Here is a 72,089-nt window from a genome sequence, read left to right as displayed (position 1 = left end):
CAAGCATGGGAAACAGTGTTTAAACCCTTTGCAATGAAGATCTGTGAAGTTATTTGGATTTTTTCTAATTATCTTTGAAAGACAGGGTCCTGAAAAAGGGCCATTTCTTTTTTTGCTGAGTTTATATATATACAGTACCAGTCAAGTTTTTGGACACTCAAGGGTTTTTCTTAATTTTTTACTATTTTCTACATTGTAGAATAATAGTGAAGACAAACTTTTAAATAACACATATGGAATCGGGTAGTAACTAAAAAAGATTTTAGAATCTAAAAATATTTTTTCGATTTTTCAAAGTAGCCACCCTTTGCCTTGATAGCTTTGCACACTCTGGCATTCTTTCTGCCATCTTCACCTGGAATGTATATCCAAGAGCCTTGAACGAGTTCCCACATATGCTGAGCACTTGTTGGCTGCTTTTCCTTCACTCTGTGGTCCAACTCATCCCAAACCATCTCAATTGGGTTCAGGTTCGGGTGATTGTGGAGGCCAAGTCATCTTATGCAGCACTCCATCACTCTCATGTGTGGTAAAATAGCCCGTACACAGCCTGGAGGTGTGTTGGGTCATTGTCCCATTGAAAAACAAATGATTGTCCCACTAAGTGCAAACTAGATGGGATGGCGTATTGCTGCAGAATGCTGTGGTAGCCATGCTGGTTAAGTGTGCCTTGAATTTTAAATATATCACTGACAGTGTCACCAGCAAAGCACCATCACACCTCCTCCTCCATGCTTCACGGTGGGAACCACATATGTGACTATTATCGGTCCACTGACTCTGCATCTCACAAAGATACAGCAGTTGGATCCAAAAATCACAAATTTGAACTCATCAGATCAAAGGGCAGATTTACACCAGTCTAATGTCCATTGCTCCTGTTTCTTTGCCAAAGCAGGTCTCTTATTATTAATGGTGTCCTTCAGTAGTGGTTTCTTTGCAGCAATTCGACCATGAAGGTCTGATTCACGCAATCGTCTCTGAACAGTTGATGTTGATGTGTCTGTTACTTGAACTCTGTGAAGCATTTATTTGGGCTGCAATTTCTGAGGCTGGTAACTATAATGTACTTATCCTCAGCAGCAGAGGTAACTTCCTGTGGCGGTCCTCGTGAGAGACAGTTTCATCATAGCTCTTGATGGTTTTTGCGACTGCACTTGAAGAAACATTCAAAGTTCTTGAAATGTTCCAGGTTTTGACTGACCATCATGTCTTAAAGTAACAATGGACTGTCATTTCTCCTTGCTTATTTGAGCTATTCTTGCCATACTATGATCTTGGTCTTTTACTAAATAGGGCTATCTTCTGTATACCATCCCTACCTTCTCACAACACAACTGATTGGCTGCATTAATGCATTAAGAAGGAAAGAAATTCCACAAATGAACTTTTAACAAGGCACACCTGTTAATTCAAATACATTCCAGGTGACAACCTCATAAAGCTGGTTGAGATAATGCCAAGAGTGGGCAAAGCTGTCATCAAGGCAAGGGTACTTTGAAGAATCTAAAATATATTTTGATTTGTTTAACACTTTTGGTTGCTACATGATTCCATATGTGTTATTTCATAGTTTTGATGTATTCACTATTCTACAATGTAGAAAATAGTCAAATAAAGAAAAACCCTGGAATGAGTAGGTGTGCCTAAACTTTTGACTGGTACTGTATATACACAATCATGTGGACTTGAAAAGCATAGTCTGTAAGAACAAATCATAGCACTAATGAAGCATGTTCTGCACTGTATGTGAATATGTAGCTAATAAAAGTGTCCAAATATCCTCTCATTCAATATTTACATTACATTTGAGTCATTTAGAAGACTGTCTAATCCAAAGTGATTTTACAGTCAGTGCATTAGTTCCACCACTGAGGTGCCAGCACAGAGAAGAACTGAAATTTGGATGAGTGGGAGTTGGCCCCTCGCAGGGATGGTGGTTCCAAGTGGCCAGAGGTGGCAGAATGGAGTGCTCGTGCTGGAGTGTAGGACTTGACCATTTAGTTGAGGTAGGGAGGAACAGTTCCCTGTGCTACTCTGTAGGCAAGTGAGGATCTTGAATTTAATGCGAGGTGCTACTGCACAGTAATGTCACAAGAGTTCATTTAACTTCTATGAAGTCAAATGTAACACTATTTTGGTATTTATATGGTCCCACCCCCATTTTGTGTTAAAACTACTCTGGTCATGGTGTTAATATTTTTTGAGTCAAAACAACACTACAGATGTCAGATCTTAATCTTCACTCTTGTCACAGAGAAATGTCCTGTTGCATCAGGGAATTCAAATGAGCCTTGTGATTCCTTGAACATGAGCAGTTCTCTTTCTCTCCATGCAGTGGCAGTCAAGTCATTGGGATCTGCTGTCAATAACATTCTCTCTCGCTCGCTCAAACGCAAGGCCTATGTCTTATTACTGCAGCATTCAAATGTAAAAAACTTTATCTGAAATGTAGCCATACAGATCAACAACCATTATTTTATATAGCTTAATAACACAAGATAGATATTGGTCTCCTCTAGGCAATGGCATACAAGTGTGGAGTGTATCCTAAGGTTACGAAGGAACTGTCAAAATTGAGTTCAATCGTGGCCTGGGGTGGTCGAGTACAGGGTGTCCCAAACTCGGCCTGGGGCCTCCCTTGGGTGCACATTTTAGTTTTGCCCTAGCACTGCACAGCTGATTCAAATAATCAAAGCTTGATGATGAGTTGGTTATTTGAATCAGCTGTGTAGTGCTGGGGCAGAAACCAAAATGTGCATCCAGGGGAGGCCCCAGGCCCGAGTTTGAGAAACCCTGGTTTAGTTGTTAAGGCCGCTGCCTTCAGCGCACATATAGACTTAGCGTGTCGACGTGGGTTTGATTCTGGCCCACTTGGGTTTGATTCTGGCCCACGCCCTTCTGGTACAGATAACTCAATGCCCCCGATTTGACTTGATTTAGTTAAAAATTTCAAATATGGACAGTCCAGGGATATTTTACCCCCGATCTTGATAAGAAATAATCATACCAGACACTCTTGGATAACATAAATAGAAAACAAATAACATAAGTAGGCTACACCAACATTAGTTTCTATTCCTACAGTGTCTGGTGAATTGCCACAGTTGATTTGCCGTGGTAAATGAGGAAATAGTTTATTTCTAGTGTATTGAATGATTGTCAAATAGATAAATCACTCTTAGTCTGTTAAAAAAGGATGAAGTTGTTCTGATGACAATAACGACCCGAGGGTGTGTAATGGGAATTTTAATGATTGTGCTTTTCTTATAATTAATTTCTATGTTCTATTCATGTGTTGTTCTAATAACCAATTTCTGTGTTCATGCAAGTATCTGACTGTACAAATCACCTATCAGTAGCTGCAATTTGGCAGGAGACCCAGACCGTGTTTTGAGAACGAACGACTCTGTGTTTTGAGAACAAACTAAATATCTGTTTCAAGGTCTCAGCTTAGAGAGAAAGAAGCCTTGTGAGGTGTTGGTCTCTCACATGTTATGAAACCGTATTGGTCGGTCACATGAATGAGACAAAACGGTCATTATTAATAAATTATGCTAAATCATGCAAATATAACTTGTCTGTGTATAGCTGTGTATAGCCGTATGGGACTGCTCCTGATTGACATGCGTACTATGGTGCATTGAGTTGATTGGAACCTCTCCAGCGTGCTGACATTAAACAATGATTCATTTAAGTTTGACTTCGAGTATCTCTGTGTAAGAATTTCCACGACAGGCAAACATGGCTTGAAAGACTTTGGTTGCAAGAAGGATTCAGGTGGAGAGGAAGAAGCGACGTGAGAAAGGGCTGTCAATAATAAGCCTTCCTACCTTTAGGACAACAACTCCCATTGTTAGGGCGGTGTTGTGACTTTACTTTCATTAATCTGAGGACTGTTATTTATCTAATCAACTAACTGTGTTTAATTGTTACACAATTTAAATTAATCATGTAACAATTGAACTCATTAGGAATTTGGGACACTACGAGAGTGGTTGTTTAAAGAGTTTCGAATTAAACTCTAAAAGGTCTTTATCTATCACATCCATAAAACAGTCAACGTACCAATCATAACCTCTTATTTTATCATCATTCTGAACAGTCATAACCTCCTTGGATCTGAAAAAAACCCAGCCTTACTTATGATTCAGTACCATACAAATTGGTTTAATTATTTATTTACAAGCTAACTAAATGATAACACAGAATAAACATACACACTTAATACATTAGGAAATGGCCCCTAGCCAGTGCAAAGTATATGATACTATGAGAGTAGTTTCTAAAATGTATCAACGATAAGTGTCTATTTCTCTCTGTACCAGTGATTGTCTGAGATGGGAGTTTCTTGCCTCTTCCTCATGTTGATATTTAGAATTCAAACCACTTTAGACATGGGCTGCAGCTCCCCGTCTTTCCTAATCTGGGAGATGAGTTAATTTTCTTCACCTCGTGTTGAGGTTCAAAGTTCCAACCATTTCAAACGTTAATTTCTTTATGCACTCTGGTCGACAGAGATGGTTCCGTCAGGCTGACATGCTCTCTGACCTCACTTGGGGCGTGGCTACTTACTATGCAAAGTTTATAGGAGAGAAATTGTCTTATGGCTCCTAAAATCACATTCCTATCTTAACATATACTAGTAGTATATTCATATACTACTGGAGACTTCGTACATGTAGTGTATATACTTTTCAAGTTATAGTATTTCCTTTATAAAATGTTTAATGACATTAATAACATTCATTTTCTATAGCTCACTACTGACCATTCCCCACATTGTTATGGTAGAAATATTGTTCCTGTATTCACTTTTGAACAATTTAGAGTTTCAGCGGGAAAAGGCTGTTAAACAAAGGACATTCCTTTGGTTAATACTGGAGAGGGAGACCCTAGGTCTCCTCTCTTTTAATTGAAAACAGGGTGCGAGCTGTCAACCCGGTAGCAGCTCCCTCCTCCCCTCTTCTGTGGATGAGAGAAGGTCTGGTTACAGTTATCCATTGCCAAGCTGATCTGACTCATCCGGATCCTACCAGGACAGTCATGACAGCTCCCCTCTGGTGGGTTCAGTCTGGGAAGGACTCTGCAAGTTGCAACCCACCATAAAAATGACCACGGGATGTCCTGGTTTGTTGGTCATCGTAGTAGTCCCCCTCTGGTGGTTTACCCTGGTAGGATTTCTGCAAGCTGTAGCCTACCACAATAATGGCCAGTAGTCGTTCCGGACCCGTTGTCCGGGCTGGTGGATCTAGGCAGTAACCTAGACAGACGTTAATAATGCACAACATTCACAAAATACATCAAATGAGCAACGTTGTGGCACTAACTGGTGGTTGTATGGGGAACTTGATTGTGGCTCTATCACTTCCGCAGTGTCAAAGAAAAATTAAATAAAATGGAGAATAAAACACAAACAAAAATGTATACAAATTATAGTTAGCACACCTTAATCATCTAATTGGACTATTCAATATACGTCCATGGTCTTGGCTAAATGACTCTATCATGGCATTTGTCTAATGTCATATCTAGGGCGATCCTACTTAGCGGTGTGTTGCTTGGGGCACTATCCTAAGTTGATAACTACATGATAAGTCTACAGCTGTTAGACACTAGCTTCCGACAGTCTACAGGGATGACCTATGGACCTCTGGGAAGAAATATGTGATTAATGTAGCTGTAGAGTCAGGGGCGTCAGGATACATTTTAAACTTTACCAAGGCTGGTATTTTGCTCGGACTCTTATGTGATCCTAGTATAAATCCTCCTTAAATGTTCTGTTGTACATGTGCGTTTATGCTTACACAAGCGCACGTGCCAAGGGGAAAAAAACAAGTATCCTGGTAGACTGCAATCTGTTCAGAATAAGTCGGAAGTCATCAGATCATTTCCACGTCAATGACCGTGTGTCAGTAAGAATCGGTGCTGACCTCAAACCATTCGCCAAGGGGGACCTGTAGTGTTTTTACTACAAGTCAATGTCTCTTACACCATTGTTGTGGTGATAGGTATGAAGGAGTCTATTTCATAACTATGTTATCAACGGAGGAGCTAACCTCACGACGGAATTACTCTTTAAGCACGGAACCAGTCGTACGCGGTGTGATCATGGTTCATGACTAATAATAACTTTCCTCCTGAATGGAGGGTTATATATTTTTGTGGCATGTGTGTTAACCATCAGAAGAGTGTTTTGGAGATTCCCTTCCATGTGTGGCAATCTGAGTGACTACTACCTCCTCTGTCACTGTTATCAATGGCAATTCGAATTATTAGGTCTCTAACCTTCTTACTGATTGTTTCTGACATTGGTACTGGTACCCAGGGGGACCAGCTATCCTACCGATTTTATTCTGAAATGTTACCCTACCAGAACACATGATTAGCATTTTTCTAGTTGCATTGTAGTTGAGACTACACATGGCAAGGAATGATTATTGTTACCATTTGTTTTTGGAGGTGGAAAGTCCACTGGACTTCTTTTACGACCAGTGTCGGATACCTCAGTGATATCTCAGATGTATTCTAAGGTTATCCCCTTCGAGGGGCTTGTCCGCTCCTCTCTGTTTTCGTGGGGAAGTTTACAATCTGATTTGTTTCCTGATTGGGCGGCCTCGTACAAATGTTGCAATTAGTCTCGACTTACCCACTGGCCTCGATGAGGTTCATCATGGGTCTGGGCTGGTGTTGGTGTCCGAGGCACAAACAAAAAGGTCAGACCCTTTGTACGAGTTGTCGGCAGCCTTTCAACCAAATCTCCTGGTGTTTGTGTTTCAAAATGCTCAGTGGCTTTCGTGGCCTGCCAGTCACCACAGCGTCCGCGTGTGGCCACCTTTCCAGTGCCTGCGAACTGCGACGAGGATATCTTTCTGCGATATCGCACAGTGTTTCACCAGTGGGAGTCATCGGGTCAGTGATGGGACTGACGCCGTTAGTTTCATAGAAAATGGTTTCAGTCCCTCTCAAAGCGGAAAATGTATAATTGGATGCAGACTCCACTCTGCACGTTGATGCTTTTATTAATGAGATGGCCGTGGTGCTTGAGGATGTAACGGCGTTCGTCTGTTGAAAGAGGAGCGGACCAAAATGCAGCGTGGTGGTTACTCATGTTCTTTATTAATAAAGATGAACAAACAATCAATACAAAACAACAAACGTAACGCGAATACCTATACAGCCTATCTTGTGACAACTAACACAGAGTCACCCACAAACACACAGTGAAACACAGGCTACCTAAATATGGTTCCTAATCAGAGACAACGAGAATCACCTGACTCTGATTGAGAACCGCCTCAGGCAGCCATAGACTATGCTAGACACCCCTACTCAGCCACAATCCCAATACCTACTAAAACCCCAATACAAAAACACAACACAAAATAAACCCATGTCACACCCTAGCCTGACCAAATAAATATAGAAAACACAAAATACTAAGACCAGGGCGTGACAGAACCCCCCCCCCCCCCAAGGTGCGGACTCCCGGCCGCACACTAAAACCCATAGGGGAGGGTCCAGGTGGGCGTCTGTCCACGGTGGTGGCTCCGGCTCAGGACGTGGACCCCACTCCAACCAAGTCTTAGTCCCCCTGTAACGCGTCCATTGATTGGCGACCCTCGCCGCTGACCTTGGCCTAATAACCCTCACCAAGGACCCCACTGGACTGAGGGGCAGCTCGGGACTGAGGGGAAGCTCGGGACTGAGGGGTAGCTCGGGACTGAGGGGAAGCCCAGTACTGAGAGGAAGCCCATTACTGAGAGGAAGCCCAGTACTGAGAGGAAGCTCAGCACTGAGAGGAAGCTCAGCACTGAGAGGAAGCTCAGGCAGGTAGTTGGATCCGGCAGATCCTGGCTGACTGGCGGATCTGGAAGAGTCTGGCTGACTGGCAGATCTGGAAGAGTCTGGTTGACTGGCAGGTCTGGAAGAGTCTGGCTGACTGGCAGATCTGGAAGAGTCTGGCTGACTGGCGGATCCTGGCAGACTGACGGATCTGGCTGCTCCATGTAGACTGGCAGCTCTGGCTGCTCCATGCAGACTGACAGCTCTGGCTGCTCCATGCAGACTGGAATCCCTGGCTGCTCCATGCAGACTGACAGCTCTGGCTGCTCCATGCAGACTGACAGCTCTGGCTGCTCCATGCAGACTGACATCTCTGGCTGCTCCATGCAGACTGACAGCTCTGGCTGCTCCATGTAGACTGGCAGCCCTGGCTGCTCCATGCAGACTGGCATCTCTGGCTGCTCCATGCAGACTGACATCTCTGGCTGCTCCATGCAGACTGACAGCTCTGGCTGCTCCATGCAGACTGACAGCTCTGGCTGCTCCATGCAGGCTGGCAGCTCTGGCTGCGCTGAACAGGCAGGAGACTACAGCAGCGCAGTAGAGGAGGAAGGCTCTGGCAGCGCTGAACATGCGGGAGACTCCGGCAGCGCAGGAGAGGAGGAAGGCTCTGGCTGCGCTAAACAGGCAGGAGACTCCAGCAGCGCTGTAGAGGCGGAAGGCTCTGGCAGCGCTGAACATGCGGGAGACTCCGGCAGCACAGGAGAGGAGGAAGGCTCTGGATGCGCTGAACAGGCAGGAGACTCCAGCAGCGCTGTAGAGGAGGAAGGCTCTGGCAGCGCTGAACATGCGGGAGACTCCGGCAGCGCAGGAGAGGAGGAAGGCTCTGGCTGCGCTAAACAGGCAGGAGACTCCAGCAGCGCTGTAGAGGAGGAAGGCTCTGGCAGCGCTGAACATGCGGGAGACTCCGGCATCGCAGGAGAGGAGGAAGGCTCTGGATGCGCTGAACAGGCGGGAGGCTCCGGCAGCGCTGGAGAGGAGGAAGGCTCTGATAGCGCTGAACAGGCGGGAGACTCCGGCAGCGCAGGAGAGGAGGAAAGCTCTGGCTGCGCTGAACAGGCGGTGCGCACTGAAGGCCTGGTGCGTGGTGCTGGAACTGGTGGTACTGGACCGAGGACACGCACAGGAAGCCTGGTGCGGGGAGCTGCCACCGGAGGACTGGTGTGTGAAGGTGGCACAGGATGGACCGGACCGTGAAGGTGTACTGGAGAGCTTGAGAGCAGGCCTGGCACAGGACGTGCAAGGCTAGGTAGGTACACAGGAGGCCTAGTGCATGAGGCTGGCACAATTTTCACCAGCCGACTAACACGCACCTCAGGACGAGTATGGAGCGCTGACCCAGGTGCCATCAAATCCCCGACACGCTCCGTCGGACGAATATCGTACCTAAAGCACCAAACTAGCAACTCCCTCATTACTCTCTCCTCCAATTTCCCCATTAACTCCTTCACAGTCTCTGCTTCGCTCACCTCTAACACCGGCTCTGGTCTCCTCCTTGGCTCCTCACAATAAACAGGGAGAGTTGGCTCAGGTCTGACTCCTGACTCTGCCACTCTCTCCCTGAGCCCCCCCCCCCCAATACATTTTTGGGGCTGACTCTCGGTCTTCCGTCCGCGCCGCCATGCTTGCTTCGCCAACTCCATTCTCTGATAACCTGCTTCGCACTGCTCCAGCGAATCCCAGGCGGGCTCCGGCACTTTCTCTGGGTCGACCGCCCACCTGTCTATTTCCTCCCAAGTAGTGTAGTCCCGATATTGTTGCTCCTGCTGCCGCTGTTGCTTCTCCTCATACCAGCGCCTCTCAGCTCTCGCCGCCTCCAGTTCTTCTTTGGGGCGGCGATATTCTCCAGGCTGATCCCAGGGTCCCTCTCCGAACAATTCATCCTCCCATGTCCGTTCCTCTCTTTGTTGCTTCTGCTGTCGCTGCCTGTCACCATGCTGCTTGGTCCTGGTGTGGTGGGTGATTCTGTAACGGCGTTCGTCTGTAGCCATAGACTATGCTAGACACCCCTACTCAGCCACAATCCCAATACCTACTAAAACCCCAATACAAAAACACAACACAAAATAAACCCATGTCACACCCTGGCCTGACCAAATAAATATAGAAAACACAAAATACTAAGACCAGGGCGTGACAGAGGATATGTCTGAAGGACAAGAGAAGTTATCTTAACTACAGTATCGCATGACTCCAAGAAGGAGGGAAGTTTCTCATTCACAGACTGCTGGCTAGAAATCATGAAAAGAATAGTCAATCAGGTTTGTTGATTGAATGTGATGAGATATCATAATATCTACTTGAGTCAGATTCTGCACCAAAAGGTGTTGAAACATCTTTTTCCCAAGGGGTCCTGTCGACAGGTACTCCTTATGGATGACTGTGTTGCAGCCAGCGTTAGGAGAAGATAGTGTGGTCAGTAGAGACTGCACTGTGACCACAATTAAAAAAATATATATATAAAAAAAATAGAAATATTACTTAAAAATCATACAATGTGACTTTCTTGATTTTGGTTTTAGATTCCGTCTCTCACAGTTGAAGTGTACCTATGATAGAAATTACAGACCTCTACATGCTCTGTAAGTAGGAAAACCTGCAAAATCGGCAGTGTATCAAATACTTGTTCTCCCCACTGTATATTTCAATTTATTTTCAATCTCTTTTCCAATATACCTTCCGGTAACACGCCTCACCCAATGTAACACAGATCCGCTTATAGCCAGAATCTCCATCAAAAGCTAACCAGCAAATTAGCTACTATATATTTAGTCATTGTTAGCCACTGCCAGCGGCCTTTACCTTCTGCACAGACACCAGCCATTTTTGCCTGGATAATACTTGCCAGTATCGGACTCTTTTTCTCCACTACAACGCCGGATTCCTGCCGTAAACCCTGGACCATTACTCCTGATCATCACAGCTAGCTAGCTGCCACCGAGTGACCCAGCCCCGAAGCTAGTCCTGAGCCAGGCTCACCTCCCGGCCTACTCTGTGATCACTCAGCTACTCAGCCGATGCCTCCCGGACTCTACCCCCAACACGGCTAGAATCATGATTGATCATCCTTGAGATGTTTCTACAACTTCATTGCAGTCCACGTGTAGTAAATTAAATTGATTGGACATGATTTGGAAAGGCACACACCTGTCTATTTAAGGTTCCACAGTTGACAGTGCATGTCAGAGCAAAAACCATGCCATGAGGCTGAAGGAATTGTCCGTAGAGCTCCGAGACAGGATTGTGTCGAGGCACAGATCTGGGGTTGGGTACAAAAACATTTCTGCATTATTGAAGGTCCCCAAGAACACACTGGCCTCTATCCTTCTTAAATGGAAGAATCGAGGTAGAAGGGCCTTGGTCAGGGAGTTGACCAAGAACCCGATGGTCACTCTGACAGAGCTCCAGAGTTCCTCTGAGGAGATGGAATAACTTTCCAGAAGAAGGACAACCATCTCTGCAGCACTCTACCAATCAGTCCTTTATGATAGAGTGGCCAGACGGAAGCCACTCCTCAGTAAAAGGCACATGACAGCCTGCTTGGAATTTGCCAAAATGCACCTAAACAGACACAGACCATGAAAAACAGGATTCTCTGGTCTGATGAAACCAATATTGAACTCTTTGGCCTGAATGCCAAGTGTCACATCTGGAGGAAACCTGGAACCATCCCTACGGTGAAGCATGGTGGTGGCAGCATCATGCTGTGGGGATGTTTTTCAGTGGCAGGGACTGGGAGTCTAGTCAGGATCAAGGGATAGATGAACGGAGTAGAGAGATCCTTGATGAAAAGCTGCTCCAGAGCGCTCAGTACCTCAGACTGGGGAGAAGGTTCACCTTCCAACAGGATAACAACCCTAAGCACACAGCCAAGACAATACAGGAGTGGCTTCGGGACAAAACTCTGAATGTCCTTGAGTGGGCCAGCAAGATCCCGGACTTGAACCCGATCTAACATCTCTGGAGAGACTTGAAAATAGCTGCGCAGAACTTGAGAGGATCTGCAGAGAAGAATGGGAGAAACTCCACAAATACAAGTGTGCCAAGCTTGTAGAGTCATATCCAAGAAGACTCGAGGCTGTAATAGCTACCAAGGGTGCTTCAACAAAGTACTGAGTAAAAGGGTCTGAATACTTACACTACTGGTCACAAGTTTTAGAGCACCTACTCATTTAAGGGTTTTTCTTTATTATTACTATTTTATACTTTGCAGAATAATAGTGAAGACCTCAAAACTATGAAATAACACACATGGAATCATGTAGTAACCAAAAAAGTGTTAAACAAATCAAATTATATTTTATTTTTGAGATTAGTCAAAGTAGGCACCCTTTGCCCTGATGACAGTTTTGCACACTGCCAAGGCAGTGACAGTTTGAACACTGCCAAGGCTTTGCACACTGCCAAGGCAGCAGCTACTCTTCCCGGGGTCCGGCAAAATTTAGGCAATTATACAATTTAAAAAACATTACAATACATTCATTACAGAATTGACAACACACTTAGTGTGTGCCCTCAGGCCCACCCTCCACGACCACATACTGTATCTACAACGCAAAATCCATGTGTGCATGTGTGTATAGTGTGTATGTTCAACACAGTCTCACAATCAATTCGTGCTAAGGTAACTGAGCTAAACGACTAGCACTCACTTCCATCATCATGAAGTGCTTTGAGAGACTAGTCAATGACCATATCACCTCCACCCTACCTGACACCCTAGACCCACTCCAATTTGCTTACCGCCCAAATAGGTCCACAGATGATGCAATCTCAACCACACTGCACACTGCCCTAACCCATCTGGACAAGAGGAATACCTATGTGAGAATGCTGTTCATCGACTACAGCTCGGCATTCAACACCATAGTACCCTCCAAGCTCGTCATCAAGCTCGAGACCCTGGGTCTCGACCCCGCCCTGTGCAACTGGGTACTGGACTTCCTGACGGGCCGCCCCCAGGTGGTGAGGGTAGGCAACAACATCTCCTCCCCGCTGATCCTCAACACTGGGGCCCCACAAGGGTGCGTTATGAGCCCTCTCCTGTACTCCCTGTTCACCCACGACTGCGTGGCCACGCACGCCTCCAACTCAATCATCAAGTTTGCGGACGACACAACAGTGGTAGGCTTGATTACCAACAACGACGAGACGGCCTACAGGGAGGAGGTGAGGGCCCTCGGAGTGTGGTGTCAGGAAAATAACCTCACACTCAACGTCAACAAAACTAAGGAGATGATTGTGGACTTCAGGAAACACCCCCCTATCCACATCGATGGAACAGTAGTGGAGAGGGTAGCAAGTTTTAAGTTCCTCGGCATACACATCACAGACAAACTGAATTGGTCCACTCACACAGACAGCATCGTGAAGAAGGCGCAGCAGCGCCTCTTCAACCTCAGGAGGCTGAAGAAATTCGGCTTGTCACCAAAAGCACTCACAAACTTCTACAGATGCACAATCGAGAGCATCCTGGCGGGCTGTATCACCGCCTGGTACGGCAACTGCTCCGCCCTCAACCGTAAGGCTCTCCAGAGGGTAGTGAGGTCTGTACAACGCATCACCGGGGGCAAACTACCTGCCCTCCAGGACACCTACACCACCCGATGTTACAGGAAGGCCATAAAGATCATCAAGGACATCAACCACCCGAGCCACTGCCTGTTCATCCCGCTATCATCCAGAAGGCGAGGTCAGTACGGGTGCATCAAAGCTGGGATCGAGAGACTGAAAAACAGCTTCTATCTCAAGGCCATCAGACTGTTAAACAGCCACCACTAACATTGAGTGGCTGCTGCCAACACACTGACACTGACACTGACTCAACTCCAGCCACTTTAATAATGGGAATTGATGGGAAATGATGTAAATATATCACTAGCCACTTTAAACAATGCTACCTTATATAATGTTACTTACCCTACATTATTAATCTCATATGCATACGTATATACTGTACTCTATATCATCGACTGCATCCTTATGTAATACATGTATCACTAGCCACTTTAACTATACCACTTTGTTTACATACTCATCTCATATGTATATACTGTACTCGATACCATCTACTGTATCTTGCCTATGCTGCTCTGTACCATCACTCATTCATATATCCTTATGTACATATTCTTTATCCCCTTACACTGTGTATAAGACAGTAGTTTTGGAATTGTTAGTTAGATTACTTGTTGGTTATTACTGCATTGTCGGAACTAGAAGCACAAGCATTTCGCTACACTCGCATTAACATCTGCTAACCATGTGTATGTGACAAATAAAATTTGATTTGATTTGCATATATGTACAAAATGCATTTCAGCAAATTTCGTGCGTTTTTGTGCGTTTTTCTGGTTTAATTCGTGAGAAAAGACACAAATTTATGTGCTTCTTAATTCGTGTGAAAAACACAAATTTAAACAGTAGGCTACACACAAGCCTTTTCAACAACCATATAGACGGATAGTTTATATTTAATTTTTGTTCTTAAACTCGATGTAGGATCAGGCAAAATCCCTTGAGTTGCGCACCTTATGCAGGTTTGGTCCTCGGTTGGTTGCCATGTGTCCATATCGAGTGGTGTGGTCATGATGTCTAGGTCCGCTTGTCAACGGATGCGGAAAGCATAGTGCAACCTAGGAGTTTGGTTTCTAGTTTTGAGTCGGTTGATCCACTTCCATCTCTGACACATGGAAACCGGAGGGGGGAAGGGAGGGGGTGCACTCCACACATATGCGCGTAGTCCGGAGGGGTCCCGGCGTGGCTGGCCAAAGTTGTGGGCCCCATGGTTGCCCACTTTTAGATTGACCCATTGGTTGGGTTAAAGAGACGTCTGTCCGTAGGGTGTGGGTTAGGGTTAGGTCCAGTTGGAGTTAGGGTTAGGTATAGTTAGTAGAATGGTTAAGGTTAAGGTTAAGGTTAGGGTAAGGTATAGTCACGTATATGGTTGTTGCAAAGGCTTGTGTGCCTACTGGTTAAATTCGTGTCTTTTCGCACTAATTAAGTAGCACATAAATGTGTGTATTTTCGAACGAATTGAACCACACAAAAATGCACAAAAAACTAATTGGATGTGAGGCTGGGCTGGTATATTATCATGTGTAGGTGCCTATGTTTGTGTTACTTCACAGTCCCCGCTGTTTCATAAGGTTTACCTGCTTTTTAAATCTGATTATACTGCTTGCATCAGTTACCTGTTGAGTTCCATGTAGTCATGGCTCTATGTAGTACTGTGCGCCTCCCATAGTCTGTTCTGGACTTGGGGACTGTGAAGAGACCTCTGGTGGCATGTCTTGTGAGGTATACACGGGTGTCCGAGCTGTGCGCTAGTATTTTAAACAGAGTGCTCGGTACCTTCAGCTTGTCAACACCTCTTACAAAAACAAGTAATAAGGAAGTCAATCTCTCTTCCACTTTCAGCCAGGAGAGATTGACAGGCATGTCATTAATGTTAGCTCTCCGTGTACTTTTAAGGGCCAGCCGTGCTGCCCTGTTCTGAGCCAACTGCAATTTTCCCAAGTTCCTATTTGTGGCACCGGACCACACGACTGAACAGTAGTCTAGGTGTGACAAAACTAGAACCTGTAGGACCAGCCTTGTGTAAAGCATAACACAAAAGTTTTTTCAGCAGCAGACTGATGGATAATGTCAAAAGCTGCACTGAAGTCTATCAAGACAGCCCCCACAATACTTGTGTCATAATTTTCTTTCAGCTAATCATCAGTCATTTGTGTAAGTGCCGTGCTTGTTGAGTGTCCTTCCCTATATGTGTGCTGATAGTCTTTTGTCAATTTGTTTACTGTGAAATAGCATTGTATCTGGTCAAACATAATTTTTTCCAGAAGTGTACTAAGGGTTGGTAACAGGCTGATTGGTTGGCTATTTGAGCCAGTAAGGGGGGCTTTACTATTATTTGGTAACAGAATGACTTTAGTTTCCCTCCATGCCTGAGGGCACACACTTTCTAGTAGGCTTAAATTATTGAAGATGTGGCAGATAGGAGTGGCAATATCGTCCGCTATTATGCTTAGTAATTTTCCATCCAGATTGTCAGACGCCGGTGGCTTGTCATTTTTTCACCTCTTCCACACTGACTTTACGGAATTCAAAAGTACAATTCTTGTCTTTCACCTACAAACAAGCAAGATTTCTGGCTCTCACAGACCTGTAACTTCTTCTTTAAGAGGCTCCTCTCGTTACCTGTATTAATGGCACAACCTCAAACAGTCACACTCCAAACTCCACTATGGCCAAGACCAAAGAGCTGTCAAAGGACACCAGAAACGAAATTGTAGACCTGCACCAGGCTGGGAAGACTAAATCTGCAATAGGTAAGCAGCTTGGTTTGAAGAAATCAACTGTGGGAGCAATTATTAGGAAATGGAAGACATACAAGACCACTGATAATCTCCCTCGATCTGGGGCTCCACGCAAGATCTCACCCCGTGGGGTCAAAATGATGACAAGTACGGTGAGCAAAAATCCCAGAACCACACAGGGGGAACCCAGGGAGGGATCTAGTGAATGACCTGCAGAGAGCTGGGACCAAAGTAACAAAGGCTACCATCAGTAACACGCTATGCCGCCAGGGACTCAAATCCTGCAGTGCCAGACGTGTCCCCCTGCTTAAGCCAGTATATGTCCAGGCCCGTCTGAAGTTTGCTAGAGAGCATTTGGATGATCCAGAAGAAGATTGGGAGAATGTCATATGGTCAGATGAAACCAAAATATAACTTTTTGGTAAAAACTCAACTCGTGGTGTTTGGAGGACAAAGAATGCTGAGTTGCATCCAAAGAACACCATACCTACTGTGAAGCATGGGGGTGGAAACATCATGCTTTGGGGCTGTTTTCCTGCAAAAGGACCAGGACGACTGATCCGTGTAAAGAATGTGAATGAGGCCATGTATTGTGAGATTTTGAGTGAAAACCTCCTTCCATCAGCAAGGACATTGAAGATGAAACGTGGCTGGGTCTTTCAGCATGACAATGATCCCAAACACACCGCCCGTGCACCGAAGGAGTGGCTTCGTAAGAAGCATTTCAAGGTCCTGGAGTGGCCTAGCCAGTCTCCAGATCTCAACCCCATAGAAAGTCTTTGGAGGGAGTTGAAAATCAAATCAAATCAAATTTATTTATATAGCCCTTCGTACATCAGCTGATATCTCAAAGTGCTGTACAGAAACCCAGCCTAAAACCCCAAACAGCAAGCAATGCAGGTGTAGAAGCACGGTGGCTAGGAAAAACTCCCTAGAAAGGCCAATACCTAGGAAGAAACCTAGAGAGGAACCAGGCTATGTGGGGTGGCCAGTCCTCTTCTGGCTGTGCCGGGTGGAGATTATAACAGAACATGGCCAAGATGTTCAAATGTTCATAAATGACCAGCATGGTCGAATAATAATAAGGCAGAACAGTTGAAACTGGAGCAGCAGCACAGTCAGGTGGAAGTTGAAACTGGAGCAGCAGCATGGCCAGGTGGACTGGGGACAGCAAGGAGTCATCATGTCAGGTAGTCCTGGGGCATGGTCCTAGGGCTCAGGTCAGTTGAAACTGGAACAGCAGCATGGCCAGGTGGACTGGGGACAGCAAGGAGTCATCATGTCAGGTAGTCCTGGGGCATGGTCCTAGGGCTCAGGTCCTCCGAGAGAGAGAAAGAAAGAGAGAAGGAGAGAATTAGAGAACGCACACTTAGATTCACACAGGACACCGAATAGGACAGGAGAAGTACTCCAGATATAACAAACTGACCCCAGCCCCCCGACACATAAACTACTGCAGCATAAATACTGGAGGCTGAGACAGGAGGGGTCAGGAGACAGTCCGTGTTGCCCAGCAACAGCCCCAAAACATCACTGCTCTAGAGGAGATCTGCATGGAGGAATGGGCCAAAATACCAGCAACCGTGTGTGAAAACCTTGTGAAGACTTACAGAAAACATTTGACCTCTGTCATTGCCAACAGAGGGTATATAACAAAGTATTGAGATAAACTTTTGTTATTGACCAAATACTTATTTTCCACCATAATTTTCTAATTAATTAATTACAAAATCCTACAATGTGATTTTCTGGATTTTTTTTCTTCTCATTTTGTCTGTCATAGTTGAAGTGTACCTATGATGAAAATTACAGGCCTCTCTCATCTTTTTAAGTGGGAGAACTTGCACAATTGGTGGCTGACTAAATACTTTTTTGCCCCACTGTATGTGTGTGTTCTTGTACAGTTGAAGTCGGAAGTTTACATACACTTAAGTTGGAGTCATCAAAACTTGTTTTCAAACGACTCCACAAATTTCTTGCTAACAAACTTTAGTTTTGGGAAGTCGGTTAGGACATCTACTTTGTGTATGACACAAGTCATTTTTCCTACAATTGTTTACAGACAGATATTTTCACATATAGTTCACTGTATCACAATTCCAGTGGGTCAGAAGTTTACATACACTAAGTTGTGCCTTCAAACAGCTTGGAAAATTCCAGAAAATGAGGTCATGGCTTTAGAAGCTTCTGATAGGCTAATTGACATCATTTGAGTCAATTGGAGGTGTACCTGTGGATGTATTTCAAGGCCTACCCTCAAACTCAGTGCCTCTTTGCTTGACATCATGGGAAAATCTAAAAAAATCAGCTAAGACCTCAGAAGAAAATTTGTGGACCTCCACAAGTCTGGTTCATCCTTGAACAATTTTCAAACGCCTGAAGGCACCACGTTCATCTGTACAAACAATAGTACGCAAGTATAAACACCAAGGGACCATGCAGCCTTCATACCGCTCAGGAAGGAGACATGTTCTGTCTCCTAGAGATGAACATACTTTGGTGCAAAAAGTGCAAATCAATCCCAGAACAACAGCAATGGACCTTGTGAAGAAGCTGGAGGAAACAGGTACAAAAGTGTCTATATCAGCAGTAAGGCGGCTCAGCAAGGATGAAGCCACCGCTCCAGAATCACCATAAAAAATCCAGACTACGGTTTGCATCTGCACATCAAATCAAATGTATTTATATAGCCCTTTGTACATCAGCTGATATCTCAAAGTGCTGTACAGAAACCCAGCCTAAAACCCCAAACAGCAAGCACATGGACAAGATTGTACTTTTTGGAGAAATGTCCTCTGGTCTGATGAAACAAAAATATAACTGTTTGGCCATAATGACCATCATTATTTTTGGAGGAAAAAGGGGGAGGCTTGCAAGCCGAAGAATACCATCCCAACCCTGAAGCACGGGTTGTGGCAGCATTATGTTGTGGAGGTGCTTTGCTGCAGGAGGGACTGGTGCACTTCACAAACTAGATGGCATCATGAGGACAGAACATTATGTGGATATATTGAAGCAACATCTCAAGACATCAGTCTTAAGATAAAGCTTGGTCGCAAATGTATCTTTCAAATGGACAATGGCCCCAAACATACTTCCAAAGTTGTAGCAAAATGGCTTAAGGACAACAAATTCAAGTTATTGGAGTGGCCATCACAAAGCCCTGACCTCAGTCCTATAGAAAATATGTGGGAAGAACTGAAAACGGGTGTGCTAGCAACAAACCTGACTCAGTTACACCAGCTCTGTTTGGAGGAATGGGCCAAAATTCACCCAACTGTTTGTGGTAAGCTTGTGGAAGGCCACCCGAAACGTTTGACCCAAGTTGAAGAATTTAAAGGCAATGCTACCAAATACTAATTGAGTCTATGTAAACTTCTGACACACTGGGAATGTGATGAAACAAATAATAGCTGAAATAATTCTCTCTACTATTATTCTGACATTTCACATTCTTAAAATAAAGTGGTGATCCTAACTGACCTAAAACAGGGACTTTTTACTAGGATTAAATGTCAGGAATTTAAATTAGTTTAAATGTATTTGGCTTAGGTGTATGTAAACTTCCGACTTCAACTCTATGTGTTTATTTGAATGAGAGTGTGTGTATATGCATGTGTACAAACACCTGCACGGCATCAGCCTCAGGCAAACCTGCATTAGTTGTAAAAACACTGCCACTTAGTGTCATTCAAATGTACTTTTTATTATGATTTATTTAATGTAAAAACTTTAATTTTTAAAACTTTTAGCTTTGACCATCATTCTATCTCTCGCACAGCAACTCCACTCCCACTTGTCTCCAATTCCACATACCAACCCTCAGCCCATCCCATCTATCTCTGCTGACCACCCACTTCGGGTTTCTACGCAACACATATCTTTCAACTATACTGTGATGTTTAATGTACAATTTCAATCTATCTAAACGAATAGAATCCACATATTGCGAGTTGATGATAAATACTTTTACTAAGAGTAATAGGATATTAGTAATTGACTGACCCGGTCTTTCCAGATCTCCTCTACAGTACTATTTCTAGAGTCAATTTTAGATCAATGCTATGCATTTTCAGCCATTCCTGAACCTGAGACCAGAAACAGGCTACCTGAGGGCAATACCAAAATAAATGGTTTATTGATTCTGTATCCTTCCCTCCCTCCTCCCGCTGCCACCCGCCTCCTCCATTTTTGGGGCAATACTGTAATCAATTGGTTGTACTCTTGGAATGAGCAGACCTTTCCATACAATTCTGATAACTCCATGAAGGACATAACTCTACCATTCCAATTTACAATATAATTTAAGAACAAAATACCCTTTTCAAACATCTTTCCCATAAATACAGGTATTTTATCAACCAGCACATTTGAGTTCAGCCATAATATTTGTTGTAATATTTGTTCTATCTTTTCAGAAGGATGAAATTGAAATTGTAGCCAGCTCTACTTTGAAAAAAGTATCATTTTCAATTAATCGAAAATGAGACATGCACAAAGGCAAAAAGGCCATTTTTAAACCATGGATGAGCTTTTCTTAGTTATCTACTTGAGAACCATTTAGGGTTAAAATAAAACTTTTGAATTGAGTGAAGCTTTTAGAGAGAGGTTTAGTGCTTTTATATTTAATAATCTCAACCCACCCAATTCATATTCATTATATAGATAGCCACGTTTTATTTTGTCTGGTTTAGTGTCCCAGATAAAGCAAAATATGTTTTGCTCATATGATTTGAAAAACGAATCATCAGGAGTAGGCAGCACCATAAGTAAGTGTGTAAACTGAGATATGACTTATTAATTAATTAGGGCAATTTTTCCATAAATAGACAGGTATTTACTTCTCTATGGTTTCAGGATCTTGTCTATTTTTACAAGTTTTCTATTGAAATTCATTGTGGAGAGCTTATTTATATATTTTGTGATATGAATACCGAGAATGTCTACTTCACCATCAGCCCATTTTATAGGTAAACTGCAGGGTAATGTAAAAGTTTTATTTTTTAAGGATCCAATACATAATATTGTACACTTATCATAATTAGGTTTTAGTCCAGAGAGTACAGAAAAGTAATTTAGATCTTTAATGAGACATTGCAGGGATCTAGCTTGTGGACTTAATACAAAACTTGAGTCATCGGCATACATGGACACCTTTGTTTTTAAGCCTTGGATTTCTAATCCTCTAATGTTGTTATTGGATCTGATTTTAATAGCTAGCATTTCGATGGCCATAACGAATAGATATGGTGACAGCGGACACCGTTGTTTAACTCCTCTTGACAATTCAAAACTCTGAGAAGTAGCCATTATTTACTATTTTACACCTGGGGTTGCTATACATTATTTTTACCCATTTTATAAGAGAATTACCGAAATTGAAAAAAATCCAGGCATTTATAAATAAATCCAGTCTTACTTTATCAAATGCCTTTTCAAAATCTGCAATAAATACCATTCCTGGCTTCTTATGTTTCATGATGTTCTATTATTTCTAGTAGTTGTCGTATATTATCTCCAATGTATCGTCAATGTAAAAAACCTGTCTGATCAGGATGAACAATACCTGATAAAACCCTTTTAATTCTGAGTGCTATGGATTTTGCTAGTATTTTTGCATCACAACATTGAAGTGCAAGGGGCCTCGAGTTTTTTTTAGATAGACTGGGTCTTTATATTTGCCATCTGGGTCTTGTTTTAATAATAGAGACATCAGACCTTCCTGCTGAGTACCTGACAGACTACCATTTCTACAGGAGTAGTTAAAACAATCTAACAACGGAGCTTTAAGTATATCAAAAAATACTTGATATACCTCTACCGGTATGCGATCAAGCCCTGGGGTTTTTCCAGACTGAAAGGATTTAATAGACTCAAAGTTCTTCCTCTGTAAGTTGCCCTTTGCACTGATCTTTCTGTACATTTGTTAATTTTCAATTTTTTCCATTATTTGGAAAGAATTCCTTACCATAATCTTCAGTCAGTGGGAAAGGATGAGACGGAAAAGAGAACATCTGCCTAAAATAATTAGCTTCCTCTTTTAAAATATCATTTGAAGAATCATAGATGACTCCGTCTTCAGTAACGAGTTTCTGCAAATTCTTTTTGTTTGCATTCCTGTATTGGAGATTCAGGAAGAATTTTGTGAATTCTTCTCCATATTCCATCCAGTTTGCTTTATTTTTGTAATAAATTACATTAGATCGTTCTTGAATAAGTTAATCAAGTTCTTCTTGTATTTCCTCTAACTTATTTTGTATCTCTGTAGTATTGTTTTTATTGCTATCTACCTGTACTATTAGTTCATGATTTCCCTTGTTAGTCTTGTCTCTTTAGCCAGAAACTGCTTTTTTATTATTTATGAATATTGAATTGAATAACCCCTGAAGGTATATTTTAAAGGTATCCAAAACAATAAGGGGATTTGCTGAACCAATATTATACTGGAAAAATTCAGTTATAAATTATTTTGTCTTTAGTTAAAAATAAGTTGTCCTCCAGTAAACTTTGATTACATTTCCAATATCCCCGTCCATGTGGAAAATCTACAAGAGTTATGTGAAAGCCAATTAGATGATGATCCGATCGCATTCTGTCTCCTATTAAAACTTTTTTAACCTTTGATGCAAGAGAGAGAGAGACAATAAAGTAGTCAAGACGACTAGCTTGATTAAGTCTCCTCCATGTATATCTCACTAGGTCTGGGTTTTTTAGTCTCCAAATATCCACTATTTCTAATGTGTCCATAATATTTGTGATTTCCTTAAGGGCACGGTGATGATAGTTTGTAGAGTGATTACCTTTACGGTCCATTGAGGTACTTAACAGTGTTATAGTCTCCTACCATAATGATTAGATCATTTGTTGCCTGTAAGTTCAATAAATTGGTATAAATGTTTTCGAAAGAAGTGTGGATCGTCCTGATTTGGACCATATAAATTAATGAGCTAAATGTCTTTTTCGTCCACTTTCATATTCAAAAGGATCCACCTTCCTTGCGAATCATTCCTGACTATTTTGCACATTCAGATCAACATTTTTGTTTATTAATATCATCACATCCTTTGAGTTCCTTTGTCCATGACACACAATTATTTCACAACCCCATTACTTTTTCCACGTAACTTCATCTAAGGATGTAGAGTGAGTTTCCTGTAAACAGTATATTCCGTGGGAAAGGGAATATATTCCTTTTCTTTTAGCCATGTAAAGACGGATCCTTTTTTAAAAATCTGCTAAACCATTACAATTATAACTGTCTATACTTATTTCACCCCTTACCATAACTAGATAATATTCTCAGTCTAAATTGACCATAATTAGTGCTTGTAAAGTTCCTGGCATCAGAGGTATTATGAAGGTCAAAACTAAAGCTTTCAAATGTCTGAAATTTAGAATTCGAGAAATAGGTTCTAGCAATATTTGTTTTATTCCCGTGTCTGTTTGCCTGTGAGCCAATGCCACAGATGTTAGAAAATTGAGACAGGATATTATGTGTGTAGCAAATCTGAGTAGGTTGATATGTATGATATTGGATGTGATATAGTGAGTGTGTACGATGTCTGTACAAGAGTAAGACTATAATCTGTGATGTCCAAATAAGTAATAACTCTGCCAATTTGCATGGTTGAGTGTCTATGTGTGTAACATGTAGTGCGTATAGCCTTAATATTCATGATGATAATTGTAATCCATATCGTATCACCATCATAGTTGCGTCATAATTACCTTAAACATAATTGAAAAACACATCCCAGCATTTCCATAGCAATTGACGTTTCACGAGACCTTGCATTACTCTAAAGACGGCTTCACTACAGTACAAATGTATTCCTTACAATATGTTATTCCCCAATGCCCCTATTCCGATATCTTCCCCTTGCTTGTTGTAAATATATATAAACGTGTAGACAAATACATAAAAAAGATAGACAAACAATAAAACACATTAAATTATAAAACAGTTCTCGACAAGAGAGGGAGAAAAGAGAGAAAAAGAGAGTGCGAGAGGAGAGCAAGATCAGGTGTGTGTGTGAATGTATAATTCCATATGTGTAAGCAAGCATGTAATTGAGTATGTGTGTGTTCATATCCACTTCATAATGTTCAAATAATTTTACAGTTCCCATACCTTCTTTTTTTTCCGTAACCTGAAGGTCTCTGTAGAATTTAGTACAGCCATGGTGTTATGGAGCTGTCTTGGAATAGCTGTCCATCTATAAATAGTTTGTCCACAATGATAAAGGCACGCCCACCATCCTTCCTTTGTTGTCTTTGTACCAGATACAGTCTCTTACGACGTTCGTTTATCTCCCTTGGAAATTTGTCATTGAGACCTAATTTGCTTTTCATCAGCTCCTTTTGTTGGTAGTCTTAAAATTTTGCGATGATCGGTCGGGGACCTTTGGTCTTGTCGCTCCGAGCTCCAAGTCTGTGTACTCGGTGAAAAGCCACCTTGTTCACAGTCTCTATAGGAAGTTTCAAGGCGGATTGCATGAATTCTCTTATCGCGCCCTCTGGATTATTGGATGCGTCCTCAGGAATCCCAGAAAAAAAATATTTTCATGCATGCTACGACTTTGTATGTCTAGTAGCGACTCCTTCATCTCCCTGTTTTCCCTGAGTAGACAATCCATGTTGGAATCGTGGATTTTTACCTTGGCTGTGTCTTGTTTCTCTTTGGAGCGTGAGAATTTCACTCTGGCTGAAGTCCAAACTCCCTCTCAGCCCTGCGACCTCCTCATACAACTTTTTCAGTGTTGCATTGATTCCAGCCAGAGCACTAGCCTCTACCTCAATGGTAAGTAAATCGTCCGTGTCTGTAGATGAATCTGTTTTTCTTTTTTTTGTCAGGTTAAAGTTATTTTGTGAGGTGGTCGGATCTTTCCATGAAGGAGTATGTTGTTCCTCCATTGCGTAAAGCTGTTGGTACTCGTCAATTTCCCTCAGGATCTCCTTAGTATCCAGATTGGCTCTTTACTGCAAACAGTTGTTTTATGAAAAGATAACAATGAGTCTTTCCCACGATGACGACATGTGTCTGTAGTACAGCCAGCTAGCACTCGCGGAATCCACACAAAAAGAAGGAACACAAACTTGCAGTCCCAGCCGTAAAGGCTAACCGCGTCGTGGAATCCTTAGCAACAAAACTTTAGTTCGGATTAAAATCGATTGAATGAAAATCTTTTAATGTAAACAACAAACTGAGTGTAGACAGTACAATGTACAATTTAACCTGTTGAGTGTAGGGGGCAGTATTTTGATGTTTGGATGAAAAATGTACCCAAATGAAACTGCCTATTTCTCAGGCCCAGAATCTAGAATATGCATATAATTGTCAGATTAGGATAGAAAACACTCTAAAGTTTCCAAAACTCAAAAAATATTGTCTGTGAGTATAACAGAACTGATATTGCAGGCGAAAACCTGAGGAAAATCCAACAAGGACCTGCCTAAGAGATACGAATCTCCCTGTTCCATTGCATGCCTTCCCTCCATTTAAAAGGGCTATCAACCAGATTCCTTTCTCTATGGCTTCCACATGGTGTGAACAGTCTTTAGACATAGTTTCAGGCTTTTATTCTGAAAAATGAGTGAGAAAGATCACACATGGCTTCAGTGGATGGCTGGGAGCCAGTAGATTTTTGCATGCGCAATAGCTTGGAGCAGACATTTTCACTCTCTTTCCTATTGAAAAAGCTACGGTCCGGTTGAAATATTATCGATTATTTGTTGTAAAAACAACCTGAGGATTGATTATAAAAAACGTTTGACATGTTTCTACAAACTTTACGGATACTATTTGGAATTTGTCTGCCCCGTCGTGACCGCTCGAGCCTGTGGATTTCTGAACAAAACGCACCAACCAAATGGAGGTATTTTGGATATAAAAATAATCTTTATGGAACAAAATAAACATTTGTGTAACTGAGAGTCTCGTGAGTGCAAACATCCAAAGATCATCAGAGATAAGCGATTCATTCTATTGCTTTTCTGACTTTCATGACCAATCTACTTTGCAGCCAGCTGTTTGTAATGTTTTGTCTGCTGAGAGAGATGTCCTAACATAAACGCTTGGATAGCTTTTGCTGTAAAGCTTTTTTGAGATCTGACACGCCAGGTGGATTAAAGCTAGGCAGAATTAGTGCCCCCTTTGGAGGAATTGCGTGTCCATAGTAAACAGAAAAAAAATCTGTCCAAAATTGCTAATATATGCATATAATAATAATAATTGAATAGAAAACACTCTAAAGCTTCTAAAACCGTTCAAATTATGTCTGTATGTAAAGCAGAACTCACAGAGCAGCCATTCTTCCAAACTCTCTCTGTCAGCAGTAAAGTTGGGCCAACTTTGACGTCATCGCCCCCACCCTTCCCAACCAGCTACGGATCTGGGAACAGTTTCTATCTCTTCAGCGCAATGTCTCCTTTCAATGGGGCGTTTCATTGTGAAAATCGAGCGCTCCCTCACCCTTTGGCGGGCTAAAACCTTCGGGTCGCGCGAAAATACACGTACTCTCATGCGCGCGTCGCGTCTGGACCTCTCTTTGTTCCAAGATTCACCAAACGATGTCGGTTTGTCTGTTCGAGCTGAGAATTGTTTTGCACGTTTAGAATATCCTAAAGCTTGATTCTGCACTTAGTTTGACCAGTTTAGTCGACATATAATATGTAATTTTTAAGTTTTGATGCGCAACCCCTAGAATTTTGGCTGCATTTCAGCCGGAATTTGTCGCGTTTGATAACCCAAAGACACAGACTTGAAAGCCAAACGCAGTTTTTGGTAAGTATGACTTCTTCCACGACTTCTGATCGAAGAACATCAAAGGTAAGGGAATATTTATGTGGTAATTTTGTGTTTCTGTGGACTCCAACATAGCGGAGACATATTGCTAATCTATGAGCGCCGTCTCATATTATTGCCTAGTGAACGAATTCTGTAACATTAAAAATAAATGTAACACAGCGGTTGCATTAAGAAGCAGTGTATCTTTCTAACTATATGTAGAACATGTATATTTAGTCAAAGTTTATGATGTGTATTGCTTGTTATCTGACGTTATCTGGTGGAGCTATCATCATTTCTCCGGACATTTGAGTAGCATTTTTTGAACATGGCGTCATTGTAAACAGAGATTTATGGATATAAATTGCATATTATTGAAAAAAACATAAATGTACTGTGTAACATGTCCTATTACTGTCATCTGATGAAGATTTTCAAAAGGTTAGTGAATTATTTTTCTTTTAATCCTGCGTTTGAGGATTGCATCTTTTGTTCAAAATGGCTATTCAAATGAGCTGTGTCTTTGGTGGTGGTTTGACATAAATATGTGCTATGTTTTCGCCGTAAAACATTTTAGAAATCTGACTTGCTGGCTAGATGAACAAGGTGTTTATCTTTCATTTGAGCTATTGGACTTGTTAATGTGTGGAGGTTAAATATTTCTAAGAATATTTTTGCATTCTGTGCGCCACTGTTTCAGTTGAGGGGGGGGGTGTACCCCTAGGGGGACGTGTACCCGTAACACGTTAACAACAAGCTAAGCTGTGTTTTGCTATATTGCACTTGTGATTTCAAAAATTATCCCGCTAATGGGATCGGTGCGCCAAGAAGTTAATGCATTTTAGAATAAGGCTGAAACATAACAAAATGTGGAGAAAGTCAAGGTGTCTGAATACTTTCTGAAGGCACTATCATTTGCAGAGGTGGCTAGAGTACTGGAAGTTTTACTTAAGTAAAAGTACTGTAATTTAGATTAATTTACTCAAGTAAAAGTATCCCTTTTAAGAAACTACTCAAGTAAACAACAACAAAAAGTGTCAGGTCAGAAAACTACTGAAGTATTAGCTACACATTTTCTTTGGTCATTTGTTACACCTTGTGGTAACCTGTGATACAAACGAAAAGGACAACAACTAGAGCTGATTTCCAGAACTTTGGAATATTTCCTGATAACAATGTTAACAAACAAATGTGGGTTATTGAGCAAACCTTTCCTGCCAGGTGTAATGTTAAATTTGTTACTGAACCATGATCTCAGGGGCGTTAATGAGAATGATTTGCTGGTGTTAAACCCTATATGTGACTAGTTTCAAGAAAATAGGGTTATGTTGCACGTCACTACTTCACAGGAGCGGCATTTGAATGGAAACATTGTATTTTTTGAATGCGTTTTTTGGCAGAAATGCCTTCTGCATCATGTGAACGTTCATGTGCCTTAATAACAAACTTGATTTCCATCCATAAATACAAATCAAATTGTTCAATGATGAGCGAAATTGGTTTAGCTTCGGAAAAAGACAGGAACGTTCCCGGTAGCTAGGCTGGATGGGCTGGACATGCTGGGAGATGACTTTGGATTGGTCTGCCATGTAGCATGTTTCTGTCTATAACACAAGCTTTTCAGTATGTGTTGACAATCCTTTCTACCATGCTGTTTTTGAAAGATATAACGTTAGCCATCAAACTACAAAAGTTTTGCTACTTTTCTCAACAACACTGCACACTCCACGGTCAGTGTGAACTGGAGTGACCTGACACAACGCTGCCAAACAAGATGCAGCTACAAACAAAACAGAGTTAAATGGTTCCAGTCTGCCATGAAGCATTCATCCATGTATGTAATAGTCTAGCTACATTTTCAGATAAGTTTCAAATTTTATAGCAAGTTAATGCATACGGTTAGTTAGCTAACAAAAGTTAGCTTGCTGGCTAACATTACATGTATGATCTGTGTAGTAATATTTTTCCAATTTGCATTGCTAGTTATAGCCTAATGTTAGCTAGCTAACATTGAACCTAGTTTGTTAGCTTTAGCTACCTGCAGATTCATACTACAGCTATGACAATGTTTGCATTGGTAGTAGTATGAGTTGGGATTATGCCAGTTTATTGTTTAGCTACTTAGCTAGCTACATGTCTAAACAAAAGATTCCACTTCAGGTGGATTATTACATGACCCATCAAATTAGCCAGGTGTGTATGGGGGTGATTACAGCCATCTATTTTATTGTCTAGACAATAGTGACCCATCCACTTAACTAGATGTGACTGGGGGGTGGTTATAGCAGTGTGTCAGGTAAGTGTCATTTAATAATTATGACATTTTTATCTGGACACTTTGTTTTTGATGTTGCAAGTAACTACTTCACTGTACCGTTTACACATTCTGTACCCGGTACATGTGACAATCTTTTATTTGATATAGTGTGTGTTTACCACATGGCCTCACGTGAATCCTTAAAGAGATGGGTGGGGCTAAGGCTTAAGAGGGTGTGAAAGATGCTGAATGGGTGCAGACAAAGAAGAGTTCTACAGTAGGTTTACTGAAACATTCAAAGGCCATTTTCTAAAAAGTGGGGTTAGAGTTTATCAACCTTCAAAGTAGAATTTCTTTCCCATTGTATCTGGAGAAGGCCAGCATCCCAGAGTCGCCTCTTCACTGTTGATATGGAGACTGGTGTTTTGCGGGTACTATTTAATGAAGCTGCCAGTTGAGGACTTGTGAGGCGTCTGTTTCTCAAACTAGACACTCTAATGTACTTGTCCTCTTGCTCAGTTGTGCACCGGGGCCTCCCACTCCTCTTTCGCCATGTAGCACTCACTTCCGTCATCATGAAGTGATTTGAGAGACTAGTCAAGGATCATATCACCTCCACCCTACCTGACACCCTAGACTCACTCTAATAGGTCCACAGACGACGCAATCACACTGCCCTAACCCATCTGGACAAGAGGAATACCTATGTAAGAATGCTGTTCATCGACTACAGCTCAGCATTTAATACCATAGTACCCTCCAAACTCGTCAGACCCTGGGTCTCGACCCCGCCCTGTGCAACTGGGTCATGGACTTCCTGACTGGCCGCCCCCAGGTGGTGAGGGTAGGAAATAACATCTCCACCCTGCTGATCCTCAACACTGGGGGCCCACAAGGGTGCGTTCTCAGCCCTCTCCTGTACTCCCTGTTCATCCATGACTGCGTGGCCATGCACGTCTCCAACTCAATCATCAAGTTTGCAGACGACACTAGTGTTAGGCTTGATTTCCAACGACGAGACGGCCTACAGGGAGGAGGTGAGGGCCCTCTGAGTATGGTGTCAGGAAAATAACCTCACACTAAACGTCAACAAAACAAAGGAGATAATCGTGGACTTAAGGAAACAGCAGAGGGAGCACCCCCCTATCCATATCGACAGGACAGTAGTGGAGAAGGTGGAAAGTTTTAAGTTCCTTGGTGTACACATCACGGACAAACTGAAATGGTCCCCACACACAGACAGCGTAGTGAAGGTGGTGCAACAGCGCCTCTTCAACCTCAGGAGGCTGAAGAAATGTGTCTTGTCACCAAAAACACAATTTTTTTTACAGATGCACATTCGAGAGCATCCTGTCAGGCTGTATCACCGCCTGGTACGGCAACTGCTCCGCCCACAACCGTAAGGCTCTCCAGAGTAGTGAGGTCTACACAACACATCAACAGGGTCAAACTACCTGCCCTCCAGGACACCTACACCACCCAATGTCACAGGAAAACCAAAATGATCATCAAGGACAACAACCACCCGAGCCACTGCCTGTTCACCCTGCTATCATCCAGAAGGCGAGGTCAGTACAGGTGCATCAAACCTGGGACTGAGAGACTGAAAAACAGCTTCTATCTCAAGGCCATCAGACTGTTAAAAAGCCATCACTAATATTGAGTGGCTGCTGCCAACATAATGACTAAAATCTCTAGCCACGTTAATAATAAAAAATTGGATGTAATAAATGTATCACTAGTCACTTTAAACAATGCCACTTTATATAATGTTTACATACCCTACATTACTCATCTCATATGTATATACTGTACTCTATAACATCTACTGCATCCTGCCTATGCTGTTCGGCCATCACCCATCCATATATTTATTTGTACATATTCTTATTAATTCCTTTACACTTGTGTGTATAAGGTAGTTGTTGCGAAATTGTTAGATTACTTGTTAGATATTACTGCATGGTCAGAACTAGAAGCCCAAGCATTTCGCTACACTCGCATTAACATCTGCTAACCATGTGTATGTGACCAATAAAATTTGATTTGGTTAGAGACCGTTTGCTTTGTTTGGTGAAGGGAGTAGTACACAGCGTTGTACGAAATCTTCAGTTTCTTGGCAATTTCTCACATGGAAAAGCCTTCCTTTCTCAGAACAAGAATAGACTGACAAGTTTCAGAAGAAAGGTCTTTGTTTCTGGCCATTTTGAGCATGTAATCAAACCCACAAATGCTGATGCTCCAGATACTCAACTAGTCTAAAGAAGGTGAGATGTATTGCTTCTTTAAATCAGTACAACAGGTTTCAGCAGTGCTAACATAATTGCTAAATAATATTCTAATGATAAATTGGCCTTAAAATGATAAACTTGGATTAGCTAACACAATGTGCCATTGGAACATAGGAATGACGGTTGCTGATAATGGGCCTCTGTGTGCCTATGTAGATATTCCATTAAAAAGAATCTGCCATTTCCAGCTACAACAGTCATTTACAACATTAACAATGTCTACACTGTATTTCTAGTCAATTTGATTTGATTTTAATGGACAAAAAAAGAGTTCCTTTCAAAAACAAGGAAATGTCTAAGTGACCCCAAACTTTTGAACGGTAGTGTAAATAGAAATAATGAAATGTCTTACTATTCTCCATGGTTGGTCCTCTTGCTTATTCTTTGAAAGTGGAAGGAGTCACAGTAACACACCCGAGCCTGCTTACTGCACAACACACTCCACCAATCAGATTGATACACAAGTGTGTAGGTGTGGGTTATAGGGTGTCTACATTTTTCAATATGCATGACTCTTAAAAAGAGCCTGTTTTTGTACAGACATCACACCCTTACCTAACAGCACCCTCACCTGAAAAGTAGAAGTCAAAGGGAGAGAAACTGGGAATTTAATAACTGCAGTTAAAATAACTAGGTAAATGGAAGAATACTCTTATTGTAATGTGAATGGCTCTTAAAAGAGTCTTTGTTTGTGCATAGTGTAGTCTATGGTGTTGCCAGGGAACAGCACCCTCTTCTAAGAAGTAGGAGGTGAATATCTCCAGCACACAGATTGACTCTCTTGCGTTGTTGGACCCCATCCTTGAAACATTGTGCAGCGCAGCAGGCTTCTCTGGCACACGGCAGTGAGCTGCAGATCCCCTCCTGGTCCTCGTGTCCATCCTCATGAAGTTATGGGTAGCCTTCACACACCTGAATTCCTCCAGGAGGCAGCCCCAGATGGCCCTGGTCACCCAACCTTGCAGTGCCCTACACGTTAACTGTAGGCAATCGTTTTGAAGAAATCTCCAGTTACAAGGTATCTGTTGGAATATGGAAAACAATTGTTAGATATTTACATCACTGGATTAAAAGATGCATGGGCACATGTTCAATAACACATGTGACAAGTGACAATAACAGGATCATATCAAGGATAGCGTCACAAATGAATACATAAATAACACTTGAAGCTTGATGATGAGTTGATCATTTGACTCAGCTGTGCAGTGCTAAGGAAAAAACAAAAATGTGCGACCCCTTTGAGTCCCCTGGACTGAGAACCACTGCTCTTCATTGGGACCTCTTCATATGTAGACTGGCTTTCATAGCTCTCTTTATCTGAGGACAGAAAACCTCACAAGAAACAGACTTCATTATAGTCAAATTCACCAACTGAATATTATGTTGCTATTATCTCCATCCTCACTTCTAGGGACAGGAACTACACGAAAGTGCATAGCCTACGCCTAGATAGCTAGCCAACTTCACAACTAGCTAGTTCATTTGAGTTAGCATGTACTGTAGCTAGTTAGCTAATAATACATCGTTTGTTTTAACATTTTTGAAAAGTATTTACTTACTTGAATAGGTTCACCCAGCCATGTGGACGATTAGAATCAGGGCAGCAAAGTTTGTCACCAGCGCGGTTTCGAGCATATTACTATTTATCTGTGAATAAATTCATAACATGGAAAACGGATTACACTATTTACCCATTTAATAACTAGACCTTCATACAAACTTGCTATGCTGAATTCTTTACGCACAATCGAAAAGCTGCTATATGCTGCCAGCGCGCCCACAAGCGAGATACTCTGTGCGGCCCGCGGCGATGTACACAAGCCATCCAGTATAGTAGGGGGCGGTATATGCGCCGTAGTTGTGATCCGCCAATACAAATTTAAAGAAGAAGCAGTTCAGTCCACGTTCGGGATGGTACTCATAAAGGAATAGTGAGTACATTATGCACGCGAATTCTATTTATATCATAGCGTCCATCATGACTCAATCGTTACCACAATATATAAAAATGTGTTATTTAATGCAAGGTGGAATTTGAAGCAGTGATTTGGTTCGAGGTAACGTAAGCGGTTGGCTAGCTACTACGGTAGCCATCCAGCTTCAGCTAGTTAGTAAAGCTATGTCAATGTTTGTGTTCGATAATACTGGCTGTCTATTAGACTAGCTAATGTAACTCGCAATTGTGGGACTTACATAGCTAGATATCACTACAATATGGCACTCCTTGAGCCGATGACAGGTTTTCAGAAATGTTGAATGATCGGTGATAAGCTAGCTGACGTTACTTAGTGTAGAAATATAGCTAACGTTATCTAGCCACTGACTCTAGATAGCTAACACGATAGAGGCTCTACGGATAGCCAATTTCGAACCTGTCCTTGGTTCGTAGCAAGTTAGCGGCGAAGCTAACGTGTGGAATGTAATCTACTATAGCACGAGCTGATGATATCATACAATGGTCCGCATAGCCGACTTCACTCAACATATTGTGGATTTGAGTAAACTCTGTTAATGTTCACACAATAACGACTTATCCAATTGTATTGACTTGTATGTCCGTTTTCTTTATCCTCCATCTCTTGATAGCCAAGTGCTGTTGCCCTGTTCAGTTGAAGAGGTAAGAGCATGGTTTCAATATTTCGTTTAGCCAAACACATACACTGAACAAAAATATAAACGCAACATGTGACGTGTTGGGTCCATGTTTCATGAGCTGAAATAAGATCCCAAAATGTTAACATAGGGACAAAAAGTAATCGCAAATTTAGTGCACACATTTATTTAGATCCCTGTTAGTGAGCATTTCAACTTTGCCAAGATAATCCATCCACCTGACATGGCATGCTGACTGCACGAATGTCCAACAGAGCTGTTGCCAGAGAATTTAATGTTAATTTCTCTACCATAAGCCGCCTCCAATGTTTTATAATTTGTCAGTACGTCCAACTGGCCTCACAACCGCAGACCACGTGTAAACCATGCCAGCCCAGGACCTCCACATCCATCTTCACCTGCGGGGTCGTCTGAGACCAGCCACCTGGATAGCTGATGAAACTGTGGGTTTTCACAACCAAAGAATTTTATGCACAAACTGTCAGAAAACGTCTCAGGGAATCTCATCTGCATGCTCGTCATAATCGACTTCAGTGGGCAAATGCTCACTTTTGATGGCCACTGGCATGCTGGAGAAGGGGGCTCTTCATGGATGAATCCCGGTTTCAACTGTACTGGGCAGATGACATGGTGTGGGCAAGTGATTTACTAATGTCAACGTTGTGAACAGATTGCCCCATGGTGGCGGTGGGGTTATGGTATGGGCAGGCATAAGCTACGGCCAATGAACACAATGGCAATTTGAATGCACAGACACTGTGATGAGATCCTGAGGGCCATTGTCATGCTATTCATCCACCACAATCACCTAATGTTTCAACATGATAATACACAGCCCAATGTCGCAAGGATCTGTACACACGTCACCCTTTGAGCATGTTTGGGATGCTCTGGATTGACGTGTACGACAGTGTTCCAGTTCCTGCCAATATCCAGCATCTTCGCACAGCTATTGAAGAGTGGAAGAACATTCCACAGGCCACAAACAACAGCCTGATGAACTCTATGGCCTCTATCTTAACAAACCTAATGCAGTGGTAAATCTAAGAGGTAGCGCTGTAGGTTTGGGGGACTCAAATAGTTTTGCTATTTTCACCACCACAGTTATTGGCGCAGTTGCGCAAATTACCAAGATGGCGCCGACACAGGGCCACCTCGCTTCTAGTCCTTAGGAAACTATGCTTAGATTACTTGTTAGACATTGCTGCACTGTCAGAACTAGAAGCACAAGCATTAAGCTACACTCGCAGTAACATCTGCTAATCATGTGTATGTGACCAATATGATTTTATTTGAAAGGGCTGGGTTTTGATGAATAAACCAGTTTTGGGTGTGTCGAGGCTTACCCCTCACTCGCCAATCAGAACATTCTCCTTGGCTAAATATGTGACCCAATTCAGGAAACTAGGCATATGTCGCAAGTCACGACTTCACAGGAGAGCCGTTTGAATGTAATAAAATGTGTTTTTATCAAAATGTGTTTTTTGTTGTCAGAAATGCCTAATTGAACATGTGAACTTTCACGTGTCTAAATAACAAACTTGCATGCCATCTGTAAATACGAATAAAATTGTTGAATTACGAGCCTTCGGGAACCTTCCCAATAGCCATGATTGGCTGAGATAAGTCGCAGGACATGCTGAGAGATGATTTCGGATTGGTCTGCCATTTAGAAGGCTTCTGTCTATTTGTGCTTGTCAGTCTGTGTTGGTAATCCTGTCGAACGTGGCTTTAAATTTTTTTGGAGTGGAACTGTTGCTCTCCACTTTCTGGAGGATCAAGTTTTGAAATCAGTGGAATTGCACCGTGGTATGGCATTCCTGACAGGGAGACGCATCCATCATGCATGATGATGTATACAGGTAAGATAGTCTAGCGTTAGCTAGCTACATTTTCAGATATTACTTTTCTAATTTTGACAGTGGTTTCATTTCAAGTTAAAGTGTACTGTTAGCTAGCTAATGCGAGCCTAATGTTAGCTAGCTAACATTGAACCAGCTTGGTTAGTATCCAGCACTGTGGCATTTTTGGCACTGTTCATTGTTGTTTAACTAGCTAACGTTAGCTGGCTGGTTCGTTAGCGAAAGCTACGTGACGTGTTTACAAAACCCATTAAATATGACCGGTATCAGTAAACGTCTGCAAAAAAGCGTAATGGAATTGTTGCCAGCAGAGCTGGTTAGGCTATTTTCATGTTATCCAATCATCGGCCAGAGCATGAAGTGTGCGCTCCACAAGCGAAATGAGATGGTTGGGGCTGAAGCTTAAGAGTGTGTGAACGATGCTGAATGAGTGAAGACAAAGAGCTCTTCACAAGATACAAAACATTCAAAGGCCATTTTCTCAAAAGTTAGTTTACAAGTTGAGAAGTTTTATAACTTTAGAAAAAAAATTGTGGACTTCCACAAGTCTGGTTCATCCTTGGGAGCAATCTCCAAACACCTGAAGGTACCACGCTTACTGTTTGTACAGATTAACAAGTATAAACACCATGGGCCCACGCAGCCGTCATACCGCTCAGGAAGGAGACGCGTTCTGTTTCCTAGAAATGAACATACTTTGGTGTGAAAAGTGCAAATCAATCCCAGATCAACAGCAAAGGACCTTGTGAAGATGCTAGAGGAAACAGGTACAAAAGTATCTATATCCACAGTAAATGAGTCCTACATAAACTGAAAGGCCGCTCAGCAAGTAAGAAGCCACTGCTCCAAAACCGCCATAAAAAAGCCAGACTACAGTTTGCAACTGCACATGGTGACAAATATTGTACTTTTTGTAGAAATGTCCTCTGGGCTGATGAAACAAAAATATAACTGTTTGGCCATGACGACCGTTGGAGGGAAAAGGGGGAGGCTTATAAGCCAAAGAACATCATCCCAACGTGAAGCATGGGGGTGGCAGCGTCATGTTGTGCGGGTGCTTTGCTGCAGGAGGGACTGGTGCACTTCACAAAATAGATGGCACCATGAGGCAGGCAAATTATGTGGATATATTGAAACAACATCTCAAGACATCAGTCAGGAAGTTAAAGCTTGGTCGCAAATGGGTCTTCCAAATGGAAAATGACCCCAAGCATACTTCCAAAATGGCTTTAAGGACAACAAAGTCAAGGTATTGGAGTGGCAGAACTGAAAAAGCGTGTGCGAGCAAGGAGGCCTACAAACCTTACTCAGTTACACCAGCTCTGTCAGGAGGAATGGGACAAAATTCACCCAACTTATTGTGGGAAGCTTGTGGAAGGCTACATGAAATGTTTGACCCAAGTTTTAAACAATTTAAAGGCAATACTACACTCACTTAGTATTTGGTATGTACATTTCTGACCTAACCCACTGGGAATGTGATGAAAGAAGAAAAAGCTGAAATAAATAATTATTTTCACATTCTTAAAATAAAGTGGTGATCCTAAGACAGGGAATTTTTACTGGGATTAAATGTCGGGAATTGTGAAAAACGGAGTTTAAATATATTTGTCTAAGGTGTATGTAAATTTCCAACTTCAGCTGTAGTTCTAATTGCATTGCTTCAATATGGACATACATTGTTAAATAGGCTATGGCATTTTCACTGATTTCGGGTCTAGGCCTACTGTTAATTGCAGTCTGGACATGGACATGCCAAATGTAGTCAATAAGCATGATTTAAATTCAATAGGCTATTGATAAAGCCTAAAAAGACTATATAATTCGAATGGAAACTAAATTACATGTTTTAAATAGGATATGTCTAAATACATTTACAGGCGCTGTAATTTCTCCCTTCTTCACAGTAGCAGGATAAAGATCCAATATAAAGGGGACTTGTCCACTCACTGTTGTACTACTTGCAAATGTAATGTTTATAAACATGGACCCATCTTACCAATTTAATATTTGCACTCCAGAAATAGCAGATGAAATTGCATTGCATCGAGCCATGTAGCAGCCTACTTTATCACAATAAACCCATGGATGGAATATTTGTAATAATTTTTTTAAACCAACAACACTTTCTATTTAGGATCGGGTCAGAAGCATGATATCATAAATCGCTTATCTCCTTCCATGGCATGTGTGCACATGTTGGCGTAAATGTCTTTATGCATTACATTCGCACGTACAAACTAGCTCCTGTCAATTGTATCATTGCCTATGAGGTTTGAATAGTTCGGAGGAGTGTGCGTGTCTTTGGTAATCGGACGAGGGGCCCTGTTTGAAAATGGGGATGGAAAGCCTACTCAAACAAGCTAAATGAAGTATGCAAGTATGTCAATTTTTAATAATGAAAGGACAAACACCTCCAAATATTTCAAAGCACGCTCAGTAAAACTCATTTATTCATAGGCTAGTTGGCTAATGGCCAGGATAAAACGACACCTATATGATGCTGCTAAACCAGCCTTGATTAAGGGGAGGGGAGGCTATACTTGGTTCTTAATTAAATGAAATTAATTAAGGGGGTCCAATAGTTTCTAAATATGAGATTCACCGGCATAAAATTCACTTTAATAATGGAACACTAGTCACGTTTAATAATGTTTACATATGGCTTTAGTCATACTGTATTTAGTCAATGCCACTCGAGACATTGCGCGTCCTAATATTAATATATTTCTTCATTCTATTATTTTACATTTAGATTTGTGTGTTGTGAATTGTTAGATACTACTGCACTGATACTACTGCACCACAATAACATTGCTAAATATGTTTATGAGAACAATACATTTGATTTGAATTTGATCTCCAATGGGCACTCGCTGTGCGTCACGGCTGGATAGGCTGCACTTCTGCTCTCAAAATCCATGCCGTCATCAACTGCATTACTGCTAAGAAATTGTCACTTTTGCTCATGTTTTTAAGGACACATCTCAAATATTCCCCCCTCACACGACAGTGCAAGTGAGCTGTTGTTAGACAGGTAAATGCCAGTGGGGCATTTACATTAGGGCTGAAAAATGCCAGAATGCCAGTTTTTACATAATGAAATTGCAAACTAATGTGCGTATGGCAGCCAAAAATAGAGCCCTAAGCGAAGGAGATGTTACAAATCTCTATTTTACAAATCTTTCATTGAGAGTATTTGACATTTTTGTATTGTTTGTTGGTTTTGCAATGCCACTGTCAGCCAGAGAAATATGCTGAGAAGGATTATCACCACAACAAGCAAGGTACTTGGAGTCACACAGACAGGCCTGGATGAGATCTTTAAGGTCAGGGCTGCAAGGCTCACAAAATCGTTTTAGACCCAAGCCACCCCCTGTACCCGGACTTTGACCTACTCCCCTTTGGGCGCAGGTATAGGGCACCCCTCAGCAGAAAAAACTAGACAATCATTTGTGCCAGGTGTGATATCCCTCCTAAATAGCTCAGACTAATGTTCCTATCAACTCAGTAAGGCCAGCAGGCTAGTCTTTTTTACATTCTTTTTGTGTTTTATTGGTATGTAACTGTTATGAAAGTTGTATTGTCAGTTTTGTTTTGTATTTAAACGCCACTTTAAACGTGTACATGACACTTCAATAAAAAATAGGGTAAGTAAGGTGATGTTGCGCTGCATGAAGCAAATGCTGTTCACACCAGATACTGACTCGTTTTCTGATCCACACCCCTACCTTTTTGTTAAGGTATCTATGACCAACTGATGCATATCTGTATTCCCAGTCATGTGAAATCCATAGATTATGGCTTAATGAATGTATTTCAGTTAACTGATCTCCTTATATGAACTCTAACTCAGTAAAATCTTTGAAATTGTTGCGTTTTTGTTCAGTGTATTTCATTATCTACCACATCGAATACCAACTTCCGTGTCTTTATTTCTCATGCTGTGAACTGATTAAGCTGGTGGGAGGCCTGGCTACATTAGCTACACATGCATACTTATGTAACGTCTTCACTCATTTACAGTACCAGGTCGGCCAGCTGTTCTCTGTTGCTGAGGCTAGCAAGAATAACACTGGAGGAGGAGAGGGTATTGAAGTGCTTCGAAATGAACCATATGAAAAGGATGGAGAGAAAGGCCAATACACGCACAAGATCTACCACATACACAGGTGAGTACTTCTGGAAAAATACATCTGGTGGATCTGGCCTACACATTTGCTGTCCTTTTTTTCTATTGCATGCAATGAGCCTACTTCACTATTACTTCAAAGTAAAAACCGCTGCGAGATGCTTTCTGCTAGGGAGGTAAATACTTCTCAACAGGTAGGGATTTGATGTATTTAATTTTTATGGAATCGTAACAATCTGTATTAACATTTTCCTATTAGGTGAGCAAGAAAACATTAGGCTAACCTATGCATTTTTACAATCAGATCAAGAAAAAATGGAGTGAAACAGTTCAGTTTTGGCATTGTACAATGATCATTTTAGATCATCTAAGCTAGCAGCGTCATTTACAAAATACATTTGTTTAGAAGTAGTTGACGTTACAGACTAGTGAAATAGGGTGTTGGAATTGAACATTTTAGAATTTTTAAGATGAATTAGGTTTCAATACACTACATGTGAACGTTTTCTAATAAATGGTTAAACTTGCCCACTCTAATATCTCTAGCCAACATTTCACAGATTGGAAGTGGAAAGTGTACATGATGAGAGTATGGTTAAGGGGATATATAATAAAGTGGTAACCGCCATATCATGTTTCAAACAATCTCATAGACAGAGCCCCACCCATACTGCTTATTGGAAATGACCAAGCTCTGTAATTTATTCAGCTTTTCTTCACTGGCAGGCCAACACAACACTAAGCACCACATGACTCTAAATTTACTTTGCTAATTCCATTAAAATATATAGATCACAATTTCCACAGCATCATGCACATTATATGCAGGTAACTGACAGAATAAAGGAAACGCCAACAAAAAGTGTCTTAATAGGGCATTTGGCCACCACGAGCCGCCAGAACAGCTTCATTGCCTCTTGGCATAGATTCTACAAGTGTCTGGAACTCTATAGGAGGGATGCAACACCATTATTCCTGGAGAAATTCTACAATTTGGTGTTTTGGTGGTGGTGGAAAACTATCGCAGGCTAAAAGTTAAATTGGGTTAGGATCTGGTGACTGAGACACACACACACACACACACACACCCTTTAAACCCTCTATACTCCTTTGAGACCCCTCTTTTAAAGTCACAGATCTCTTCTAGCCATGGTTGCCAAAAATAATGGGCAACTGGCTGTTTTAATACATGACTCTAATCATAATAAGATGTTAATTGTTTAATTGACTCAGGAACCACACCTGTGTGGAAGCACCTGCTTTCAATATACTTTTGTATCCCTCATAATAAAGGAAACACTAATCTGTATATCACTTGGCTTAACATCATCCATGTGATTATTAGGTCTACTCTAATTCTATCCAACCATGTCAAGTGCCGGGTATATGTTTTCTAATTTTATAAAAATAAATGGTCTCTACTAAGCCCCGGGTTAAAGTGTTATTACACATTCACACATTTTGCCTGTGTCAAAATGCAAATCTGTAGCCAGAGAGAAATGATCACTTCCCCCCTTTTGTAACAGTTGCAGTGTATTGAACACAACCTATTATGAGTAGCTTTTTTTTGTCAACTTGTAGACTGAGAAAACCACATCATAAAGGGGTGAGCTGGGCTTTCCACACCTCAAACGGTGATAAACGCTGGTCCCCAATACATGCTTTGCAGTTCAAGTAAGTTTTGGGGTACAAGAGGACTTTGCATAAAAATGGTTTGATGGAAATCCCAATACAGAACAAACCATTGTCACTGGAAAATGGCTTCAGTCAGAGGGTAGCTAGCTAGTTGAGTATGTAGAACTTTCAATTACTTTTACTATTAGCGACCTTTAAAAAATATATATATATATTTACTGATTGTTTTGATTCTTTCCACCTGTGTTGAAAGTATATGACCCTACTTGGAGGACATTTTGTGTTAAAACAATAACTCATAACTGTTTTGGTTGCATGATAGAATCCATTCTATCCTCTCACTCTTTCAGCAAGGTACCCAGTTTCATCCAGATGTTTGCTCCAGAGGGAGCCCTTGTCTTCCACGAGAAAGCTTGGAATGCCTACCCCTATTGTCGCACCAGTGAGTGTTCAGGACTGTGGGTGTGTGTGTGTGTGTGTGAGAGGGGTTTGATTGAGTTTCCTGCTCAAGTGAATAATATTCATAGCATCTGGTTATTCCTGTTTCTGTGGTCACAATTTCTTCTCGAAAAAAAGCAGTCATCTATAGGTTTGTCCTATCGTGATAATGTACCCATAAAACATTGTGATATAGGATGGTAATCGTAGCCCAAAAATGTGTGAAAAACAAACTGCTTTAACAAAAGTTTTGCTATAGCTCAAAATCGAATGCGCCAACTGGACGAATCATGACTAAGCATAATGGTTTTGAATGCCTGGGCAGAGGCTAAGTGCAGTCAGATATGTTCTAATATTCCTTATCGTGGAGCTTCAGCGTGGAACAGGTGTGTATGTTGCAGTCCTGTACTGGTCAGTGTTTTGGACATGCGCCTGTTCCACGCCGGCCACATCAATTCCGAGCCCGATACCAGACATCGGGACTGATTTTTATTTGCAATCTGACACATATAATTATTATGAGAGCTGGTCCGTTACCCGTCATATAACATCAATTTGTTTAATTGTTTATATGACTCCAGAGTAGTAGTCTTTATTATAATAATAATTATTACTACTATTCTTTCTTGCATGAATAAACTTGTCTGCCTGTCTTCATCATTTGCATAAAAGGAAACCATGCTATGAATTAAGAACGAAATCTTCTCATAATGTGATGTATCACTCAAATCACTGAGAAAAATAGCCTTCTAATTAGCCTTCTTACCTAATGAAAGCCTATAATCAACATAACAAAACAATAGGCCTACCCTTACATTCAATATCGTTTAGATAATCAAATAGTTTAGGCTTAATTCAAACTGAATTCAAACTAAAAACACTTTAGTAGACTACTCAAACTTTTACCAGATGAACCGGTTTACACTATATGGTCTAATGAACGAAAGCCTGAATGAATGTAATAATTAACTTAATTATCAAAACGAATAGGCCTACCTGCTTGCAGTTTGTGCAGGCTGTCTCCATCTACCGCGTTGTTGTCCTTCCTGGGGATTTCACTTGCGCAGCACCTGTTTCCACAATGATGTTGTAGCCTAAATTCCCTTATAACATTTTTATTTCTCTGGTTCGGCCTATGTTAGCAATTTTCCTGTGAGCTAGGCTATTCAGGGAAAGTAAACTTGGCAATGTGTCATATTCTCATGTGGAGAGATGGACCATAAGCTCTCTGCGTGGACAAAATAGAAAGTTTTAGCATCACATAAATAAGGGACAGTTCCCGGCTCCACACAAACTTAATGCGTGTGTGGCTGATAGCCTTATGTCTGCCTTGCCGCTCACAGACAGGAAGTACATCAAGTTCCTGGGTTTTTAAGGCTAATTATCTTGATTTAAAATGTTTTCGGGCCCACAATGTAATTGCTCTGAACCGCGAACTAACCCACGGGTTGAAATAATGTTCTCATTCCACTAGAGGTCGCCCGATTAATCGGAATGGCCGATTTAATTAGGGCCGATTTTCAAGTTTTCATAACATTCGGAAATCTGCATTTTTGGACACCGATTTGGCCAATTTAAAACAAAATATATATTTTTTACACCTTTTATTTAACTAGGCAAGTCAGTTAAGAGTGCATTCTTATTTTCAATGTCGGCCTAGGAACGGTGGGTTAACTGCCTTTTTCAGGGGCAGAACGACAGATTTTTACCTTGTCAGCTCGGGGATTCAATCTTGCAACCTTACAGTTAACTAGTCCAACGCTCTAACCACCTGCCTTTCATTGCACTCCACGAGGAGCCTGCCTGTTACGTGAATGCAGTAAGCCAAGGTAAGTTGCTAGCTAGCATTAAACGTAGCTTATAAAAAACAATCAATCAATCAGAATCACTAGTTAACTACACATGGTTGATGATATTACTAGTTTATCTAGCGTGTCCTGCGTTGCATATAATCAATGTGGTGTGTATCGTTGCTCTGTGTACCATACACATCAATACACAGAAGTATATATTTTTAAACCTGCATATTTACCTAAAAGAAATTCAGGTTAGCAGGCAATATTAACCAGGTAAAATTGTGTCACTTCTCTTGCGTTCATTGCACGCAGAGTCAGTGTATATGCAACAGTTTGGGCCGCCTAATTTGCCAGAACTTTACGTAATTATGACCTAACATTGAAGGTTGTGCAATGTAACAGCAATATTTAGACTTATGGATGCCACCCGTTAGATAAATACGGAACGGTTCTGTATTTCACTGAAAGAATAAACGTTTTGTTTTCGAGATGATAATTTCCGGATTCGACCATATTAATGACCTACGGCTCGTATTTCTGTGTGTTATTATGTTATAACTAAATCTATGATTTGATAGAGCAGTCTGACTGAGCGATGGTAGGCACCAACAGGCTCGTAAGCATTCATTCAAACAGCACATTCCTGCGTTTGCCAGCAGCTGTTTATGACTTCAAGCCTATCACCTCCCGAGATTAGGCTGGTGTAACCAATGTGAAATGGCTAGCTAGTTAGCGGGGTGCGCGCTAATAGCGTTTCAAACGTCACTCGCTCTGAGACTTGGAGTGGTTGTTCCCCTTGCCCTGCAAGGGCCACGGCTTTTGTGGAGCGATGGGTAATGCTGCTTTGAGGGTGGCTGTTGTCTTTGTGTTCCTGGTTCGAGCCCAGGTAGGAGCGAGGAGAGGGACGAAAGCTATACTGTTACACTGGCAATACTAAAGTGCCTATAAGAACATCCAATAGTCAAAGGTTAATGAAATACAAATGGTATAGAGAGAAATAATCCTATAATTCCTATAATAACTACAACCTAAAACTTCTTACCTGGGAATATTGAAGACTCATGTTAAAAGGAACCACCAGCTTTCATATGTTCTCATGTTCTGAGCAAGGAACTGAAACGTTAGCACATATTGCACTTTTACTTTGTTTTTGCAGTATTTAAACCAAATTGAACATGTTTCATTTATTTGAGGCTAAATTGATGTTATTGATGTATTATATTAAAATAAGTGTTTATTCAGTATTGTTGTAATTGTCATTATTACAAATAAATAAATAAAAATTGTCCGATTAATCGGTATCGGCTTTTTTTGGTCTTCCAATAATCGGTATCGGCGTTGAAAAATCATTATCGGTCGACCTCTACATTCCACCAACCAGTGGATTCTTTTTTTTTTGCTGATCACCCGTGGGTATACGACCCGATGCAGGACTTAAGTGTCTGTGTGGCACACACATGATGGAGCAGTGACAGAACTGATGAGGAACGGTCTGTAATGAGTTAGCTTATACAGTGCCTTCAGAAAGTGTTCACACACCTCAACTTTTTCTGCATTTTGTTGTCATAGCCTGTATTTAAAATTTATTGTCACTGGCCTACACACAATACCCCATAATGCATAAGTGGAATTTTTAAAAACAAATTAATTAATTGAAATGCTGAAATGTCATGTGTCAAGTATCCAACACCTTTGTTATCGCAAGCCTAAATAAGTTCAGGAGTAAAAATGTGCTTAACAAGTCCCATAATAAGTGGCATGGACTCACTCTGTGTGCAATAATGGTGTTTAACATGATTTTTGAATTACTACCTACATACTATTATCTTAACTCAGCAAAAAAATAAACATCCTCTCACCGTCAACTTATTTTCAGCAAACTTAACATGTGTAAATATTTGTATGAACATAACAAGATTCAACAGCTGAGACATAAACTGAACAAGTTCCACAGACATGTGACTAACAGAAATGGAATAATATGTCTCTGAACATAGGGGGAAGGGGTCAAAATTAACAAAAGTAAGTCCGTATCTGGTGTGGCCACCAGCTGCATTAAGTACTACACTGCATCTCCTCCTCATGGACTGCACCAGATTTGCCAGTTCCTGCTGTGAAATGTTTCCCCACTCTTACACCAAGGCACCTGCAAGTTCCCGGACATTTCTGGGGGAAATGTCCCTAGCCCTCACCCTCCGATCCAACAGGTCCCAGACGTGCTCAATGGGATTGAGATCCGGGCTCTTTGCTGGCCACGGCAGAACACTTACATTCCTGTCTTGCAGGAAATTCAGCACAGAATGAGCAGTATGGCTGGTGGCATTGTCATGCTTGGAGGGTCATGTCAGGATGAGCCTGCAGGAAGGGTACCACATCAGGGAGGAGGATGTCTTCCTTGTAAGGCACAGCGTTGAGATTGCAACAAGCTCAGTCCGATGAGGCTGTGACACACCGCCCCAGACCATGATGGACTCTCCAAATCGATCCCGCTCCAGAGTACAGGCCTTGGTGTAACGCTCATTCCTTCGGCGATAAACGCGAATCTGACCATCACCCCTGGTGAGACAAAACCGCGACTCATCAGTGAACAGCACTTTTTGCCAGTCCTGTCTGGTCCAGCGATGGTGGGTTTGTGCCCATAGGTGACGTTGTTGCCAGTGATGTTCTGGTGAGGACCTGCCTTACAACAGGCCTACAAGCCCTCATTCCAGCCTCTCTCAGCCTATTGCGGACAGTCTGAGCACTTATGGAAGGATTGTGCGTTCCTGGTGCAACTCAGGCAGTTGTTGCCATCCTGTACCTGTCCCGCAGGTGTGATATTCGGATCTATCTATCCTGTGCAAGTGTTGTTACACATGGTCTGCCGCTGCAAGAATGATCAGCTGTCCGTCCTGTCTCCCTGTAGTGCTGTCTTAGGCTTCTCACAGTACGGACATTGCAATTTATTGTTCTGGCCACATCTGCAGTCCTCATGCCTGTTTGCATCATGCCTAAGGCATGTTCACGCATGTGAGCAGGGACACTGGGCATCTTTCTTTTGATGTTTTTCAGAGTCGGTAGAAGGGCCTCTTTTAATGTCCTAAGTTTTCATAACTGTGACCTTAATTGTCTACTGTCTGTAAGCTGTTAGTGTCTTAACGACTGTTCGAGAGGTGCATGTTCAATAATTGTTTATGGTTCTTTGAACAAGCATGGGAAACAGTGTTTAAACCCTTTACTATGAAGATCTGTGAAGTTATTTGGATTTTTCCGAATCCTTTGAAAGACAGGGTCCTAAAAATGGGGCGTTTCTTTTTTGCTGAGTTTAGATCCTGCTATAAACCTCAATCCCAAATAAATCGGAGGGATGGGCACGATCCAATCTAACTTGATTTTTAGAAGCACAGCACTATATGTGCACCAACTTTGGTGTATCTAGCTTTAAAAATAACTTGTATTTGATTTATAGCTTGGATTTGAATGTGTGGCTAATTCTACTGTCGTGTTAAAGTTTTAGTAGGAACATCCTAAATGTTCTATTATCACGTATCTTCCTACTTCTTTTCTCTTTTTCCCCTCTCTACCCTGTTCGTCTTGCTCTAAATCTGGGATTATGCAGTTGTGACCGTAAGTGTTTTTCATTTATATTACCTTATTTTTGTTTACAGTGTGCGTGTATACATTATGCAGACATTTTTACTTATTTTTCTTTTCGCAGAATGAATACATGAAGGATGACTTTTTCATTAAGATTGAGACCTGGCACAAACTAGACATGGGGACCACAGAAAATGTGAGGATTTTTTTCAAGTAATTATTACACTAATGCAGACTTAACACAGTATTGGGATTGGGCAATAATAAAACTAAATATATTCTGCATTAATTTATGCAGAGATAATAAACTCTGTTGCATTTATGAAGGTATATGTGATGTCACTTTTTTTCCTATTCTGTTATTACACCAATGGAAACGTGTTAACAGTATAAGTCCCCCTCACTTTCTCTTTGAAGCCCCATGGTCTTTCCCCAGAGGAATGGGAGGAGGCTGAGGTTGTTCCAATTGACATCGCTGACCGATCACAAGTTGATGATGTGGTAAGTTCCTTTTTAGAGACCACCTCTAGAGAAAATGAATTATTTGTGTTTTAAAATGGATTTTTAAAACCATAAAATGTCCTGTTGCTGATTTGTAACTTCAAGAAATTAAATGCATTCCATAATTGTTGAAAATTACATAACGAGGCTAGGACCACTCTTACCCTCATCTTACCCCAAAAACATCAAACCTCTTGTTCTGTTTGTTTTTGATGTCATGATTTTGTAAATGAACAATGTATAGCTGCAGGGATCTTCAACCTGGGAGCTGCTGTCAAATTTATAAAATATTTATTTAATATGTCGATATTTTTTATGAAAACCTGACAACCCATCCACATTCAAAGCAATTCTTCTTGTACCTGTAAAGATGAGACAAATGTAAAAGTTTAAGTATCATTAAAAAAATGTATGTCATTTCATTTAGGCTAAAGTGAGATGAAGATAATCACCCAACATTGAAAAGGTGGTTCCAAACTTAACAGTAAACAGTTGTTTTACATCCCTAGTTGATGGAAGTGGAAACTGAGTTTGGGCAGCACAATTAAACTGAAAAATGTCTCATTTGAACTCCAGCAGAGGTGCAATATTCATGTGTCAGGGCCACTTTGTCTTACCATTCGAGTGCATAGTAGCAAACTTGGCTGTAACAGCTGCTTTTTTTCATGGTTATCACGATTTAGCGGCCTTCAACGGCCTTGTCAGCCTTGTCCTCTTCAATTCAAACCACAAGTTTTCAAAGGGGTTCAGGGCCAGCGCCATAACGAATCATTTGGATGGGCCTTTGATTTACATTGGGGGTTACATTTTCTTCACTGGGCCTCAATTTTTAAAATGTGTTTTATAGTAGATATGGAATTAAAAAATGTACTGTAAAAATGTATTCCCTTTTTAATGTTGCATGAACTCAGCCAGTCATGATGTTTTCATCTGATTGTCAAACAAATCACTTAAATTAGGTTACATTTGCTTTTCTATTTATTAGGGATTCCCGTTAGCTCCTGCAAAGGCAGCAGCTACTCTTCCTGGGGTCCAAACACATTAAGGCACTGACATTACACATTAAGCAAAAAATAAAACAGTACATCATATAGCATTATTACTCCACTACATATCTATAATACAAAATGTATAATACCACCATACAACAATATTACAATTTACGTGTGCGTGTATAGTGCATGTGCTAGCACCTGTGTGTGTGTGCGTGTCTCTTCACGGTCCCTGTTGTTCCATAAAGATGTTAAAAAATAATAATAATCTGATTCTACTGCTTGCATCAATTTACCTGATGTGGATTAGAGTTCCATGTAGTCATGGCTCAATGTAGTACTGTGCGCCTCCCATAGTCTGTTCTTGGATTGTGAAGAGACCTCTGGTGGCATGTCTTGTGGGGTATGCATGGGTGTCCTAACTGTGCTAGTATTTTAAACAGACACCTCGGTGCATTCAGCTTGTCAACACTTATAAAAACAAGAAGTGATGAAGTCAATCTCTCCTCCACTTTGAGCCCTAAGGCTGTAACTCAGTAAAATCCATAACACCGGCCCTGCCGTGGTCAAGTCCAGGGACTGAGACCATTTTTGTAGATTTTGAAGTGTGCTTAAGGTTATTGTCTTGCTGCAAGATCCACATTTGTCTGAGTTTCAGCATCCTGGCAGAGGCAACTAGGTTTTTTGCTAAAATGTCCTGGTACTGGGTAAAGTTCATGATGCCATTGACCTTAACAAGTGGCCCAGGACCAGTGGAAGTAAAATAGCCTCATAACAACATCAAAGATCCACCACCATATTTTACAGTAGGTATGGGGTTCTTTTCTGCTTATGAATCCTTATTTTGATGACATACCCACCACTGGCGTGCATGGTCAAAGAGCTCTATTTTCATGTCATCCAACAAGTGAAAACTTGGAGTTTGCTTAATGGCATTGGCACTTGGATTGGAACTGGTGCTATGGTCAGATCACATGACAATAGACCTATTTGGACCCGCGCACCAGTGGTGGATTTGGTGTTAAAATAAGGATGCATAAGCAGAAAAGAACCCCATACCTACTGTAAAATATGGTGGTGGATCCTTGATGTTTGGGGCTATTTTGCTTCCACTGTTCCTGTGGGCCTTGTTTAAGGTCCCGCACAGTCATCCTATTTCCCAAGTAAAAAGTCTTTGAATGACCATAACGTTCCCATAATATTTTTACACTATTAAAATACTCAGAATTAAAGACCATTTTATTTAATCTCAAACTATCTGGAAGCCTAAAGGAACGGTCTAAGTGGGCGGGGAGCTTATATTCATGAGCTCGTTATATTCAGCTTGTCAACACCTTTTACAAAAACAAGTAATGAGGAAGTCAGTCTCTCTTCCACTTTGAGTCATGAGAGAATTACATGCATGTTATTAATGTTAGCGTCCTGTGTACTTTTAATGGCCAGCCGTGCTTCCCTGTTCTGAGCCAACTGCAATTTTCCCAAGTCCCTCTTTGTGGCACCTGACCACACTACTGAACAGTAGTCTAGGTGTGATGACAACCATGACCTGTAGGACCTGTCTTGTTGATAGTGTTAAGGCAGAGTAGCGCTTTAATATGGACAGACTTCTCTCCATCTCGGCTACTGTTGTATCAATGTGTTTTGACCATGACAGTTTACATTCCAGGGTTACTCCAAGCAATTTAGTCACCTCAACTTGCTCACTTTCCACATCATTCATTACAAGACATAGTTTAAGGTTTAGTGAATTATTTGTCCCAGATATAATGCTTTTAGTTTAGAAATATTTAGGACTAGCTTATTCCTTGCTACCCATTCCGAAACTAACTGCAGCTCTTTGTTAAGTGTTGCAGTCATTTCAGTCGCTGTAGTAGCTGACGTGTATAGTGTTGAGGCATCCGCATACATAGACACACTGGCCTTACTCAAAGCCAGTGGCATGTCGTTAGTAAAGATTGAAAAAAGCAAGGAGCCTAAACAGCTACCCTGGGGAATTCCTGATTCTACCTGGATTATGTTTGAACACCCTCTGTGTTCTGTTAACTCTTTATCCACATTATAGCAAGGGGTGTAAAGCGATAACTCAAGTTTTTCCAGCAGCAGGCTATGAACGATGATGTCAAAAGCTGCACTGAAGTGACATGGGTCCATGCATTATCATGCTGAAACATAAGGTGATGGAGGCGGATGAATGACATGACAATAGGTCTCAGGATCTCGTCACGGTATCTGTGTGCATTCAAATTGAGATCGATAAAATGCGATTGTGTTCGTTGTCCATAGCTTGTGCCTGTCCATACCATAACCCCACCGCCACCATGGGGCACTCTGTTCGCCCACACAACACCATACACGTGCGGCCGGTTGGACGTATTGCGAAATTCTCTAAAACGACGGAGGTGGCTTATGGTAGAGAAATTAACATTCAATTCTCTGGCAACAGCTGAGGTGGACATCCTGCAGTCAGCATTACAAGGTGTGGTGCAACCAAAGTACACCTTTCAGAGTGGCCTTTTATTATCCCCAACACAAGGTGCAATGATCATGCTGTTTAATCAGCTTCTTGATCTGCCACACCTGTCAAGTGGATGGATTATTTTGGCAAAAGAGAAATTCTCACTAACAGGAATGTAAACAAATGTGTGCACCAAACAGCGGGATTGTGATGAGCTAATGGGGATCCCTAATAAATACAAAATTCAGAGTAACTGGTAACACAAAAGTGACTCACCAAAAGTGGCTCACCGTGAAGGACCTTGGCGTTACTCTGGACCCTGATCTCTCTTTTGATGAACATATCAAGACTATTTCAAGGACAGCTTTTTCCATCTTCGTAACATTGCAAAAATCTGAAACTTAGATGATGCAGAAAAGTTAATCCTTGCTTTTGCCACTTATAGATTAGACTACTGGTCCTTGGTTGGGGTCTAGGCAGATTATTTGTTGCGATTGCCAACGTAATAAATTGGTGGTGCAGGATTATGAGGAAAAACATTAAGATCCACAATATTTATTATACATTTATTTTTATTCCACAGGACAAAACTGGGTCCAGAGTATGACTGTGGCAGTAAGTAGGTCCAGAGACATGTTGGACAAAACCCACTGAGTTGATGATGCCTCCAAAAGCCTTTTGGAGTTGGTCTGTGGACTTTTCCATGTGAATTTTAAAGTCACCAAAAATGTCTATCTGCACTGACAAAAAGGTCCGATTTAGGAATTCAGGGAACTCAGTGAGGAATGCTGTGTACGGCCCAGGACACCTGTAAACAGTAGTTATAAAAAGTGATTGAGTAGGCTGCATAGATTTCATGACTAGAAGCTCAAAAGACGAAAATGCAGTCATTTTTGTAAATTGAAATTTGCTATAGTAAATGTTAGTAACCCCTCCGCCTTTGCGGGATGCGTGGGGGGATATGGTCACTAGTGTAACCAGGAAGAGAGGCCTCATTTAACACAGTAAATTAATCAGCCTTAAACCATGTTTCAGTCAGGCCAATCACATCAAGATTATGATCTGTGATTAATTGACTATAACTGCCTTGGAAGTGAGGGATCTAACATTAAGTGGCCCTATTTTGAGATGTGAGATCACTATCTCTTTCAATAATGCCAGGAATGGAGGTCTTTATTCCAGTGAGATTGCTAAAGTGAACACTGCCGTGTTTTGTTTTGCCCAACCTAGATTGAGGCACAGACACGGTCTCAATTGGTATAGCTGAGCTTACTACACTGACTGCTAGTGACAGACTCCACTAAGCTGGCAGGCTGGCTATATCATTGTGGAGCTAGAGGAGTTTAGAGCCCTGTCTGTTCATAGGTAAGATGAGAGCACCCCTCCAGCTAGGATGGAGTCCGTCACTCCTCAATAGGCCAGGCTTGGTCTTGTTTGTGGGTGAGTCCCAGAAAGGGGGCCAATTATCTACAAATTCTATCTTTTGGGAGGGGCAGAAAACAGTTTTCAACCAGCGATTGAGTTGTGAGACTGCTGTAGTAGAGCTCATCACTCCCCCTAACTGGGAGGGGGCCAGAGACAATTACTCGATGCCGACACACCTTTCTAGCTGATTTACACGCTGAAGCTATGTTGTGCTTGGTGACCTTTGACTGTTTCATCCCAACATCGTTGTTGCCGACGTGGTTAACAATATCCCTATACTCTCTTTTAGCCTTACCCAAACAGGCTGCGCTTGTGCGCAATCGTGTGCTATCGTGCATACATTTATTTTGTCCCCCTACAACAAACGCGATCACGACACGCAGGTTAAAATATCAAAACAAACACTGAACCAATTACATTAATTTGGGGACAGGTCGAATAGCATTACACATGTATGGCAATTTAGCTAGTTAGCTTGCACTGGCTAGCTATAATTTATCCTATTTAGCTAGCTTGCTGTTCCTAGCTAATTTGTCCTGGGATATAAACATTGAGTTGTTATTTTACCTGACATGCACAAGGTCCTCTACTCCGACAATTAATCCACACATAAAAGGGTCAACCGAATCGTTTCTAGTCATCTCTCCTCCTAGGTTTTTCATCTTTGAACTTATATGGTGATTGGCATCTACACTTTCATAGTATTACCATGACAACTGGCAAAACAGTGTCTCTTTCAATCACCCATGTGGGTATAACCAATGAGGAGATACCTGGGTACCTGCTTCTATAAATCAATGAGGAGATGAGAGAGGCAGGATTTGCAGCGTGATCTGCGTCAGAAATAGGAATGACTTCTATTTTAGCCCTTGGCAACGCAGACGCTCGTTGCCGCGCGCAATAATTGAATAACATATATATTCCTAAATGTATTTTGCAACACGAGCGGTGTAGTCAGGGTATTAGCCAGCATCATCTTCTGATTAGCCTTTACGTCGGTAGCCCTGCCCCTGGTAAACAGTGTATGATCACTGGATGATTCTTTTTAAGTCTGATACTGCGGGTAATGGAGTCGCTAAGGACTAGGGTTTTCAATTTGTCAGCGCTAATGGTGGGAGGCTTTGGCGGCTCAGATCCTGTAACTTGTGGAGGAGAGACCAGAGAAGGCTCGGCCTCTGACTCCGACGCGTTGCTTAATGGGGAGAACCGGTTGAAAGTTTGTCGGCTGAATGAGCGACACCTGTTGAGCATTCCGACAGCATTTCCTTCCAGAAACCATGAGAATATTGTCATGTGGAATTTGACTGCGGTCATGTCTCTAACAGCCCTATTCATACCATGGATCATTTAGCTATTTGATCTAGACTTTTAGGTATAACAAAAATTATGAATTTGACCTTTACTACTATAGTCCATAGAAACGCATTGAATAACACATTCATAAATGGCAAGAAGACAGTCAAAAAATAAATCATATGGTTTTAAAGTGTCTGTCCTATATCTAGGAGATGTAATATTTCCTGAGCTTATCTTTTTTTGCACACATTTAACCCCATTATTTTTGTTCGCCTTAAACTACCTCCATACTTCCATTTATTTGTATGGGTTACCTTCAGACGAGTTTCGTGGGGCTTGAAGGGGTCTCATCTTTCCATAGAGTGGACGTAGTTTAGTTTGTAGACTGTTTGGACGCTACAGATGTTTTTGTCAGAAGACCCATGGTCTGTCAAACACCGCTATAGCTCGGCCATCTTCCACCGCAGATGCAGAAGGCTGCATGCGAATATCTCTAGCATAAGCTGAAGGATTTTGATGGGACTTTTTTTTGTTACTTAAGATTGACACATGGGTGTGTCAATAGACTCTTAAGGATTTCATAGGAATGGAATCATTCTTCTAAAACTGTCTGGCTAGCTAATAAACATACAGTGCAGATAAATACTTCAAATGAATTGTTTTACAACACATTTCTTATCACAGCACTGGCAAACCATGGTTGATTAACTCCCTGACCAAAATGTTTGACTTTTTATACCATTTAAGAAGGTTCATGTCTAATTCCTTATTCTATGCATACTGTAGTCTATATGTAAAATGTATACATATGAAATACTTTTTCTCTGTTTTCATATGTAGGACTATAAGCCAGAGGAAGACCCAGCCATCTTCCATTCTGAGAAAACGGGAAGAGGACCCCTGGGACCAGGATGGAAGGCATGTCTGAAATTACACTTGTTCTGTTTTAATTTACCATATTTTACCATAGATTTTATGTATCATAAAGGCAGCATGACATTTCAAAGTAAAAGAAGCATATTTGTTTGCCCAATCTAGCATTGAATAGAAAATTGATTTACATGTTAAATCTGGGTATCCTTTGCCTCTCTCATTCCTCTCCTTGTTTGTCTGTTCAATCTCTCTTTTACTGTGTAGAAGGAGCTCCACAACAGTAACTGTCCCTATATGACTGCCTATAAGCTTGTAACGGTGCATTTCCGCTGGTGGGGGCTGCAGGGACGAGTGGAGAACTTTATTCACAAGGTAAGAGCTTAGAAGAGCTAAGAGCATCATTACATTCACTAGACTTGTTGCTGCACCGTCTTCTTTGTAGATCCCCAGATTTTGAACTTTTATATTGAAATTACAACCCTTTCTTACTTTTGGATGTGGCTTGACACAATGCAAGATTCTTGCTGCGCAGCTCAAATTTACAGTGAACATCACAGTGTTTGTTTTTATTTTGTCTTTTGTCTTTTTTTTTGTACACTTTTTTTTTTTTACCCCTTTTTCTCCCCAATTGGTAGTCAGTCTTGTCCCATCTCTGCAACTCCCGTACGGACTCGGGAGAAGCCAATGTCGAGACCCCTGCGTCCCTGCAACCCAGCCAAGCTGCGCTGCTTCTTGACACAATGCCCGCTTAACCCGGAAGCCAGCCACACTAGTGTGGTGGAGTAAACACTGTACACCTGGCGACTAAGTCAGTGTGCATTGCGCCTGTTCCGCCACAGGAGTCGCTAGTGCGCGATAGGACAAGAACATCCCTGCCGGCCAGACCCTCCCCTAACCTGGACGACGCTGGGCCAATTGTGCGCCGCCCGGTCGCGGCCGGCTGTGACAGAGCCTGGACTCGAACCAGATTCTCTAGTGATACAGCTAAGGCACTGCGCCTTAGACCACTGCGCCACCTTTGCCAACAACTTTTAATGTTAAACATTTTACACTGTTGAATAATAGTGTGAAATACTCATTTCACTCGTCAATAATGCAACAATTCACAAGCAAATCAAATTTTATTTGTCACATGCGCCGAATATAACAGGTATAACCTTACCCTGAAATGCTTACTTACAAGCCCTTAACTTCTTGATGCACCCATCCCGTTACTGGGATAATTTGTCAACATCCGCTGAATTGCAGAGCGCCAAATTCAAATTAAATTACTAAAAATATTACATTTTCATGAAATCACAAGTGCAATATAGCAAAACACAGCTTAGCTTGTTAATCCACCTGGTGTGTCAGATTTCAAAAAAAGCTTTTCGGCGAAAGCATACCAAGCGTTTATGTAAGGACATCTCTCTCAGCAGACAAAACATTACAAACAGCTAATAGCCAAGTAGATTTGTCACGAAAGTCAGAAAAGCAATAAAATTAATCGCTTACCTTCGATGATCTTCGGATGTTTGCACTCACGAGACTCCCAGTTACACAATAAATGTTCCTTTCTTTTGTTCCATAAAGATTATTTTTATATCCAAAATACCTCCATTTGGTTGGCGGGTTATGTTCAGAAATCCACAGGCTCTAGCGGTCACGACCGGGCAGACGAAAATTCCAAATAGTATCCGTAAAGTTCGTAGAAACATGTAAAACGTTTTTTATAATCAATCCTCAGGTTGTTTTTACAATATATAATCGATAATATTTCAACCAGGACTGTAAAGCTTCTTCAATAGGCGAGAGAGAGAAAATGTCTGCTCCAAGCTGTTGCGCATGCAAAACGCTGCTGGCACCCAGCCATACAATGATGCGATGTGATCTTTCTCGTTCATTTGTCAAAATAAAAGCCTGAAACTATGTCTAAAGCCTGTTCACACCATGGGGAAGCCATAGGAAAAGCAATCTGGTTGATATCCCTTTAAATGGAGCGAAGGCAGGCAATGGAACAGAGAGCTTTCAGGAAAAACAGCACTTCCGGGTTGGATTTTCCTCAAGTTTTCGCCTGCAATATCAGTTCTGTTATACTCACAGACAATATTTTGACAGTTTTGAGTGTTTTCTATCCTAATCTGACAATTATATGCATATTCTGGGCCTGAGAAATAGGCAGTTTCATTTGGGTACGTTTTTCATCAAAATACTGCCCCCTACACACAACAGGTTTTAACCAACAATGCAGTTCAAGAAATTGAGTTAATAAAATATTTATTACATAAACTAAAGTTTAAAAAAAAATCTACAACACAACACATTTACATAACAAGTCAATCAAATTGTGTTTGTCACATGCGCCGACAGTGAAATGCTTACTTAACCAACAATGCAGCTTTAAGAAAAATACCACAAAAAATAATTGATAAAAGTCTAAAATAATTAAAGAGCAGCAGTAAAATAACAATATGGTAACAGCAACATTATGTACAAAATAAGTTACAAACAATGCGAAATGGCACAGTTGGTTAAGAGCCCATCCCTTCCGGCACTATATAATGTGAGGGGTTGGTCGAGGTAATTTGTAAAGTGACTATGCATAGATAATAAACAGCGAGTAGCAGCAGTGTAAAAACAAAGGGCGGGGTGTCAATAAATAAATAGTCCAGGTGGGCCTTCCTCTGACACTGCCTAGTATACAGGGTTAGACATCCCTGAATCAGGGTCTGGTAACTTCTACGTCTGAAAGTTAGAACGAGGTAAGGTATGGTGGAAGTTTATGCAAGAGGGCTTTATAAACACAAATAATGCAATGCATCGATCTACAAGACTTCAAAGGGAGCCAGGCTACTTTCTGATTCAAAATCCAATGTGTACTGAACCTATCACCCCGTAATAAAGCGCAATGCGCTATGATCAACTGCATCCAATGGCTTCAATACAGTGGCAGCTGCATTTATATATAGATGATATCGCCATAGCCAATAACCGGAATGAGTGTTGACGGAATGATTTGTTTTCTGCTATGTAACGAAGGACCAGTTTTTATAGAACCCTGATCCCAGAGATAATTAGCAAAGACACAGCTGGACAAGTACTTTTGACCTAATTCTGACAGATAGCCCCCAATCAGTGAGGCATTTGCTGGATTTTTTACATTCATCCGTGTGGGTTTTGCAATCAGTTGATTCAGGTTAAAGTCGAGACAAATATTCTTAAAATGGTCTGAGGCCGGGGTAAGCCAGTCTAAGTTAAAATGAATAATTCAGATAACAAAGGTTTTAAATACTCAAATAGTACCAACACCATCCGCCAATGGATTTTGGCTTATGGCCACATCTATAACCAAGAGCTTTTACGGCAGGCCTCTGAACTCTGTCGCAGATGTCATCATTTTGAAGAGGTCTTCTCACAAAACCGACTGTCACCAATATTGTAAGGGGAGACTCTCACGAACAAGAAGGTGTTGGTTGTGTTGCTCTGCGACGCACACAAGCTTCAGGGTAGTCGTATAAAGGTAACCCAGTACCAGGCTGTAAAAAGGGCACAATGTGGGGTGAAAAGTGTCAAAGTGTCATAATAATGTGACCAAATATGGGTCTAAAAAACGAAAATGTTCCCTCTGAGTTTTCTTAGATATACACTTGGACAGACACTTAAAAATCAGATTCCTTCTGATTTATTTTTGATTGACATGTTTTGTCATGTACAAATGTGTTATTCAATGTGTTTCTATTGGCTATAACAGTAAAGGTGTACTGTTGGGGGTACTCGAGGACCAGGGTTGGGAAACACTGATGTATGTGTATACGCATGTATTTATTGTTTAGTTCTGATGATCCTGTCTTGTATATTAACTCAAACCATCTATCTGTGTGATTTGAGTCTACATGATGGCACATACATTAGTGCTGGTATAACATGGAGCAAGATAAATGGAGTTGAATGTCTCAGAATTGGATTAAGAGCCAACTTCTGGCTGGTTTTGGGCTTAACAGCAATTTGTATGACTTGTCAAAAAGTAATAACTGCTCCAGTCTATATAACCATCCATGTAGTCGGGCAGCGAGAGTTTTACTTGAATAATTTAGTTTTGTCTTCAAGAACAACATATATTTGTATTTGTATATTTTCAAACTGATCTACTGTAAAATGCATATCCCTACCAGAGAGTGAGCCCTCAAAGATCCCAACAAAAAAATCAATTGTCCTGCATGATCTCTTTGTGGTAGTACATTCCAATTACCTTTTTTTATATATGTAAAGCAGATTGACATGCCCTACTAGATTTAGGATTGATCAATAAGAAAATGATAATGTGGGGCCTTGCTTGTGTAAGAAAGGTTGAGAACCCCTGCTCTCTCGATTACTTAAACACATCCTCTCATTGTCTCTTCCCGTTCATCTGTACTGATTGGAAAAAACTGGTGAAGACAATAGGGTAAAAGGTCGTCATTAGACTGGTTTGTACCTAGTCACTTTAAGATCAGTGCAATGACAATTAGAAAAAGAGTTCCATAAGAATATATCTCTCTCTCACCATACTCATATCCCCTCTTCTGCCCTCCCCCTCCTGGAGCAGCAAGAGAAGCGCCTCTTCACTAATTTCCATCGGCAGCTCTTCTGCTGGCTAGACCGTTGGGTGAACCTAACCATGGATGACATCCGCCGGATGGAGGAGGAGACACAGAGAGAGCTGGACCAGGTATGCATTCATAAACCCTGATATTGAATGAATATTGGGCACCATTTTCTGCCTGCTAAACAGTCCTTACTATTACCTGTACAGTCTCCAATGGTGTTCAATTTGGTGTTAATGCACTTGTGAAAAAGGAGCAGTACTATCTACTTTAAAGGAGTTCTACTCATTGATACCTTTTACTCTTGTAAATGGCACATAAAACCAGATCGAGACAAAGTGCATTGGAAATCTCACTTTAAAAATAGTTCGAATGTGTGACAAAATACATACAGTGCATTCGGAAAGTATTCAGACCCCTTGACTTTTTCCACATTTTGTTACGTAACAACCTTATTCTGAAATTGATTCAAAAAAAATTTTTTCAGCAATCTACACACAGTACCCCATAATGACAAAGCAAAAATAGGTTGATATTTTTTAAAGTTTATTCAAATGGAAATATCATAATTTATGTAATTTTCAGACCCTTTACAAAGTACTTTGTTGAATCACCTTTGACAGTGATTACAGCCTCGAGTCTGCTTGGGTATGACGCTATATCAGCTTGAAACGCCTGTATTTAGGGAGTTTCTCCTATTCTTCTCTGCAGATCCTCTCAAGCTCTGTCAGGTTGGATGGGGAGTGTCGCTGCAAAGCTATTTTCAGGTATCTCCAGAGTTGTTCGATCAGGTTCAAGTCTGGGCTCTGGCTGGGCCACTCAAGGACATTCAGAGACTTGTCCTGAAGCTGCTCCTGCGTTGTCCTGTTGGAAGGAGAACCTTCGACCCTAGTTCTAAGCAGGTTTTCATCAAGGATCTCTCTACTTTGCTCTGTTCATCTTTGCCTCAATCCTGCCTAGTGTCCCAGTACCTGCCACTGAAAAGCATCCCCACAGCCACCACCATGCTTCACCGTAGGGATGGTGCCAGGTTTCCTCCAGACGTGACACATGGTATTCAGGACAAAAAGTTCAATCTTGAATTCATCAGACCAGAGAATCTTGTTTCTCATGGTCTGGCAGGTAGCCTAGTGGTTAGTGCGTTGAGCCAGTAAACGGAAGGTTGCTGGATCGAATCCCCAAGCTGACAAGGTCAAAATCAGTTAACCCACTGTTCCCCTGGCGCCAAAGACGTGGATGTCAATTAGGGCAGGCCCCCCCCCCCGCTCCTCTGATTCAGAGGGGTTGGGTTAAATGCAGAAGACACATTTTAGTTCAGTACTTTAAGTTGGACAACTGACTAGGCATCCCCCTTTCCCTTCTTCAGGTGCCTTTTGGCAAACTCCAAGTGGGCTGTCATGTGCCTTTTACTGAGGAGTGGCTTCCACGTGGCCACTCTACCATAAAGGGCTGCAGAGATTGGTTGTCTTTCTGGAAGGTTCTCTCATCTCCACAGATGAACTCTGGAGCTCTGTCAGAGTGACCATCAGGTTCTTGGTCACCACCCTGACCAAGGCCCTTCTCCCCCGATTGCTTAGTTTGGCTGGGCGGCCAGCTCTGGGCGGCCAGCTCTAGGAGTCGTGGTGGTTCCAAACTTATTCCTTTTAAGAACGATTGAGGCCACTAATGTTCATGTGGACCTTCAATGCTGCAAACATGTTTTGGTACCCTTCCCCAGATCTGTGCCTCGAGACAATTGTGTCTTGGAGCTCTACGGACAATTCCTTCGACCGCATAGCTTGGTTTTTGCTCTGACATGCACAGTCAACTGTGGGACCTTATATAGACAGGTGTGTGCCTTTCCAAATCATGTCCAATTATTTGAATTTACCACAGGTGGACTCCAATCAAGTTCCCATCTCAAGGATGATCAATGGAAACAGGATGCACCTGAGCTCAATCTCAAGTCTCATAAGCAAAGGGTCTGAATACCTATGTAAGGCACACCTTTTATTTTTAATACATTTGCCAAAATAAAAAAGGTTCGCTTTGTCATTATGGGGTATTATGTGTAGAATGAGGGGGGGGGGGGACATATTTAATTAATTTTAGAATAAGGCTGTAACGTAACAAAATGTGGAGAAAGTCGAGGTGGCTGAATACTTTCCAAATGCACTGTATATATCCAAAGAGATGTCAAAAGAAAACAGCTAAAACAAACAAATGCAGATAGTTTGCTGTCATTTCAGCTGGAGAGTTTTACATCTGTTTGCTGTCGACAGCGTGTTAGCTAGCAAGTGACATGAATGTTAGCCAGCCTTCATTGATTGCTTAGCAACGAAAAATAATTAGCAACCAGATTTTTGTCCGGACTATTTCTTTGAGGCAAAGATGAACAGAGCAAAGTACAGAGAGAGCCTTGATGAAAACCTGCTCTAGGGCGCTCAGACCTTAGACCCGGGGCGAAGGTTCACCTTCCAACAGGACAACAATCCTAAGCATACAGCCAAGACAACGCAGGGGTGTCTTTGTGACGAGTCTCTGAATGTCCTTGAGTGGCTCAGCCAGAGCCTGGACTTGAACTCTGGAGCGACCTGAAAATAGCTTTGCAGCAATGCTCCCCATCCAACATGACAGAGCTTGAGAGGATCTGCAGAGGACAATGGGAGAAACTCACCAAATACAGGTGTGCCAAGCTTGTAGTGTCATACCCAAGAAGGCTCAATGCTGTAATTGCTGCTAAAGGTGCTTCAAAAAAAGTGCAGAGGGTCTGAATACTTATGTAAATGTGATATTTCAGGATTTTTATACATTTGCAAAAATGTCTAAACAAGTTTTTGCTTTGTCATTAGGGGGTATTGTGTGTAGATTGAGAGAAAAAACCAAATGTAATACATTTTAGAAAAAGGCTGTAATGTAACAAAATGTAGAAAAAGTAAAGGGGTCTGAATACTTTATGAATGCACTTTACATATCAATGATGCTGATGCATGATTTTTCCTTGCACAGAGAAGTTGCTGTCTTGTCAGGACACTGTTCACTCTATGGTACAAGGATAATAGCATTTGTAAATTGCAACATTGAGGTCATAGAGGCAGTACGCAAGGTTTATACAAACCAGTCATTGGATTTTTTGTTGTTGTTGCCTTAACCATTTGAGAGGGAAGCTCTTTCTGGCAAATGCCAGGGTTTGATACTGCGACCAAACAGTCACATTTGCAGCTGTTTGACTTGGCAGTGCGACACTTTTTTTTTATTGGTCTCAAGGGCGCCAGTGATTTGATTAGATTTTTATTTATTTATCCATTTTTAAAATGTTTTGACCTAATCACTTTTAGTTTTTGGTTCACAATGAGATTTAAAAAAATGTTTTATTGAAACCGTAATCTGCAATTGACCAAAAATAAACCATCTTTCCAGAGGCAACAACACCACTGGAATGCCCATCTCTGTGTGCGGTGCACGTAGGGCCTCTATGTCTACCACAGTGGCGGACAGTGCCGTTTAAGATGAGGGAGGATGATTTTATTTTCATGACCATGGCCTTATTCCTATTACAGCATATTGGATGACTCTCATTCATATTCCATTCACCCAGTTCAATGTAACAGCGATAGGTTTAGGCTACTACATTATACTTACATTTTCCCTATACCCATCATGAGGTTGCTACAACCTAGCCTATGAATGAAAGTTTAAAACGTAGGTGCACACAGTTCAAGAGACAAATTTGAGGTGACCAACTGTGACAGTCAATACCGCCTTGCACACATTTGCCTGTATCTAGCTGATATGGGGTGTAATCATTAGTTCAACAGTTGCAAACAAGTTTCTGTTGGACAAATTCAGGTATGTTTATCCCGTTTTGTTACGTTTACTTTCTTTGGAAGAAATGTTTTTCAACAGAATCGGCAGAATGAATACACCCCTGATCACACGTAAACAGAGTTCACTCATAACAGCCATGTTATCTTCGCTTGTGGACTTCAATGCACAACACAGCTGTATGTAACTAGGGCTGTTGCGGTGACCTTATTACCGCAACACCAGCGGTCACTGGTCATGAAGGCTGTCAAATTCCACATGACCGTTTAGTCACAGTAATTAGGCTTCTCCAAGCTCTGATGCTGCTGCTTGTCATTAGTAGCCTGCCAAACTTGCTAACTGCCTGGTACTCAGCACTCTATTGTCCCTCTAATCACTGACATGATTAGATGCAAATGAAATTGAAAATCGAATCACTTCATGCGAGCCCATGAGGTCATGTTGCGTAACATTTCTATAGGCTATGCAATTGTGGGAGAAAACCGAGTGATGGCCAATAAAAAAAAAGAGGATCCCATCAGTTTTCTATAGGCTAGGCCTACCAAATGTATTTCTCAACTTTCCTAATATTAAGCAAATTTCTTATTTCCAACGGGAGTATAGCCTACCTGGCTGCCACGGGGAAATGCATCCTCCAAACGCTATTTAAGTGCATAGATGTATTTTTTTAAAGCTGCCCCTGTTTCGATACAGGTGCATGATAAGGGTCCATTCTAAATCAAAACAAATTTCACACATATTATTTAGTTTATGTAAGGACAAAATTAAATCAAGAAAAGTCTGATGGTTGACTATTAGCCTGTCACTTGAATTATACATTATCACTTTTGAATGATGCCCAGCATAAGAAACAATGCCTTGTTTTGTGACTAGTTCGAATCATAGTCACACACCATATGTAGCCTAGCCCATAGGCCTATATGATTTAATGGGGTTTGTATCACAACTAAAGTGGCCAAATAACTTATTCTTAAAATTAAGCACATTAATCCACTTTACAAGGGGTGTAGAGCCTAACTGACATATATGAGCAGCATGTGAGTTTGAGGCTATTTTGTGCCTTCTTCACCACATTGTCTGTGTGGGTGGTCCATTGATGTGTATGCCAAGGAACTTGAAGCTTTCCACTTTCTCCACTGCGGTCCCGTTGACGTAGATGGGGGGGTTCACGCTCTGCGGTCTCCTGAAGTCCACAATCATCTCCTTTTGTTGACATTGAGTGGGAGGTTGTTTTCCAGGGACCACACTCCCAGAGACCTCACCTCCTCCTTGTAGGCTGTCTCATCATTGTTGGTAATCAAGCCTACCACTGTAGTGTCATCTGCAAACTTGATGATGGAGCTGGAGGCATGCTTGGCCACACAGTCATGGGTGAACAGGGAGTACAGGAGGGGGCTGAGCACGCACCCTTGTGGGGCCCCAATGGTGAGGATTAGTGGATGTGATGTTTCCTACCTTCACCACCTGGGGGCGGCCCGTCATGAAGTCCAGGACCCAGTTGCACAGGGCGGGATTCAGTTCCAGGGCCTCAAGCTTAATGATGAGCTTGGAGGGTACTATGGTGTTGATTGCTGAGCTTATAGTCAATAAACCGCATTCTTGTCCAGATGGGATAGGGAAGTGTGCAGAGTAAGGGCGATTGCATCTATTGGGGTGATAAGCAAATTGAAGTGGCTGTAGGGTGGCAGGTAAGTTAGAGGATGTGATATGATCCTTTGACTAGTCTCTCAAAGCACTTCATAATGACAGAGGTGAGTGCTACGGGGTGATAGTCATTACGTTCAGTTACCTGTGCCTTCTTGGGTACAGGAACAATGGTGGCCATCTTGAAGTGTGAGACCAACTGTTATTTGCTTGACAATCACCGGCTGACAATTTTGTGACCGCCAGAGTCCTGTATGTGACCAGGCGAAAAAACTTTCCCAAGCCAAACCTCTACACACAGCCTACGTCATTGTCACCATATTAGCTAAAGTAATGTCATAGTCAGCATAGCTAATAGCAGTGGTGGATAAAGTACCCAACTGTCATACTTGAGTAAAAGTAAAGATACCTTCGTAGAAAATAAGTCACCCAGTAAAATGCTACTTGAGTAAGTCTGAAAGTATTTGATTTAAAATATACCTGAGTATAAATAATTTCAAACCAGATGGCACCATTTTTATTTATAAACAAAAAAATGTAATTGCGGAAAGCCAGGGGCACTCCAACACTGACATAAATTACACACAAAGTGTATGTTTAGAGAGTCCGCCAGATCAGAGGCAGTAGGGATGACCAGGGATGTTCGGTTGATAAGTGCGTGAATTGGACTATTTTCCTGGCCTACTAAGCATTCAAAATGTAATGAGTAATTTTGGGTGTCAATGAAAATGTATGGTGTAAAAAGTACAATATTTTCTAAAGGAATGTAGTGAAGTAAAAGTAGTCAAAAAATATAAATAGTAAAGTACAGATACCCCAAAAAACTAAAGGAGTACGTTAAAGTATTTTAAGTACTTTACACCACTGGCTAATATAACTAATGTGTTTGTAAAACCAGCTACAATCATGCCGTAATGTTAGTGTAAACAGTTACACCGGTGGGCCCGGTGGCAATAAATTAGTAATACCAAAAGCTTACCTTGACTTGGAAGTGTGCCAGTGTTGTTGGAAAGTCATAACCACCTAGCTAAAATAGCATCCTTCTGTTTGAGCAGGGTGTTTCAGTAGGCTAAACTAGCTAGCTGCATTTGGTAACTAAGTGAGTGAAAGTTAAACACCGGAAGTGCTACCTTGTCCAAGACCTGCTGTTTTGGACTCTCTCTACCGCACCTGCTGTCTCTAACTCTGGATGTTAGGCTATGAAAAGCCAACTGATTTAATCCTGAGGTGTTTGACCTGTTTGCACCCTCTACAACCACTGTGATTATCATTATCTGACCCTGCTGGTATTCTATGACGTTTGAACATCTTGGCCATGTACTATTATAATCTCCACCCGGCACAGCCAGAAGAGGACTGGCCACCCCTCAGTCTGGTTCATCTCTAGGTTTCTTCCTAGGTTCCGGCCTTTCAAGGGAGTGTTTCCAAGCCACGTGCTTCTACATCTGCATTGCTTGCTGTTTGGGGTTTTAGGCTGGGTTTCTGTACAGCACTTTGTGACATCGGCTGATGTAAAAAGGGCTTTATAAATACATTTCATTGAAGAAAAAAAGACTCTTGCTTCTCCTTCATTTTGGAAGAAATTTATTTCTTCAGAACTGTTCAACTATTTTATTTTTTCTGTTTGAGTCATCTACTCACCAAATGTTATATACACTGCAGTGCTAGCTAGCTGTAGTTTATGCTTTCATTACTAGATTAATTCTCTGATCCTTTGATTGGGTGGACAACATTTCAGTTCATGATGTAAGAGCTCTGATAGGCTGGAGGAAGTCCTCCGGAAGTTGTCGTCATTACTGTGTAAGTCTATGGAAGGGGATGAGAACCATGAGCCTCCTAGGTTTTGTATTGAAGTCAATGTATCCAGAGGAGGACGGAAGCTAGCTGTTTTCCGGCTACACCATGGTACTACCCTAGAGAGTGCTGTTGAGGCTACTGTGGACCTTCTTTGCAAAATAGTGTGTTATAATCGGGTAAAATAAATTAAACTATAAATGTCAGCTACTAGAGCGACTGAAATTAACACTTAGCGTCCCACCTCGCCAACAGCCAGTGAAAGTGCAGGGCGCCAAATTCAAAACAACAAAAATCTCATAATTAAAATTCGTCAAGCATACAAGTATTTTACACCATTTTAAATATAAAATTCTCATTAATCCAGCCACAGCGAAAGCACCACAAACGATTACGTTAGGTCACACCAAGTCACAGAAAAACAGCCATTTTTCCAGCCATAGAGAGGATTCACAAAAAGCACAAATAGAGAGAGAATTAATCACTAACCTTTGATCTTCATCAGATGACACTCATAGGACTTCATGTTACACAATACATGTATGTTTTGTTTGCTAAAGTGCATATTTAAATAAAAAAATCTCATTTTACATGGGTTCAGTAGTTCTAAAACATGCGGTGATTGTGCAGAGAGCCACATCAATTTACAGAAATACTCATCATAAATGTTGATGAAAATACAAGTGTTATACATGGAATTAGAGATATACTTCTCCTTAATGCAACCGCTGTGTCCGAATTTTTTTTTTTTTTGATGTTATGGAAAAAGCAAACCATGCAATAATCTGAGTACAGCGTTCAAGACAACAAAGCAGCCAAAAAGAAAAGTTCAAAAAGTTATATTACAGGTCGTAGAAACTTGTCAAACTAAGTACAGAATCAATCTTTAGTATGTTTTTATCATATCTTCAATAATGTTCCAACTGGAGAATTCCATTGTCTGTAGAAAAGCAATGGAACGAGGGCTAACTCTCTCGTGATCGCGCCTCACGGAGCCTGTGGCACTCTGCCAGACACCTGGCTCAATCCCCTCTCATTCTCTCCCCCTTCATAGTAGAAGCCTGAAACAAAGTTCTAAAGACTGTTGATGTCTATGGAAGCCTTAGGAAGTGCAATATGACCCCATTTACACTGTACATTAGAATGGCAAAGAGTTGAAAAACTACAAACCTCAGATTTCCCACTTCCTGGTTGGATTTTTCTCAGGTTTTCACCTGCCAGAGTTCTGTTATACTCACAGACATCATTCAAACCGTTTTAGAAACTCCAGAGTGTTTTCTATCCAATACTACTAATAATATGCATATATTAGCATCTGGGACAGAGTAGCAGGCAGTTTACTCTGGGCACCTTATTCATCCAAGCTACTCAATTACTGCCCCCCTGTCACCAAGAAGTTAAGAGCTGCAGTTAGTTTCAGAATGGGTGGCAAGGAATAAGTTAGTCCTAAAATATTTCTAAAACTAAAAGCATTGTATTTGGGACAAATCATTCACTAAATAACGTGGAAATTGATTCACACAGAGTGCAAACATTAATAATATGCATGTCAATCTCTCCTGGCTCAAAGTGGAGGAGAGATTGACTTCATCGCTACTTGTATTTGTGAGAGCTATTGACTACTGTCATACAGCTCAGACACCCATGCATACCCCACAAGACATGCCATCAGAGGTCTCTTCACAGTCCCCAAGTCCAGAACAGATTATCGGAGGTGCACAGTACTACATGGAGCCATGACTACATAGAACTCTATTCCACATCCGGTAACTGATGCAAGCAGTAGAAGCAGATAAAATACACCTTATGGAACCTTATGGAACAGCGGGGACACGATAACATACACATGGATTTTGTGTTGTAGATATGTGGTAGTGGAGTAGGGGCCTTAGGGCACACACTTAGTGTGTTGTGAAATCTGTTATGAATGTATTGTAATGTTTTTAAAATTGTATAACTGCTTTAATTTTTCCAGACCCCAGGAAGAGTAGCTGCCTTGGCAGCAGCTAATGGGGTTCCAGAATAAATACAAATGGCTCTATTCAATCTGTAAAGCTGAAGCGTTACAGATTCCGCAATATAATTAAGTGAATTTCCGATTGAGCCGACATATGCAGCATTTACCATGAATGCAGTCTCCTCTAAAGCAGGAACTTTGACATTTAAAGGCAATCACACTGTAAAGATAAACTTATGCAATGTGGATTGAATAGAGTCGTAAGTGTCTTGCTCAAGGGCACAGCGACATGTGATATCATCTAGAATTTGATACCAACAACCCCCTGGTTAACAGCTCACTGATTTTTCCCATCGGACCTGTGATTAGAACTGGCAACCCTCCTGTTGCTGGCTTGCATCTCTAACCACTATGCTACTGTGCTTGCCACCTCGGAAGGCTACCTTATGAGCATGTGTAGTCAGGCCAGGCAGTCCACAGCTGCTGTCAGATCAGCAGCACAGGATCGGCAGCACAACCAGGTCGACTGGGGACAGGCATAGCCAGCAATCATCGGGCCAGGGTGTCCTCAGCTGCCGTCCTACGGTCTCAGGCCCTCCGGAAGGGGAGACAGAGAGAAAAGATTACTGGGAGCATGCTTACGATCACACGGCACACCGGATACGACAAGTTGACCCTAGCCCCTCTCAACATACTGTATAAGCTATTGCAGTAGTTGTCATATGACTGTACACTAAATGTGTTTTGCTATGGCTTAAAATCATATTTTAACAAAAAAGGTATGTTGCTTCGTGGAATGTCTGGAAAATGTGTGATTGGATGCATTTTTACATGTTGCAGAGATATAATGTATGGTTTTTCCTTTGCTTTTTTCAGATGCGGAATGAGGGATCTGTCAGAGGAATGAAAGCAGGAGAAGACTAGATAGAGGGAGGGAGAAAGAGATTGGATGGAAGAGAGGGATATGGGGCTATGTTCAATCATCCATTATTTGACCTTCAGTCCCCCCATGGCCATTCACAGCGTGCCACATCACCGAGTCCTTCCACACATGAAACTGTCATCCCTCATCCAGGAAGTGTCTATGTGTACGTGAGAGTGCATGGTTTCTATGAGAGAATGTGTATGAGTGTGTATCTTTGTCATAGTTTTTGTCCTTGCTTTTCCGTTGGCTCTTAACCTCATTATTTGCTGGCAAAATTCATTGTTTTTTACCGAAAAATGTTACACGATATCAACCTTTTTATAATAAGTATTATTACTCTCACTGTTTTTTATTCATTTTGAACCATTAGCTCGTGACTATGCCAGTGAATCCCATAAAACAATCACCCCCACTATTAAGTCTGTGGTGCATTTCTCCTATTTACACATGTATCTAAATTATGATGATAACCATTCACTTATTTTAATTAAAATGTATGCTACTTCAAGTCTCAGTGGTAGCTTCAGATTGAAGAGAAGCTGTGAGATAGTCACCATTTTAATGCAGACCTATGAAAGTTTTGAGATGATTGAGTGGATGACATGTCTTTTAAACTTGAGTGTAACCAGTGGAACCCCTCCCGCCTCTGCCCAGACCACGCTTCCAAAGAGTTGGGTTGGCTAGGGAACTTTTGGAGAGTTGAGTCTGATTTACAATAATAATAAAGACTAATATTGACTATCATGAAGCACGGGGTACTGTAGATATGTTGGAAATACCATCTTTTTCACCATTCTTGAGTGTCAACTTGACATTTTGAATTTCACTTCTGGTCTGCTTGTTTTTCTTGCCAAAATATTCCCGGGGTCCTGGGATTAAAGCAATTTATGCTTTGCAGCTAATGCCTTCTATTTCATCGATTTGATATAGCAAACATATATTCAGTAGTACTGATGTGTTGCTATTGTAGAATGTGATACCACTGTATTTGTGTAGAACTGATAGCTAAGAAAAAAGTTTGAGGAATTAATACAGTATGTTAGGTGTCAACATATGGGACAATGTTAATGTTTTAGACACTACTCGCTCGCTTTGCTTCTGTAGAGCATGACACCGATATCTAATCAGAGTCAAGTAAGCTGCGTTAACTTGAACAAAGCGCTCTGTGTTAAATTGTTTCCATTAATAACTTTAATGCCAAGCATGCCCCAGCAGTCTGTGGAAAACTTTACTGGGGTGGCACTTTTATAGGGACAAGAGGGGCATTGCCACACTTCGGGCTAGATTCAATCCGGACAACAGAAGATCCACATAATAGTGCGATAATTATGATTTCCGATTGAGCCGAGTATGCAACATTTGCCTTGAATGCAGTCTCTGCACATGTGACCTTTAAATTTCGCCCTCTGAATTGATTCTAGGCCTTGATTAATCTACAAAATGGACTGACAAATGTAAAGCCTTTTAATAAAGGATCTCGACTGTGGATTTAACATAGTATTGTAACTACATTGTGAAAAGGTAAGTCATCTCTTGGTACAGTTTTCCCGACCAAATTTTGGGGATCTTCATTTTGATAAGAGAAAAAAGTATTCACTATGGATAACTGGGGGCTGCATCAACATTTTAAACATTGTTCAGGTTGGAACCCAGCTGAAGTGGTCTAACCCAGCCCAAACTCGGTCCTTCCCCCCCGGTGCACGTTTAGTTTTTTCCCCCACCACTAACTACAAAACTGATTCAAATAACTCATCAAGCTTTGATTATTTGAATCAACTGTAGTACTGTGACCAAAACGTGCAGGGGAGGGGGGGGGGGGCAGGACTGAGTTTGGGAAACCCTGGTTTAAGGAACCAGTCAATTTTAATTTACAGAAATTGTTACATGGAGGAAAATTGGGCAGGGTCATGCTTTTTCAATTTCATTCAGGGGGAGGGTTTTAGTATTTATTATGTTTTTGTCCAGGCCATGGCTGTTCGATCAGTCGCTCTTTGTGCTTGGCGTGTGGAGTATCTGGCAAATCAAATAGCGCTTGTACTGATGATATATATAGGGAGCTAGCGCGCAAGAAGAACCGTGGTAGAAATGCAGCAATTCAAAACAACGGTGTACTTGGAAATCTCCGAGTTATGTGCATTCAAAACAAGTGGGAACATTGGTTTAAAAAAATCATTTCGAATGGTCATCCAACTTGGAATTCAAAGTCGGAAACTCAGGGATCTTTCTCGAGCTCCGACTTTCTGACCTGAAGTATATATTTTTGTAATTGTTTTGTCTTAAACAATTTTTTTGTGTGATTTTATCACAAC

The 72,089-nt window shown here is 41.5% G+C and overlaps 1 protein-coding gene across 3 annotated transcripts; it reads left to right on the top strand.

Moving 5' to 3' along the window:
* Positions 1-33,331: 33,331 nt before the first annotated feature.
* pitpnbl (phosphatidylinositol transfer protein, beta, like) lies at positions 33,332-70,528 on the top strand. Of its 3 annotated transcripts, XM_031827024.1 has the most exons (12): positions 33,332-33,431; positions 34,087-34,117; positions 40,002-40,147; positions 41,689-41,781; positions 42,093-42,184; positions 47,575-47,582; positions 47,674-47,748; positions 47,970-48,053; positions 55,062-55,139; positions 55,359-55,466; positions 59,659-59,781; positions 69,732-70,528. In XM_031827024.1, exons 1-12 carry the CDS (start codon positions 33,412-33,414, stop codon positions 69,777-69,779), a joined length of 906 nt encoding a protein of 301 aa, XP_031682884.1. In that variant the 5' UTR covers positions 33,332-33,411; the 3' UTR covers positions 69,780-70,528. The 3 variants fall into 3 exon arrangements, with proteins under 3 accessions (XP_031682884.1, XP_020341644.1, XP_031682885.1); XM_020486055.2 differs by lacking the exon at positions 41,689-41,781; XM_031827025.1 differs by lacking the exons at positions 41,689-41,781; positions 47,575-47,582 and having other exon boundaries at positions 33,387-33,431.
* The last annotated feature ends 1,561 nt before the right edge of the window (positions 70,529-72,089 follow it).

This window comes from Oncorhynchus kisutch, linkage group LG6 (genome assembly GCF_002021735.2).
Source record: "Oncorhynchus kisutch isolate 150728-3 linkage group LG6, Okis_V2, whole genome shotgun sequence".
NCBI classification, from domain to species: Eukaryota; Metazoa; Chordata; class Actinopteri; order Salmoniformes; family Salmonidae; genus Oncorhynchus; species Oncorhynchus kisutch.
This window is presented reverse-complemented; position numbering and strand designations above follow the sequence as displayed.

Coding starts and splice junctions, on each gene's coding strand:
- pitpnbl (XM_031827024.1), top strand. CDS start 33,412: ATGGTACTCATAAAGGAATA. Junction 41,782..42,092: donor ATACATGCTTTGCAGTTCAA/GTAAGTTTTGGG, acceptor TCACTCTTTCAG/CAAGGTACCCAGTTTCATCC. Junction 55,140..55,358: donor CCCTGGGACCAGGATGGAAG/GCATGTCTGAAA, acceptor TTTACTGTGTAG/AAGGAGCTCCACAACAGTAA.